The sequence below is a fragment of the Equus caballus genome, chromosome 13 (assembly GCF_041296265.1).
Source record: "Equus caballus isolate H_3958 breed thoroughbred chromosome 13, TB-T2T, whole genome shotgun sequence".
Classification (NCBI taxonomy): domain Eukaryota; kingdom Metazoa; phylum Chordata; class Mammalia; order Perissodactyla; family Equidae; genus Equus; species Equus caballus.
In genome coordinates, this window is record NC_091696.1 from 33,473,027 (window position 1) to 33,545,115 (window position 72,089).

At 44.8% G+C, this 72,089-nt stretch overlaps 1 protein-coding gene and 2 long non-coding RNA genes across 3 annotated transcripts; 1 reads left to right on the forward strand and 2 right to left on the reverse strand.

Moving 5' to 3' along the window:
- Window positions 1–2,565: 2,565 nt before the first annotated feature.
- On the reverse strand, window positions 2,566–53,657 carry LCMT1 (leucine carboxyl methyltransferase 1). The gene is made up of 11 exons (XM_001493576.6): window positions 53,255–53,657; window positions 36,585–36,676; window positions 34,565–34,686; window positions 29,844–29,920; window positions 28,025–28,086; window positions 18,969–19,071; window positions 13,846–13,966; window positions 10,211–10,312; window positions 9,080–9,171; window positions 5,249–5,346; window positions 2,566–3,543 (listed from the first exon to the last, which is right to left on the reverse strand). Exons 1-11 carry the CDS (start codon window positions 53,362–53,364, stop codon window positions 3,521–3,523), a joined length of 1,002 nt encoding a protein of 333 aa, XP_001493626.3. The 5' UTR covers window positions 53,365–53,657; the 3' UTR covers window positions 2,566–3,520.
- On the forward strand, window positions 22,961–25,469 carry LOC138917150 (uncharacterized). The gene is made up of 2 exons (XR_011424702.1): window positions 22,961–23,369; window positions 25,142–25,469. It is a non-coding gene; the product is annotated as an uncharacterized lncRNA (long non-coding RNA).
- An 8,509-nt stretch (window positions 53,658–62,166) lies between the features above and the next one.
- On the reverse strand, window positions 62,167–69,427 carry LOC111772012 (uncharacterized). Its single transcript, XR_011424700.1, has 4 exons — window positions 69,349–69,427; window positions 63,946–65,028; window positions 63,038–63,523; window positions 62,167–62,539 (listed from the first exon to the last, which is right to left on the reverse strand). It is a non-coding gene; the product is annotated as an uncharacterized lncRNA (long non-coding RNA).
- Between the last annotated feature and the right edge of the window lie 2,662 nt (window positions 69,428–72,089).

Sequence of the window (72,089 nt, forward strand, 5' to 3'; positions counted from 1 at the left end):
ATATGATCCAGCAATTCCACTTTTGGGCATATACTGAAAAGAGCTGAGAGCAGAAACTCCAACATTTGTACACCAATGCTCTTAGCAACATTATTCACAGTACCCAAAGGCTGGAAACACTCAAATGTCCACTGATGGATGGATAACCAAAACGTGGTATATACATACAATGAAATATTATTCAGCCTCAGGAAACAAATGAAATTCTGATATAGGCTACATGGATGAAACTTGAAGACATTATGTTAAATACAATAAGCCAGAGACAGAAAACAAATATAGTATGATTCCATCGATATAAGTTACCTAAGAGAATGCATGGAATCAGAAAGTAGAGTAGTGGTTACCAGGGGCGGAGGGTAGGAATGGGAAGTTAGTGTTCAATTGGTACAGAATTTCAATTTGGGATGATGAAAAAGTTCTGAGGATGGATGGTAGAGATAGTTGCACAACAATGTGAATGTACTTAATGCCACTGAGATGTACACTTAAAAATGGTTAAAATGGCAAATTTTGTTATTTATAGTTTACCACAATAAAAGGAAAAAAAAATTTTTTCAAAGATTGGCACCTGAGCTAACATCTGTTACCAATCCTTTTCTTTTCTTCTTCTTCTTCTCCCAAAAGTCCCCCAGTACACAGTTGAATATTCTAGTTGTGAGTGTCTCTGGTTGTGCTATGTGGGACACTGCCTCAGCACGGCCTGATGAGTGGAGCCATGTCTGTGCCCAGGATCCGAACCAGCGAAACGCCAGGCTGCTGAAGCGGAGCGCGTCAACTTAACCACTCGGCCATGGAGTCGACCCCAGGAAAAAAATTTTTAAAAGAAAGAGAAAAGCCAATGGTGATCCATGAAGACCAATTCCTCGGGTTATGGGAAAAAGCGGAATTGCTGGATATGGGAAGCAGGAAAAGGGTAGAAGGAGGGTTGTCCAGGAGGCGTAGGGAGAGGCAGCAAAAGCATTTCAAGGAGATGGTGGCCCATGTCAGATGTTGCCAAGAACTTGGGACAGCCAAGGACTGAGTGAGGGTCACTGGATGTGATGGTATCAATGTCACTGACGTCCTTCCAAAGAGTGGGTTCAGTTAACTAGTGTGTGTAGACATTACAAAGGGTTTGAGGTGAACAGGTGGAAGAAAAGAGACAGTGAGTGGCAATAACTCACGGGGAAAATGAATTTCAAGTTCTAATTCAAAAAAGCTAAAAACACACTTCAGCATGCATGTCTCAGTTACAGGATGTATGGTTGAGAGAGGGCGTAAAAGCCAACCCTTGGTGAGAAACTGTAAAATGATGGGTCAACCATTCCCTCATGTGGTGCTTCTCAACTTCAGCGTTTCCAAATATATCACCTCCATGATTCCTGCAACATTCTTGTAGTGCTTCTACTATTATTTTCTTAGTAACTCTCTTTAAATGGACTCACTTTTTTTGTCTTTAGGAAGATTAGCCCTGCGCTAACATCCGCCGCCAATCCTCTTTTTGCTGAGGAAGATTGGCCATGAGCTAACATCTGTGCCCGCCCTCCTCTATTTCATAAGCCATGCATAGGTCCACACTCAGGATCAGAAACAGCAAGCCTAGGCTGCCAAAGCGGAACATGTGACCTTAACCACTGCGCACCGGGTTGGCCCCCAAATGGACTCAGTTTTAAAATGAAATTGATAGGTACTTTAAGGGATATTTTATAACACAACCATCAATAGTAATGCAATATCATTTGCCTTGAACAGAAAGTAATTCATAAAAATAAATACAAAGAGAAACAGAAATATAATTGAACCAAAGGTTTTTTTTAATTTCAGCCAGATACTGTTGCTGCCTCAGTTAGTGAAGAGCTATAACACTCTGACCTTAACTTGTGATCGAAATCAAAACCAAAACCATGCTAACGCAGTGCATGTATACACATGTAAAAATGAAACAAGTTTCAAAAAACAATCTTCATTCACCCTTACACACCACTGGTAAAGTGCTGTAATATGTCCTTGTCTATTCTATTTTATATCTTTTTAAAATAATGGACTTGATCCACTAAATGGATTCACCATTCATTAATGACTTGGTCCCAGGATTTCAAAAACATTGGATTAGTGAACATTACAGAAGTGTTAAAGACACACCAGAACCAGCCTGAGGTCTTCTCCTTGAACTTCTTAAGAAGACTTGAAAGATAACTAAAATGGAAGTTAAGTTTCTCACTGAGCAACTCAGTGTCATTTCCCACCGTATCAGTGCGTCTGCTCCCATCAAGAGGCATGCTGTTGTGTGGTGGTACACAGCCCACACTCTAGAGAACACTGACAGAGAGAGTCCATGCGGTCGAAGAAGGGGCTGTTATCTCTCAAGGAGAGGAGAGGGCCGGGATTGCGGGTTTCTCATGGCCATTCTGCATATGCAGGTTCAGGTTCAGGTTCAGAACCCCAGCCACATAGCCAAAAAGGTCCGCAGGTGTGGTTATGCCTTATGTTTCCGAACTGCGGGGTAAGCACTCTGGGGGCGCTATTCATCTGTATCACAACTGTATGAGTTTCCTATGGCTGCTGTAACAAATTACCACAAACTTAATGGCTTAAAACAACACAAATTTATTCTCTTATAGTCCTAGAGGTCAAAAACCTGAAATCAGTTTCACTGGGCTCAAGTCAAGGTGTTGGCAAAGCTGGTTCCTTCTGGAGGCTCTGAGAATCTGTCTTTTTGCCCTTTTCAGCATCTAGGGGCCGCCCAGATTCCTTGGCTTTCTCTCCTTTCTCCATCTTCAAAGCACATCACTCCAATCTCTGCTTCCAGCATCATACCTCCTTCCCCTGACTCTGACCCTCCTGCCTCCCCTTATAAGGACCCTTGTGATTATATCGGGCCCACCCAGATACTCCCAGATAATCTCCCCACCTCAAGAACCTTAATTGAATCACACATGCAAAGCCCCTTTGGCCATATAAGGTAACATATTCACAGGTTCAGGGTATCAGGAGTGAACATTTTAGTGGCCACCATTCAGCCTGCCACAGTAACTGAGATGAATGAGGATTTCAGCAGGCTATTCTGGCAAGGGCAGAAACGCGAACACAGAAGAGCTCCAGCATCTGGTGAAGGCTAAGCGTCAGGGTGCTAGGTGCAAGGTCAGGTGCTACAAACAAGAGCACGTGGAAGTAAATCCCAAAAGGGACACAAAGGCATGAGCTGAGTCTGACTCACAGATAAGCCAGGGTCAAAGCAGGATTCAGGATCTTTGGTTTCAACTAGTACAGAGGTGAACCAGAGCCCTCCCAGGCGGAGCGAGAATGAGCAGCAGACAAGCGGCAGAGGACCAACACATAGGCAACTGACAACTGAGATTTATTTAAAGGACAAGTCAACAGGAACAAGAACTGGTGTGACAACCCTAAGAACAGAGGGCTCTCCAAGTGCGGGGTGGGGCTGGCAGGCGACGCCTCGCCATCACTTAGGAAACGTGGCATATCCACTCTGGGAGCATCAGTGGCTTCAGCTTCTGGCTCAGCATGAGCCTTGAACAGATTAACAAGTGATCTCCTTCAAACCTGAGGGGAGGAAACACACAAATGCTGCTAAGAAACGCTCACAGCGTAGAGCAGAGAAAATAGTCAGAGGTGGGAGAATACAACCCTCCTGGACGCTAGTGACCAGCTCGGGGGCACAGGCCACACATCTGGTCACTGCAGCTCTGGTCTTCTGTTTTGTAAGATGAGACTTCAGACAGAAACCAGAGGTTGGACAAGACTCTGTTTATGGGTAATTTTAAAGGGATTAAGAAAGCATTGTACAGTTTGTGGGCTCTTTGCAGTTAATGCTAAAAGTCGATCCTTTAAATGCTGAACTTGGAGCAACTGCAGACAGTTCTTCACCACACATGCAAGTACTGATATCACAAAGCAGCCAGAGGAAAGTGGGGACAAAAGAAGCCCCCTACATAAAAATATTCTATATACTTTTATTTTATAAAACCCAGAATTAACTCAATAGTATTACAAACAACCTACATTTTCAAAAGTGTGAGAAACTTTAAGTAAATTTGGACATAGCCTCGTGAAAGAATTTTTATAAAGCCATTAAAATTATGCTCAATGAGAGTTTTTAATAGTAAGGGGAAGTACTTATAGTATTAAGTTGAAAAGATCGGGAATCAAAGTTACAAATATGTAAGTTCGACTCTGCTAAAAATGAAACAATAGCTAAAAAGAGTGGAAGGAAAAAGTTATTAGAGGTTATCACTGAGTGACAGGCTTACAGGTGAATTTCTTTTCTTCATCATACTTTTTTTAGAAGTTTCCAAAGTCTCTACTAAAAATTATATTGTTTTTCAAATTGAGGGGAGGATAACAAAATAAAAACATACTAATACAGGATTTTTAAATAAAAAACAAGTTTAAAAGGACTTTGTGGGCTGAACTGCACAGCTGGGTAATTTATAAACTAGTGGAATGATAAGCCCAAGGGGGATGATTAATAGCCTTGGGCCAACCTGGAATTTTCATATAGGAGACAGTCCTCGCCTCTGATAAGTTCTTTGTTTTGTAAAGCTACCCGCCTAAAGCTGTATGTCATTTGGACACATCTGTACGAAGCTTGAAGGGCAACTACTACATTAAAGGCCAAAACTGGAATCTGAAATGGTCTCCACAGGGCTGGCAAGACCCCAAGAGATAAGCCCTGGGGAAGCAACATCAACATGGGGCGGTTGTAAAGGAGGAACTGGATCAAGACCAAGTAACAAGAAACACTGAGACAGGGATTCACGCTCTCTCTCCACGGCCCCACTCTGCCAGGCCAGGGAACTTCTGCTTAATCATAAGGGATGAGAGGGAGCTATTCAACCCACAGCTGCATGAGTTTGTTAGAGAGATAATGAAGTGTTTTTAACATCGAGTAAACCTGGTTAAATGTTGATTAAAAAGACAAACATTGGTTACTTTTATTGAGATTATCACTTTACACTCTCAAGGTCTTTTCCCTACCAGCTGAGGAAATTCCCCAGCAGACCTGTACTGGGTGGGTAGTTGGTTGGTTTGTTTATTTTGATACATTTGCTTTATTTAAACAGTTCCCCTGATTCTCATGCTATAAAACACAGACGATATAACAGCTAATTCTCTGGATATGCTCATGGATAGATGCGTAAGATCCTCTAGATCCTTCTAGGCTGAAAGCTCCACTTATGTCTTACATTCTTTGGAGATGAAAACTTCCCCACTTCTAGGTCAAATCAACAAAAGTAAAGTCATGTACCTAGTTCACTTCCTCCTCTGGTTGCCCAACAAAGGCAGTAATGCTGCATGAGCTGCTCAAGAAGCTCCATTTCGTCCAGGAATTCAAGTGACTCTATTCTGTGGAGAATAAAAATAGAACAATATAAATTTATACGATTAAAAATAAACATGATGACCTGTAGTTATGGATATGGAAAGATGTTCATGATATACTAAGTGAGAAGAAGCAGGCTACAAAATAGTATGCATGGTGTGGTTCCATTTTAACTTATTTTTATTGAAAAAAATAAAAAATATCATCACAGAAGTCAAAAGACAAATGACAACCTAGAAAAAAATCTTTGCAATACAAATAACAAAGGGTAATTTCTTTGCTATATTAAGAGGTGTCATACTTCAGTAAGAAAAACTTTAAAAACTCATTTAAAATATGGATAAAAGTTGGGGCTGGCCCCGTGGCCGAGTGGTTAAGTTCGTGCGCTCCACTGCAGGCGGCCCAGTGTTTCGTTGGTTCGAATCCTGGGCGTGGACATGGCACTGCTCATCAGACCACGCTGAGGCAGCGTCCCACATGCCACAACTAGAAGAACCCACAACGAAGAATACACAACTATGTACCGGGGGGCTTTGGGGAGAAAAAGGAAAAAATAAAAATCTTTAAAAAGAAAATTAAAAAAAAAAAAAAATATATGGATAAAAGAACAGTTCACCAGAAAGGAAGAACAAGAGGTTTTCAGTGCTATTTATGAGAAAAGAAATGTAAATTACAATACAAGAAAAAATAAAGTAAAATACAAGATGCATTTTCAGCTAACAGATTGACAAAGATCAAAAAGGCTGATATACATTTTAGCAAAGACATGGGAAAAAGGTGCTCTCCTGCCTTGCTAGTAGGATCACAAAACAGTACAAACTCTCTGGAGGGTAATGTGATCATCTCTATCAATGTTTAAAATGTACATCCTTTCATTCAGCAATTCTGCTTTAAGAATTTACCCTGTATGTGTACAAGGATGTATGTTCAAGAATATTCGCTGCAGCATCATAGCCATAATGTAGTAACAGCAAAAAACCGTAAACTAGAAGAGATGTTTGAATAAATTACAACACATTCATACAAGAGGATAGTGTGCAGCCATATAAAAGAACAGGGTAGGTCTATACGTATTGACACGGAACAGCCTCTAAGACATATTACAGAATTTAAAAAGCAAGTTGTTTAGTAAGTAATGTGCATAGTACACTACTGTCTACGTAAAGAAAAAGTGGGCGATACATATGCTTGCATATGCTCAGATTACTTTTGGAAAATAAAGAGGAAATTGGTAATAGTGGTTGTCTCTTGAGAGAGAAGGTAGTAAGGATGACTGGGAAGGAGTGTTTTGGTTTTTGTTTTTACTCTATACTACTTTATTCTGTTGTTTTTTTTTTTTTTTAAGATTGGCACCTGAGCTAACAACTGTGGCCAATCTTTTATTTTTTTCCTGCTTTATCTCCCCAAATCTCCCCAGTACATAGTTGTATATCTTAGTTGCAGGTCCTTACAGTTGTGGCATATGGGACACCGCCTCAATGTGGCCTGATGAGTGGTGCCATGTCCGCGCCCAGGATCCAAACCCTGGGCCACCGCAGCAGAGCGCGTGAACTTAACCACTTGGCCACAGGGCCAGCCCCACGGTTTTTATTTTTTTTTTATCATGCGCTTACATGACTTTTTCAAAAAAGCATTTTAAAAGTAAACTTTTAAATATATAGACACACAGAAAAATATGGACATACGGAAATAACTTTAAAATTCTTTTAATTTAAATATGGAAATATGGGCACATTGTAGGGGAAAATTCAAGATTTCCAAAAAGTATAAAGAAGAAAATAAAAAATAACCGATATTCCCATTATTCACAATAGCTATCGCTAATGTTCTAGTACTGCCATTTGTCCAGGCTGTGTGTTTGTGTGTGTGTGTGTGTGTGTGGCGGGGTGTACACACATGCATGTTTCTGTACCTGTGTATTCATTTCTGTCTTGGTACGTACGCTTAAGGGTCACATCTGAAGTGAGAATGCCTATCTACAAAGTACTGTGATTGCTTCCCAACTAATCAGAAGGCATCCAAGGTAGATTTCCTAATACCAAGTTGTGGAAAAAACAAGCTCCACATCGAAAGCTCCAGGATGGTTACTACCAAGTGTAACTCTCAGGAGACACTAGATTGTGAAGCTGCTCACTAGAATGTGAACTCCATAAGGGCAGGCATGTCTTTTGGCCTGTTTTGATCATTGTTGTAACTCTTGTGCTCAGAACGGTGCATGGCACACAGTAGGCACTCGGCATTTGTTGAATCAATAGGCCTGCCTTGGACTTCTCCTTACACACAGTATCTAGCAAAAGCTCTTGGTAAATGCAGACAAACTATGAGGCACACACAGAGTTGGGAAGACTACTCAACATGGGGAAGACAGACGAAAGCCCATCCCGCCTCTGGCTCTGTTAAGGATCCATGTTGCTGTCTACAAAACGCCATGTTAACATGAGACAAATGACTACCCAGAAGCAAGCTGCTCCCCTCATGGCTGTGCCAGTTACAGACTCCTCCCTGGGTATCTAGAGGAGTTGTTACAGCGTTTCCATTACAGATGCCAGGCCAGGGCTATTCAAAACGGTTGTCTTGACAAGCGGCAAATGAAAATCAGCCTGTGGGAAAGGAAAATTCTAGAAGAATCCAGGAAGCATTGATCTGATCATGTGGAGACAGCACTTTCACAAACCTTCAAGGCTTTGACAAACATACTTGGAAAAAATAGTGATACTTCTAAAAGTTAATATGAAGCTCTGTGGAAAAGCAAGACCAAAAATTCTTCTCATCTTGCAAGAGACCAAAAGCTCTACCTCTAAGGTCCCCAAAGGCAAAAGGAAATACAAATCAGGAAGTAAATAGTAATTATAAAAAAAGAATTAAGCTGGCACTAACACTGTCCAGAGACATATATGGTGATGTTCCCTCTAGAGTTGTTTCTAACAGGAAAACTAAAGTAAAACAAAATAAAAAATAAGACGCCACAACTAAATGCTCAGCTATAAACATTACTTTTTAATTACTTTAAAATTATTACTATCACTATAATATATCCACATATCAATATAAATATTCTGCATCATCAAACAAGATGTGATAACCCTCAACATTTTGATATGTAAAGATAAATACAATCTATTGTTCAGTTTAACAAAGGGGAAGGTGGTCTACAGACCAACATGTGTAACATGCATCCACTGATTCAAAACAGAAATAGACATTTCAGTCAATATTTATCTTCACATACACATAGAAAAAGAATACACCCCAACTTATTAACAGCAGCTATCGCTGGAGGGTGCAGCTCCAGAGTGCACTGCCACTTCATACTTCATGTACTTTACATTGCTTGGAAATTGTTTTAGAACAATGGGTACGTATTTCTTTTAGAAGGAGAGAAAAAGTCCATTTAAAAATCTGCGAGCAGACTTCCCCCCACTTAGGAGCCCCTGGGCAAGGTCATTTTCCTCCCACTCCACAACACAGGGATTATGCAAAATTTCCACTGCAGAGGTTGCTCTGGGAATTTCCCAGGTGTAACTGCTTATTTTGACTAAAATAATCTGTTTTGGCATAAACCCTATCTCAGCTAACAGCTAATGAGGTACTCTCAAGGTGCTATCAACGTTTAATCTACATTAACAGGTTAACCTGTTTCAAAATAAGTCTAGTTAGGGTTTTGGGGTTTTTTTTTTTTTTTACATTAAAGGATACAGAAAATTATGTCTTTAATTGAGTTAATTATCACGGAGCTAACTCTGGCCAATCCCATACCTGCTCACTTCAGCTCGAGGTAATCTGCTGTACAATTCCATCATGTTGACTGCCGATGCTGTTTCCCACCCATTTGACAGGAGCCGTTCTTTCTAAAATGTGCAGTGGAAAGAAACAAGAACTACAAAGCACTGTTGTACAAATCCAGGACGCTCTTCAAGCACACAAGAATTTCTTTTAGATGACTCCTCTTTCAAAAGCCCGTTCTGGCCCCTAACATCTTTCTTCTTTTTACTGTCCAGTTTTCTATATTGAACATGAATTGTTATAATGGGGGAAAACTCACTAACGTACATGTAAAGAGAAATAAAGCAAGAAACTTTTCTACGAGCAACAGCTTTTCAAAGTGCTCTAGTGGTAATGTGATGTAAGATGTAAAAACTAACCTATTTCAATGGGGGGTGGGGAGGGAGGTGTTTCTTCAGCAAAAAAACGACATTTTTTTAAAAGGAACAGGGGGCTATTATAGATTCCAAGAGATTTAAGGGACATATCAATCAAGTACAAAGTGTGGACCACGTCTGGATCCTGATTTAAACACACCAACTACAAACATTTTTTTTTAAACAACTGGGAAAAACTGAATATGAACTAGGTATTAGCTGCTATGAAGTAGTTATTGTCGATTTCCAAGGTATGATAATGGCGTTACCATTATCCTCGGGGGAAGAAAGTCCTTACTTGTAGGAGAATCACAGTGAAGTATTTAAGGGGCAAATGATATACTAGCTGTGATTTGCCTTAAAATATTCCAAAGACAACACTACCAAAAAAATTTGGGGGATAAACAAAACAATGCTGACAAAATGTTATTAATTATTGAAGCTGGCTAATGGGACATGGATGTTCATTTTACTATTCCCTCTACTTTTATGTTATTTGAAAAACTGCATAATAAAAAGTTAAAACAATAGGGTGTAAGACATGTAAATTTGCATTTTCCATACCAAGACGGCAGCACAGGGCTTGGATTTTCCTAGCATGATGAACTAGCGGCCCACATGGAGCCCTAGCTGCCTGTGTAGGCAGGCACTCAATAGGGCTTCTCACATTCTCTTATCTGTGAAGGGAGGATGCCATTTCTCGGTTGGCTAATGGTACAAGAGGATGTTGCAGTCTCTGCTCTCTGACCTGCGACTCTAATGACTTGCAGGTTTCCACTCCCGCCAGGTCACACTGTCGTCTCCGCAGGTTTTCAATCATGATCTGCCCAAAGCGATCATCCATGTTCACCTGGGAAAGGAAAAGAGGAGGCTAGGCATTGCCATAAGAGTTTCTTTGTTTCTTAAATATGCAAAATAACACAAAAACATCCTATTTCTAACCAGTCAAGGCTGATGATTGATAACACCTACTGCAGGTAACAGAACCCTGTGAGCAGTGCTAATGGGAGCATAAGCTGGCACAGTCCCTTGAAGGGCAACTGGGCAGTGCACATGAACTGTAAACATTCAGCCTGTGATCCAACAATTCTACTGCCAGCAATCTGTCCGACAGATATACTCACACGTGTATGCAAAGATGCAAGAATGTTTACTGTAGCATTACGTATTGTAAGAAGAATCTGCAAAGAATTTACTCATCATTTGGCGTAAAACAAATTCTGGCACGTTCTTGTAATGAAATACTAGATAGCCATGAAAACAGGAAAGGAAGATAAATAGACAGACAGACAGAAAGATCTCTAAGATAAACTCTTGAAAAGTAAGGTACAGAGGAATGTGTATAGTATGCTCCTATCTGCCTTTAGGGAAAAAAATCTCTCTCTCTCCATTTATATATGCATGGAAAAATTCTGGAATATGGCAATGTTGCTTCCCAGGTTAGACGCCAAGGTCTGGCGTAGGAGAGAGACTTACTTTTCCTTGTCTACCTTTTTACACTATTTGATTTTTTTTCCTGCACGTGGCATTACTTTTTGAATACAAAAACTAGTTTAAAAATCCACAATTAATCTATATATGTTCACAAATGTCACAAAACAATATTAAGTACACTAGAGTAGAATACACATTATTATTTTGTCATATATAAGGTATCAAAAATTCTTCACTTTAATAATATGTAAAATGATTCCCAGAGTTCACAGGACAATGATACAAGACAAGAACCAATGCTATTCTTTTTTGGTTGATGAGTAAGGCTTATGTGGCACTAATGATCAGATTGCACACTATTCATTCAGGAGAAAAGGGTGTTTCTCAGCACACACTCCATCATTTTATTGCCTGGGTTTGAATCCTGGCTTGACACGTAATAGCCGTGAGGCTGTGGGCAAGCTGCCTAACCCCTCTGTGCTTCAGTCCCCTTACCTGTAAAACCAGGGTAGTACTAGTACCCACCTTGTGGGTTGCTGTGGTAATTAAATAAGTTAATATTCATAGAATAGCACCTGCTATATAGCAATAAGATTTTAAGAATTTGCTATCATTATCATTATTGAAATTATCATCCATGTGGTTCTGTCACTTTAATTTTGTTTTTTTAGGAAGATTATCCCTGAGCTAACATCTGCTGCCAATCTTCCTCTTTTTGCTGAGGAAGACTGGCCCTGAGTGAACACCCGTACCCACCTTCCTCTACTTTATATGTGGGATGCCTGCCACAGCATGGCTTGATAAGCAGTGCATAGGTCTGTAGCCAGGATCCAAACTGGCAAACCCAAGGCCACTGAAGCAGAACATGCGAACTTAACCTCTGCGCCACCAGGCCAGCCCCCTGTGTCACTTTAAACTACTACTAAGGAAATAATGTAAGGCATGTAAGCAATTAATATACGTGAAGATGCTGATGATTTTGTATTCATTAGAAAATTATTGACTTAAGTTAAATGTTTATTATTTGCAAAGTGAAGGTGGTGAGTGGAATTTGAACCAGTTTAGGCACAGCTGTGGACAACATACTGAATATTGGCATAACCCCAGGCCTGCTCTAAAGTGACAGGGTCTGTGGTCAAAATTCACTTAATCCACCATCTCCATATGGTACTGAATAAATGTTTGTTGAATACAAGAATACATAAATGAAGCAAGGTGAACGAAGCAGTACTCATCCGAAATGTGAGGAAACATGGAAAGCAGAATTCATTTTCCCCAGGAATGATATTCTGAAAGCGAAGACAGCTTCCCAGGATTTATTCACATCAAAAAACAAAAGACTGGGGCCAGCCCTGTGGTTGAGTGGCTAAGTTTGCGAGCTCCGCTTCGGCAGCCCAGGGTTTCACCAGTTCAGATCCTGGGCGCGGACATGGGACCACTCATCAAGCCATGCTGAGGCGGCATCCCACATAGCATAACCAGAAGGACCTAGAACTAGAATATACAACTATGTACTGGGGGGCTTTGGGGAGAAGAAGAAGGAAATGGAAAAAAAAATGGAAGATTGGCAACAGTTGTTAGCTCAGGTGCCAATCTTAAAAAAAAGACCGATGAGGTCAGCTACCTTTATATCCATTAACCAAGGACTGAAGACTGAGTCTGAGGAACGTCCCCAGTTAAAGAGAGGGAAGGAAGAAAAGTCAACCTACCCAGAACCACCTAGACAGGAACCTGGACTGGGGCGGGGGCTGGGAAGGAGATCAGGAGACCAAGGTCAACCCTAGATCTGTCCATAATTACATGACACTGGGCAAGGCCCTTTACTGCACTTATCTGTAATAAAATTTTAAAATAAAATAAAATGAGATAAAAAAAAATCAATAAAACTAAAATAAACAATAAAAACAGCTACAGTGTATTCAGAGCTTATCATGTGCCCACTGCTGTACATCTCATGAATTCCTGTAATAGCTAGAGAGGGAGGCATTCTTATCCCTTTAAAAACAAAGAACTGGGGCTCAGAGAGATCCAAATAATAGCTAATACTTAAAGCTGAGCAACCCTGTAAATGCTTTCCATATATTAACTCATTTACTCCTCATAACAAACCTATAAAGTAGCAACTATTATTATCCTCATTTTTCAGATGAGGAAAAAGGCACAGGGAAGTTATGTAACTTGTCCAGGTCACACAGCTAGGCAGTCTACCTCCACGGCATGGACCCCTCAACCACCAAGCAATCCTGCCTAAGGTCACACAGCCAATAATAAGAACTAGGGCCAGGATTTGGACCCAAGTTGGATAACTCCAACGTTCCAAAATATAACCCTTTCTTCACTAGATCAGAAGAGGCAAACAGGTAGCCAGTGGACCAAAGTCAGTGATTTCAGAAATTAGGAAATTTTACTTAAAATCCTACATTTCCAACTTCTCCTGAAAAATCGGGAGTTCTGGCAACTCTAGGTTCACAGGCCCACAAGGTATCTATTAGTTGGAAGTGACTAGTGGCTGCTCCCATGAAATGGGACATGGGTGCACCAGTTCACCATAGTCCGCACCACTCCACAGTATCCCACACCTGGCCAACTTCCTCCATTTGCATCACCTGCCTGCCTCTGAAGGCATTTGAGTTTGCTACCCCTACACTGATAACAGCCAAAATTCCCTCCATCAAGGTCTATGACTGCATAGTAAATATAACAGCAAAATAAGAACTCAATAAACTTTCATAAAGGCCCAGTTAGAAGTTCCAAAAACTGGATGAAAGTTTGCAGGAAGTCAAGAAATCAGGGGTACTGGGCTTGCTGGAATCCATTAATTAATACAGGAGTTATGTGAATGGCCGGAGGCCGGAGGAGTAAGTGGAAATATATACTGAGGATGCTCAGAGAGGGAAAGCCATCACAGAAGTTCTATGCAGAATACAAATTTCTTGTGCTTCCTTTTACCTGTTCGTAGTTTATGAACATGGCAGTCTCAAAATTGTTGGCTGCCCACTTGAGAAGGTTTGCAGACTGCTCTGGAGTCATGTAAACCAGCACACATTCAGTCATCAGGAGTGTCGGTAATCTTAAGAGAAGAAAAAAAGGGCACGTAAATATGTTTTCATCAAATTAGGACCCTCTAGTTGTACACATGTTGCAGTACTGGCAGGACAGTTCATACCCCAGGAAAACCAGAAGCACTGAGCAAGGACACTGTCAGTCAATGCAGTAATACAAGTGTAATACTACCATGACCCAAAATTTTATACTGTAAAAAGGTGAGCAAGGAGTCAAGATTTGTCTAGCCTATGAAAATGTGTTTAACGTATACGGCAGACACACAAATTCTCCCCTACTGTGCACCCACACCGTGGCAGTAAGAAACTACAGATTCTCCCATTCAGTAGGTGGAGCGTATTTCCCTTCTCCTGGAATCTAGGTTAGTCATATAACTTGCTTTGGCCAACAGAACAGTTACAAACATAATGCAAACAGAAGCTGGAAAATCACTTGCACACTAGAGCTTGCTCTTTTGCTGCACTTGGAAACCTGAAACCACCATCTGAATGAACCCAAGCTAACTTGCTCTAAAAGGGGAGGCCCCATGGATGAGAATGAGGCAGCCCAGCTGAAGTGAGCTCCCAGCTGACCTGTCCAGTGTCCACAGGTGAGTGAACCCCAGGAGTTATCAGCTAAGCCTGGCTCCCAGCAGAACCATCACCCCAGCTAAGCCCAGCCAAAATTGTCAATGCACAGAATCCTGAGCAACTATATTGTGAGTTGTTTTAAACCACTGAATTTGGAGGGATTTGTTACAAATCAAGAGCTAACTGAAACAATGTTGAAATATTGATAGTCAATTAGAATTTAATTCTTCTTACATGCTTTTACCATCAAGAATTGAAAACAATATGAATAATCTTCAAGAAATTACATTATTTGTTAGTATGCATTCTGATGTACTAGTCCCAAAGTGATGAACGAATTATGAAATAAGAAAAAAGCAACAAACTCCTACAGAAACATTTAAAAGCCTTAATTTTTGAAAGGGAACTCCGGCAGCCCCAAATCATGCAAGCCAACTGGACGTAACTTGTGGGTACGCTCCTCTTTCAGCTTGCTTATTCTTTATCTCACTCCAAGATTTGGGGAAGGAAGAGTAATTTTCTTTACCTTTCCCTACTCGACTACCTGGGACAGGGTCAGTGCTGACAGGACTGGTGAAGCCTAAAGAAACACTCCCTTGTCCATGTTTCTAGAACTCTATTCCATTGGTTTATTTCTGCTTCATTTGTTGCTCCTTCTCTAACTCCTTCACTGGATCCTCTTTCCCTAAATATTGATGTTCCTCATGGATAGTTGCTATTTCTCCCACAAAAAAAGTGGGTTATTTTTGTCTGTTTTTATTGGCAGGGGATCTTAGAAGATAAATTTTATGAAATCAAACGCCCAACAAGAAATTACTTGAAAAGAACATGGTACATCCACCCAATGGACTGCTGGGCAGCTTCTTTATGGTGTTTTAGAATTGTATTTATTGACATGAAAGCTATCTGTAGTCTCCAGACTCAAGTGGCCTATTATATGCCCCCCCATGTTTCTTCAAAGCAGGTACAACAAGAGTAATTAACCAGTTGATTGTAATTAGCTGTTTAATGTGTCTTTTTCTCACACAATAAGGCAAGCTGTTTTGTTCATGGCTCTATAGCAAATATCTGTACATAGGAGATTCTCAACTGTTTGATGACTGAACGAATAAATAAATAAGTGAATATATATGTATACATAGACACATATATACAGATACATATAGAGAGATAGATTTGCTGCTTTTAAAAGTTCCAAAATTGTATGCATAACATGATCAAGTTTTAAAGAAAAATATATAAATTTTGACAAAATTTATTAAGGTGGTTATCTCTGGGTATTAGGATTATGAATTATTTTTATCTGCTCTTCTAGGAACCATCAGCAACAGCTAAAACTACACAAATCAATGATTGCTCAGAGATGTTTTTAAAAATAACTATCAAACATCATTGACTGCTAACATTTATTGTTGGGTTCTATTATTATCCTCATTTGTCAAAGGAGGAACCGATATTCACAGAGGTGAAGTAAGCTGTCCAAGGCCACAGTCTACTGCATGTTCCCAGCAGAATTCACACCTGTCCAGCCGACCTCAGTACTTGGCTTCATGATCACTACACCCTTAGAAAGAAAGGCCGCCCATAAGGAAATGCTGGCTTTGACCCAACAGTACCAACTGTCCCCTGTTTTGCTTATCTGCATTTCCTTTTTTTTGGCCAGTGAAATGTTATATAACTTAAGTTTTAAAAATATATGTATCCAAATGCTTCCTGGACCCAACTGTACCATGGTACAAAAAAACTGAAGGCACTAAATGCAGAGGAAAGAGAATTAAATCTGAGTTGCAAACAAAATTAGAAATCAGAAAGAAAAACATTAAAAATAATATTTTTTAAAATTAACAATAATCTAAGTCTAAAACCCCACATTATATCAATAGAAATGATCAGAAAAAGTGAATGAGTGAAACAAAGTTCCAAAAACCTCATCTAAGACTTTGATAATTAGAGAAATACAGTTTCAAAAATCTTTTCAATGCAAAAGGTAACCGTTATAAGATATTAACGTGCGAAAGCTAGGTGAAGAAGGCTATATGGGAATATTTTGTACAATTTTTACAACTTCTTTGTAGATCTGATTTGAAAATGAAAAGTTAAAAATGCTTACAAAATATTTTTAACAGGTAGCCATTAGCAATATTAAAAACAGGACTAATACTTTTCAAAATATAACTGACAGAAAAGACAGCTCATAAAGGAAAATATATAGAACACACATATCAATTGTTTTTCATCCGTTTTGTAGATCTCCAAAAGTGAGGCGAACTTCCCTATCAAGAGCTACCCGGTTTATAACTGATTATTTCCTGATCTTTCAGCGCTTTTGCCAAAACAGTGGTTCCTGCAACTGTAGCTGGATTCAGATGGAACTTACTGAGTGTGCCTATTATGCGCCAGTTTCTGTTCAACTGTTTTCATATGCATTACTTAAATTAATCTTCAAAACCATCCTGTGAGGTCGTTTTCATCCCACTTCATAAAGGAAGAAACTAAAGCTCAAAGAGCTTTTGTATTGTTTTTTTAAACAGCCCCTGTGAAATAACTAACAAGCAGGAGAGGTCAGATCGGAACCACGATAAAGATTCCAAGACTCGTGCTCCCCTCATTCAGAGGGAGCTCCAGGCTTACCAGTATCAACTTCAACCACTAACGTGCCCAAGAAAACCACTGGTGTCCTTGAACGTCAACACTTCCCTTCTGCTTAAAGCACACACTACACACTGCAACCTGTGAACAGTGTAAGGAGTTCCTCAAAGAATAAAAGAGGCATAAATACTCTTTACAGTATATTGACCTTGCTCTCTGAACACTCACAGTGAGACAGACTCAGAAAATAAAGCTGGAGTGACAGCACTGGGTCAATTAGAGCTGTCTCTAACATTTAGGCAGTGGATATGTAAATCCTAACAATGAAAACCTGGTTGATGATTCTAGGCTGAATACCTAAACAAGAACTTCAAAATGCAGACACGAAAGCCATTACCACATTAATGAAAGACGTGTTAGAAAGATTGTTTTAACTCCCTACTTCCCTCCCTCTACTGCCCAAAGCTCACCTGTATTTGCCCTCCTCCCTCCTCTCTCAGGAGAATGGGGTCTTTCTCGTCCCTGGAAGGCTAGTTAACCAGAGTCCGTGCTCTACATCCCCTCCCTCCCTTCTTCTCTAGCAATGATTTCCTGAGTTGCTAATTTCTTTCATCGTTTGCCACTGATTCTTTGCCTTCAATTTATTCTTTAAACCAACATTCCCTTGACCTTACCTTCCCCTTAAACCTCTCCCTTGAGTTACTCACTTTGAATATTCTTGAAAGTGTCATCTTCACCTACAGTAGAACTTACAGACTTGTCTTTACCTCCCACTTTTTACCTCCAATCTGATTTTGACCAGCATCTTTATGCTAAAACCACATATCTCACTTCTCTCCTCTGCTCCCCCAAAGGTTACCCACTCTCAAGAATTTGGTGGGAACCCTTCTGGTCCATTTTAAAAATACTTTTGTGATGTGTATATGTAATCATGAAAATATAGTATTTTGGGGGGTTGATTTTACATAATTGGTATCACACTGTGCATATTACTCTGCAACTTGATTTTTTTTTTTTTTAACTAACATCAAGGTTTTGAGTTCTTTCCATGTTGATCTAAGCCATGCAATTTACATGTTATTCAGCCATTCTCCTCCTAATGGACATTCAGGTTGTTTCCAATTTTCTACTAAAAACAGTGGCTTCTATGAACATCCTCCTTGTACATTCATACAGACCTTCTCAAAGTGGACACACTCAGAAGTGGAACTGCTATATCATATGGTACACACATTTGCAATTTTACTAGATACTTCCAGATTGCTTCTCACAATGGTTGTACCAAGTTCACTTCCACCACTGGTATATAACCATTCCTTTCCCCAGTGTCCTTGCCAACACTTGATATTGTCAAGACTTTTACATTTTTGCCAACTTGGTGAGAGTAAAATAGAATTTCATCTGACTACTATGGAGGTTCAATATGTATTTCATATGCAATTCAGTTTCTTTTTTGAGCTGCCTGGTCATCTATCCTTTGCCCATTTTTCTATGGGACTTTTTTTTTTCAATAACTGTTCTTTATTTATTCTGAATGCTGATCCTTTCTTTATATGTTACAATTATATGGTTCTATGCATATAATCATGTTCTCTCAAACTTTGTTTATGATACTAGGCATCAGAAATTTATAAAAGCAATACAAGTGATTCTAATGTGAAAAGAGACTTGAGAAACACTCCTTCTAAAAAATTTCAGAAAACTACTCTAAGTAGCAATGAAATGATAAAAATAAAAATGGTAAAAAAAAATTAAAAATAGGACACAGGTATCATGTTGCACTTCCAAGTGGCTTTATCTCATATTAGCATGAAATCACAAATGCATAAGAGGTTAAAAAAAAAATCTCACTGTGTATTCATGTTACATTTCTTTAGTTTCTCTTCCAGTTCAGGTAAATCTCGGAGATCTGCTCCAATAATAGCATATCTCTTTGAATCCAACATTTGTCCATCTGCAAATGCAAGAAAAGATAATTTCAACAGAAATTAATCAAGAAGAGATTATCATTTCAATGGATATGGCTTATTCAAAATTAATTTTATTATTTTTTTCCATTATAAAAATATACGCTCGTCATAAGAAAAAAATAGCTAAGAGGAGGGTGAAAATTAACCAAAGTCACACCTTCCAAAGATAACTATTAGTGTTTTGGTATATAACATTCCAGCCTTTTTTCTTATGTGCTTAAACACAACACAAACACATCCTCTCTCTTTCTCACACACATACACATACCCGCCAAACAGAAAAAAGAAAATGGGGCCACTTAATACTTGTTTCGAAAACTCCTTTTCCTACTTAACAACAGTATCAGGAACGTCATTCTCTGTAATGATTTCATGGCATTCCACTGAGTGGATAAAACAACTTACTTAGCTGATCCCTCACTATTAGACGTGGCATTGCCAAGTTTTCTCTGTCTAAGGCGCTGCAGTGAGCATCCCTGTAGACACATCATGAAGCACCCGTCTAATTATTTCTTTAAAGGAAGTGCACAGTAAACTACCTTAAAGAAATGACCGGACGGGTGCTTCATGATGTATCTGCAGGATGCTCACTGCAGCGCCTAAGACAGAGATGCTATTTAAGGGTACAAACTTGCAGGGAGCAGTAAATAAGTCTTAGGGATCTACTGCACAGTATAGTGAAGACAGACAACAATATCGTATTATAATCATCAAACCCGCTAAGAGGCTAGATCTTAATTATCTCAAACACTAAAAAGAAATGATAATTATGTGACGTGACAGAGGTGCTAATTATCACTACAACGGCAATCATTATGATATGTAAATGTGTCAAATTTACATGTTGTACACATTAGATTTACACAATGTTGTGTACCAAATATATTTAAATTTTAAAAAAGTAGGTTACTGTAAGTGGAATTAGGAGATAAAGGGTAAGCTTATTTAAATGTTGGTGCTGATTAGCAGGCTGCTCTCTAAATGTTGTGCCAATCTGTGAGATACTATGTTTAAAAGAAAATAGTTTATGTACTAAACTATTTACAAATAAAATAACCTTTGCTTTAAAATATTCCAGCGAAGACTGGATGGAATGGTATATATGGAGGTTCTCAAGCTGGGGCAGGCACCAGAATCACACATTGAGGGGCTCCACTCCTGAGTTTCTGATTTGGTAGATTTTCCAAAAGTAGAAATCTGCATTTCTAACAAGTACCCAGAGGGTGCTGATGCTGCTAGTCTGGAACCACACTTTTGGAACCACGGTACAGATGAAATGAAATTGGCAATAAAGTTAGGTGACGGGTACAGGGAGGTTCATTGATCTAGTCACAGTATTTTTATGTATGCTGAAAATTTTTTCAATCAAATCTCAAAAAAAAAGATTATAATAAAAAAGAAAGAAAACTGCTTGACTGTTTACTCCAAGTACTGTTCACTCAGCTTCCTCAAGTGTACAAACCTTGGAAGGAGTTGAAACATCCAACAGCCATTCTGTACCACTGCTAACAACTCAGGTTCTCTTGGCTCTGAGAACCCACAGCAAAAAATCTAGAAAAGGCTAAACAATAGCATGTAAGCAGGTTCTCACTTACGATCTCGAGAACCCCATTTGGCTGATTCAAGTATATTTGGCCACACACCATAAGCTAAAAGCAGCACCTCCTGGGAACCTGCTAGATGTCAGGAAAGCACTAAAGGGCAAGTAGGGAAATCCAAAGTCAGCCCCGGGGTGCCACAACACCCAAGTCTGGAAAACAATACAAAGAATACAAAGAATATGGAGGCACCTGTCTGCCCTGTTATGAAGGCAAATAATGATCTGTGCCTTCTTGCAAGTAACATGTATTACTGAGTTTTTCCATCCCTGACCAAAACAAAACACCAGAATTTTGAAGCACGCAGCTCCCCAGGACCATGCAATTCAGGGGAGACAAATCTCACTCAGAGATTAGGATTGAAAGGTAGCACGGGAAACAAAAATGGCACATTGTCACGATTTCTCTTACAGACTGAGCGCAAGGTAGAGCAGAGCGGAAGGGGCTGGAGACTTGCGCACTCGCCACCCGGCAGTGGCGCAGCCATATATGACGACATGCTGGCATACCTCACGGGAAGCAGACTACAAGATGACTCCAAGGTCTCTTTTAATGACAGAATCTGATGGCTCTATTAATGCACACCCCACCAAGATTCGTTGACCCTCTGAAGTCAGGAGCTACTCAAGCTGTGCAGAAATAGTACACCCAGTATCTGCCCTCAAAAGATGCCTTACCCTTATTTTGCCGGCAACAGAATGTATTTGGGAGAGGATACAGGCTCAGAGCAAGTTTCGAAGGAGCTTTACTATTCTGAGAAAATATGCCATTTTTATAAAATCTCACACTGGCAGGAGAACACGGGAACAACAGGAATCCACTGGTGCATCTGGAATGTTTCTAAGAGCTGGGATTTCAAATAACTTGTTCACCAAAGTGAGATGCACAATCCCTTCCTTTTCTCTTATATTCTATTTCATAAGAGAAACGGGGGGCGGGGTTGAAAGTGTTTTGTGTGATACTCATACAAGAAGAATTTTCTAAAGGAACAGATCATACTCATCTCCAATTAACACTGGAGGGCCAATTAACACTGATTTAAAACTTCTGTGTTGCTACTTGTAGTTTTTTTGTCATCAATACTAAGAGAATTTGAGAGGGAGGAGAAGCCTTGAAAATATAACACCATAATATGGCTAAAAAATTAAGAACAAATTTACCCACAGCCAGAATGAAAAGACAGTTATGAAAATCCCATTACTCAGGCTTGGCCATTATTGCATTAAAGCAGTGGTTCTCAATCAGGGCAACCGTGTCCCTAGGGAACATGTGGCAATGTCTGGAGACAGTTTTGGTTGTCACAACTGAGGGATGCTTGTGGCCAGGGATGCTGCTAAACATCATACATTGTATGGGACAGTCTTCCACAACAGAGAATTATCCAGCCCCAAATGTCAATACTGCTGAGGTTGAGAACCTTACAATGAAGTTACACACAAAAACTCAAAGACTACCTAGTCAATACTAAAATTTTAAAAATCCTTAAATAGTCCTAATCATTATCTGATAGGGAAACTTAACATGCTGTGGCTTTCTACCCAGGACATAGTTCCCAAGATGAAAGCTCTCTTTGGAGTGAATCTCAGCAGGCTGGGCTTTGGTCTCAAACAGCCCTGATACCAGATTTCTACTCTGCTAGTTCCTAATCACATGCCTCCGGACAAGTTACATAACTACTCAAGGCTACCTCTCTTTCAAACACAAAATGTGGATAACGCCAACCTCAGATGATTATGGTTAGGATTAAAGGCAGTGCCAAAGTGCTGAGCTCAATGGTTCCCAAACTGCACCGAGGTGCCCTGGGGTGGCAGAGCAAACCACAAGGGCATAGTAGGATATTTTAAGTGTTTGAGGGAAACACAGAGACACTCAACACAGATCAGCTGTAAGCAAACTACTAGCTCAAGGCAATCACAGTTTCGACTTTATCCTTCTCTGCATCCCTTTCAATGACACCTCTGTGAAGCTGTTTCCTCAGATGTGGCTGTGATTAAAAGCCAGTCCTGCTGGAACATCACTGTGGAACAGGTGGTGTTCAGTCCGACTCCAAGGTGAAGCCATGATGTGCCCAACAGGGGCACATCCCAGGAGAAGGAACTGTGGTTATTTAAGAGAGAAATAAAAATAGTATCCGTTGTTGCAATTTGCATGTGTTAGTTTTTTTCAAGTGACTAGTAAATTGTGAGGACATAAATACTTAGAATGTTTGACCCCAAGTCATTAACAAACAGAACCGTTGATGTATCTTTTGGCCTAGGGGCACCATGGAAACATTACTCTCTGAGACACTTAGGGCACAGTGAACCAAGAAAGGCTGGAGCCCCTTGGCCCAGCTCCCTGCCTAGTACACGGTGGGGGTCTTCTGTGGAGACAAGTCCACAAGTGATTCAATCCAGGCAGGTGCTTGAACGAGCCCAGTTGAGGAGTTCACCTAGATGAACCCAACACAAACTCCCAGACTGCAGAATTGTGAGCTCAATCAATGGTGGTTGTCTTAAGCCAGAGGCTTTGTGGTGGTTTGTTACAGAGCAGTGGTTTGCTGCAACAGCTCATACAAGCTTTAATTATCTGCTTCATGAAGCTCAAGCCTAGAAAAGGTTCATGAGAAAGTGGAAGATTTACACAATGTACCACACACTGAATCCACAGTGCATGCAAGTAGCGATGTCTTCCATCACCTCCAGGTGAGCATTTCAAGAGAGATGCGTTCTACATGCTGCTGACTCGCAGTGAATCCTATCAATCTCATTCAATGATAGTCTATTATTATTCAGGATTGCCAGGTGTTCTTTTAGGTCCATAGATTTTCCTAGAACACTTTAGTTAAAAAAAAAAAAAGGTTGTAAAATGGAGACAGCCTCAGGTGGATTTCCAGACCATATGGAAGATTTGCTTGTTCATCTGTCCATCTGTCCACCCAGCTCTCATTATGTCCTGGGCACTGAGCCAAGTTCTTGGAATAAAGAGATGAACAAAAAGACATGGTCCCTGCCCCCATGGGGTACCATCCAGCAGGGGAGATGAAGAGTGAACAAGGACACGGGTGGGAAGTGCTGCAAAGTAGCCTGTGGGAGTGCATAATAGGTTTCCCACTTCCTTACACGGGAGTCCGGAGCTCTTAGCACGGCCCAGGGGATCCTGCGTGGTGCAGCACCTGACACCTTCTTCAGCTTCATCTGGAACTGTGCACCTCTTCCACCTCCAGTTGCAGCCGCACTGGCCTTTAGAGTTCCTTGCATGCTCCTTCCTTCCCTATGCCTGCCTTGTTGAGACAATCTTCTCCCTAGATAGCTTCTCCTTCTAAGGCTCAGATGAACTGCCCGTTACCACTCTGAAATGCTTTTATTTGTTGCTCCTTTTACAGTCATGCATCACGTAATGACCAGGGTATGTTCTGAGAAACATGTCACTAGGTGACTTCATTGTGTGAACATCACAGACTGCATTTACAAAAACCTAGATTGTATAGCCTACTACACACCTAGTCTTATATGATACTAATCTTATGGGACCATCACCATATATGCAGTCTGTTGTTAACTGAAATGTCCTTAGGTGGTGCACGACTGTACTTATGTTCATCTAATTCCACAAAGGAGTTGAGATGGATTACAAACACACAAACACATTCATTCATTCTAGCATTCAGGTATATATTTATTCAGTCAACAATCTTCTCGCTGGAGAAGCGGTGATGAACAAGACAGAAGAGGTCCCTGCTCTCATGAGGCTTACTCCCTAGACGAGGGAGAGAGAAAATGAATCACTGAACAAATGAATAATCAAGATAACGTCCGAGTATTAAGTGCCATGAAGAAACTAAAAGAGGGTGATGAGAGGAGAGTCAGACTAGAGGAGGAGGGAGACGGTCTTCAGCTGGGTGGTCAGGAAGGGCCTCTCTGTGGAAGCAGCAGCTGAGCTGAGACACGGCAGCAGAGCTGAGCTCATCAAGCAAAGATTAGGGGAAAAGAGTTCCAGGTTGAGGGAAGAGGAAGTGGAAAGGTTTGACAGTGAGAGCAAGCTTGGCACACTCAGAGGACAGCAGGAGGACAGTGCGGCCAATCAGTTACTGTGACTGGAAATAAAATCAGGAGGCACAGAGAGGCCTGAATAACCACGCAGGTCCCACCCAGTGGGAAGTTTCAAGAAAGAGTAATGGAACCTGATTTACTTTTTAAGAACTCATTGTGACTTACTTTTTGCTGTGTGTCCACTTATATACTTTTAATTTTTTACTCTGTGCATATTTTAGCTTAAAAAATACATTATCAATTCTAAGATGCAGATTTTTTCTTCATATTTTAATGTTTTTGGAACCAGGATGCCTCTACCAGTCAGTGAGGTACTGTGACCAGAGAGCCAGGCAGAGAAAGGGTTACTGAGGATCTGATCAAGAACTAACATGGTCTGTCAAATGTTTTTCAGACAAGAAGAAACTATGTGTTCTGTTTTGCAGAAACTGACGTCCCCAGTTTGCAGATGTTGCTATCTTGCAGAGAAACTCACACGTTTGCAGCAAGATCCCTGCAAAATGCTCCAGCTCCAAGTGTCCTAAAGTTACCTTAAACATATTAGTGTCTTAAATTCTCCTCCGCTAGGAGGGTCCAAGCAGCCATTTTCAGATCATGCATGTATGTGATAGCATTTTTGTCTACTACGCATGCACCCAAAATGAACTGTGTATAAAGTCTCCTCGGCACTGAGCTAGAGGACACGCTGCTTTGGGAGCTCTCTCTGTGGTGTTCTCCACTGCTTGTGTAAGCAATAAAACTTTTCTTCACCTACTTCTGCCTTGGTTGTACTTTTTGGCTCCACACTCACCAAGAGATGAACCCATTGAGTTCAGTTACAGTATTGGTTTAATTGTCACCACTTTTTCTTTTTTATTGATAAATAGTGCTGATTCTCACAATCACAGCCTCAGAGGTTTGATGAAATTAGGGTAATTTTTAAATGAAATTTTTGTCAGTTTTATTATCACCCATCACTTTCTCAAATTTTCATTCACATTTCTATTTTATTTATTTTTATTCAAATTCTTTCTCAGTATGACGGCAAGATCAAAAACTATAAAGGACGAGACTGAAAAATTTGCCTACATGAGACATAAACATAGAGTTACAAAATAAATAAAAGATTAACAAAAAAATCTGCAATAAGGGGCCAGCCTGGTGAGGCAGTGGTTAAGTTCACACATTCTGCTTCGGCAGCCCAGGGTTTGTGGTTTCAGATCTCGGGCACAGACCTACACGCTGCTCATCAAGCCATGCTGTGGTGGCGTCCAACATATAAAGTGGAGAAAGATTTACACAGATGTCAGCTCAGTGACAATCTTCCTCAAGCAAAAAGAGGAGGATTGGCAACAGATTTTAGCTCAGGGTCAATCTTCCTCTCACACACACAAAAAATCGGCAATAAAAAGGTTGACAAGGGACCTTCATCAAACACACATGTTCATGTTATAAAGGGTTCCTATAAATTGAAAAGAAAAGGAACCAATGCACCTGGAAAAAAAAAGGGCAAAGAAAATAAAAAGGAAGTTTACAAAGTCATCTCAATGGCCAATAAAACTAAGGAAAGATACTCCCTCTCAGTACCTTTCAAAGTTATATAAAATTTTAAAATAATAGGACATCATTTCAGCCTATCAGATCAGTAGAAATTTTAAAAAATTATAATACGCAGTGTAAGTGAGAATGTAGGGAAAGAGAATCCTCATCCACTCCAGTGAAAATACAAATTAGTAAACAGGGTCTTGAAGAACAGTCGGGCAGTAGCTAAAATTCATAATGGGCAATTCTTTGAGCAAACAGTTCCTGCAAATATGCACACACACACACACACACACACACACACATTTTCTACAACACTGTTTAAGATAAAAACATAAAAAAGGCAGCAATCTAAATGACCATTAGTAGGAAACAGATTTTTAAAAATGGAATTTCCACACAAAGGAGTACTACAAGCCATTAGAAATAATGAGGTATACCCATATATGCTGATGTGAAAAGACAGCCATGATTTACTGGGTGTGAAAAGAGCAAGTTACAAAACAGTATGTATAAATTATTCACTGTTTATTAAAATTACATTTAAATCTAAGTTTAGAGTCCTTCATTCAACAAATACATAGTGAACTACAACATATATTTATTCGATGTGTATATACATTCATTCAACAAAAGTCTATTGAAACTCTTATGTGCCGGGCCCTGGATTACATTTATGTGTGCATCTATTTATCTATCTCTGGGTATACTGCTCATCTGTAGGAGAAGACACTGAATAGTGGTTATCTTCTGAGGGTGGGTGAGATTATGGAGGGTCTTTACTTTCTATTCTACGTTGTTTCATCAAAAGGAATGCGAAGTATTAGATCTTTTGTTACAGATAACCATTCTGACACAAATATTAACCAAATATATAGAAAATTATGATAGCGAAAGTGTGGAAAAGCAAAGAGGCCAGCAAATGGCATAAGCCTGAAAAGGTTCTACTTCCAATTGTATGAGGGAAACCAAGGATGGGGGAGATGTTTTCTGTAAAAACTTAATTGTGAATGTCATCACCAGAAGGAAAGAAGGACTGAAGCACTGTGGCTGTGTGTAAAAGGCGGCTTATCGAGCTGTCTGATGTTTCTGTGTTATTGTATTGAGCATCCGAGACGACCATCCTCTCCAAGCATGTTTTCTGACCTGAATTATTCATAAGCCCCTTGAACTTCTCTGTCAGACACAGACTGAAAATGATGGAAGATTCTGGAAGAGGTTTTCCATAAATTGAAAGGCTTAGAGATGAGGAAAGTGTTGTTGGAAACACTCATAATTAAAACTTGAGGGGAAAAATTGACTGCAGGGGCTGAGGAGGTAACAGAAGTGAGGGAAGTAGGTAAGGTATAAGACAACGGAGAAGGGTGGGAACAGAAGTGGAGAACGCACGACCCCTCCAAACGAGGTGGCCGCTGCTCAATTATTGCCACGTAGGAGTTTGGGTCTAATGCTGCCAGATCTGACTTTGCCAAGGAAAGCTGGAATTCAAGATTTTCATGAAAAATCTCCTATTTTTGAAATGTTGGCAGCTAATTTAATTTTTTTTTAAAAGATTTAAGATTGGGGACCTATGGACATTTAAGAAGAGTCATACAAGAAACTGTTCTAAATTCCTCCATGGTAACTGCAATAAAAGTCTAAATGTATCAGCAGAAGTACATGCTGTATGACATCGTGTGTACGCACACACATGCCCACAGATACAGACCATCTTTAAGAAGAAAAGGGGGAAAAAGCCAAAACAGTTACATAGTCTGTACTGTATCACTTAGGTCAAGGATACTTACCTATTTGAAGTGTCTCCTCTGAATGTAAGTCTAAAATGGGTTTTGATAGGAGAGACTTGAATCTATGGGAAGATGGGAGAGAGAAGGGTAAGACAAGTAGCTCATGTACTCTAAAAATGCAGAGGCCCACTACAGAGATGGGACTTGTATACTGCTACTGTTCAAAGCAAGGGCCACTACAGAAGGCCTTCTGTTTAATTACATTTGACCACGTACAGCAAAAATCCAGCGGATACAGGTCTCGGGTTAGGTCAGCTAAGCATTACACTCAGAATTTGATGTCAAATTGCAAACTGATCATGAAATACTTAGAAATAGCTACAGATAGGCTAGCACGCATTTTCCAAATGTTCCAGCGTTTTCCAGGTCATCTCAAGTTTCTTGCCTCTTCTCAAACAAAATTTTTAAGATAGCTATTGTTTCTCACAGATAACAAAAATTGACTTTCACTCAGACCTAAAGTTCAGTAACATTTATGTGATAACTCCCTCAATGAAGAATATGTAAAAAATCAGAAATCGGAGAGCCAAATTCATTATACCAATAACCATACACAAACGCCACTGTGGTTTTCACCCCAGGAAACCGTGTCTGGCCTTGATTTAGAGCCTACTTACTCTTATTTCACTCAGAGTTTTAACAAGCTTAGTAGTACTTTGCAGTTCCCAGAGCACCAGAATTGCCATATATTATCCAAAAAGCCTATTTAATGTAAAATATAATTTTATATTTGGAAAGGGTAAAAAACTTATATTCCTAGGATAAACTAGAAAAAAAAAATTGAAAAATATTTCCAGTTTGTGAGGATTAGACATCTCTAAAGGACAGGTAGAAACTTTCACGCTTATTAAAATTTTTTTTAAATATAAGAATTAGAATTTTATAAATGATTTTAAAAGGAGGGAGTACAGGTTAAAACTAAGTCACACACCACATAACGACGTTTCAGTCAACTACAGACAGCATACGTGCTAGTGGTCCTTCAATATTAGCACCATATAGCCCAGGTGTATAGTAGGCTACACCATCTGGGACTGTGTAAGTGCACTCCACGATGTTCACATGACACTGAAATCACCTAGCAATGCATTTCTCAGAACGCATCCCTGTTACTGTTAGGGGACACACGACTGTACTGAGAAACCTTGACCTTGGGCTTGAAGTCAGGGTTTAAAGCTCAGCTCCACCCCTTCCTAGCCAGGTGACTTTAGGCAAATTAACTTAACTTCTTTGAGCCTCAGTTTCCTCATCTGTAAAAAGGGGCTAATAATAGCATCTAATTCACGAGTCTGCTCTGAGGATTGAATGAGACAATCCAAGTGAAGCATTTAACACGCAAAGCTCTCGGCAAAGATGAGCAAACTCATCATCTACAACTTTGCAAACTCCTTGAAACCTCAACTCAGAATGGCCCCCACATATCTCATATATAATAAATGATTAAGTTCAGTTTCCCATTCATTCATTCATTCAAAAAGTATTTACTACATATCTTTTCTGGACCAGGTACCTTTCTGTGCCCTGGGATAAAGAAGTAAACAAAATACACATTATGTGAATTTTAATTCAGATTACTAAACTATGATAGGTCATTTTTTAAGTGTTGAGAGAAGTTACATTAATGGAGAGAAGAGTCACAAGGGAGGGTATTTTTCATTTTGAAGACTGCAAGACACACTGGAATGAGGGTCTCGGGGCAAGAAAGCAAGTGAGGAGAGCAGGGCCCTAAAATGAGGTCTCTGGGACTCAGACCTGCTGTCTACTGAAGGCTGGTTCTGAATTCTACCAGGCTCTTTCTTCTGGCCAAAGCCACACTTACTTGATGCTGTGTAGCTTTCTCGTGACTATCACCGGAAAGTCAACTTCAAAATATTTCCTTGGGAGAAGACCCTCATCCTGAGAAAAAACACAGTTATCTTTATAATTATTTATTCAGTCATATATTCACTGATCATCCTCACAAACCAAGTACCAAGGCCCAAAGAGCAATGGGGTATTTAAGGATTTTAAATCAGAGGATGATATGGTCAGAAACATATTTTCTAAATTACTTTGGTCTCAGTATGAGGAACAGATGGCGGAAAAAATTAGGAGGTTACTGTGATTGTCCAGACAACAAGTAATAGGCAGCCAGAACTGGGGGAGTGGCCACTGGGATGGAGTGGGGAGGAGCAGGAGGCACTCCGGAAGTAGGATGTTAACAGTAAGCAGCTTGAGACCAATTAGAGGGTCAGGAAATCAGTGTAGAGGGTTTGGACCAGAATCTTTTGGATGAAATGAAATAAAATAGCAAATACCAGAAAGCATCACATGAGGTGAGGGTAAGTACTATTTTGTAATATATTTATTTTTTTCTCTGACAGTGGAGTATACTGGGGTGGTGAAGGACAGGGACTCTGCAGCCCGGGCGGACAGGGTTCAAATCCCAGCTCCACCACTTGTTCACTCTGAGGGCTTGGGAAAGTCACTAAACTCCCTGGGTCAAGGCTTCCTCATTTGAAAAGTAGAGAAAATGATACCACCTCGTGGGGTTGTGAGGATTAATGAGGAAATACAGGAGTGAGAGAACAGGGCCTGCACCTAGTAAGCACCATGTGTGTATTCTTATTATTTACAGACATCAGTACATAGATGTGGGTGCTAGATTGGGATATACATTTATTTTTTACTGTGAGCTGCAATAAAAAAAAAACTGTGAAAACCTCACACATAGAGACACACACACACGGCCCTGCTTCCCCTTCTGCTTTCCCTAGCTTGGCTGGTACAATACCCTCCTCCCGACAGTCACCCACTGGTCATCCTAGAATTCTCTCCATCTCCACCCTGTCTGATCAATCACTCAGCCCTGCCTGCTGACTATCCTAGAATGCATCCTCTCCTCTTCAGCTCTATCCCCAACTGCACAGACTCTAACAACTTCCCTTTCTGATCTCTTTCAACGACACACTTCCTGTTGCCTGCAGCAGCTCTTCCCACCTCTAAGATTGAGCTAAGATGCTGGGTGCTCCACAACCTGGCCGACCTGCCCACCTTCTGGCCTAGTACTCTTTTAACATCCCTGCTTCCATCTGTGCTTATATTCCAGAAATACAGAACTACTTATTTAAAAAGAAAGTTGCTGATATCCATAACCTGGTGGCGGCTTCAATAGAGGATGGGATAAAGAAAAAGGAGGAGTAAGGATGGCACCCTTGTTTCTGCCCTGAGCAACTGGGCAGGAGAGAGAACCATTTATGTAGACAGTAGTAAGAGATGGAGAGCAGTATGGAGGGGCAGCAGACCCCCTGATGGGACAGCATGATGAGAGTAGAAATCATGAGCAAGCATTTCCTAGTAGGAAGGTGACGCCTAAGGGCAAGTGTCAGAAATGTGAGATCCAGCTGCCCCACCCTATGCAGACACTGGTCCTCAGTTAAACTCCTAGGGGATCTGGAGGGGTGGGGGAGGAGGAAGGAAGAGAGGGAGGGAGAGAGGGAAGGATGGGGTAAGAGAAAGAGAGAGAGAAGAGAGGAAGGGAAGGAAAGGAAGGTACGAGGGAGGCAGTGGGGGGGCGGGGTGCCGGGGAATAAACAAGACAGTTTTCTGACATCAGAGGAGCTCCCGCCTATCAGCAGAGTAGGGCTATGTAATCTATTTGAAGATCCGTGGAGGACGTGTTTAGAGGATATGTGGAAATTGCACCTCCCACCTGGCGTGGTCCCCTGGCTGCACCAGCAGAGGCTTAGCTGCGAGTCAAGGCCTTCTGCTGCCACTGCTACATGAACTTGATCTGTATGATCTCAGGGGCCCAGGACTGGAGGGTTGAAGACTCCCATGTTCAGGCAGCGGGCAAGGGAGAGCCGGTATTGTCATAAAGAATAAGGAGTGAGTGAAACCCATTAAGGGGTTTCCTAACTTTCTCTAGGAAATTCTACAAGACCTTTCAAGAACTTTTACTCACAGGGTATGGAAAGTTAAAGATAGTATAAAATGACAAGAATTAAAATCAAATGAATGATGGATAGCACAGAGTCCTACAACTCAAACGGGTCTTCTTACTTTGTAAAGAGCTTTCCCTGCAGTAGCTCACTTGATCCTCCTAACGATTCTGATTAAGAGGGCACTGTGGAAGGGAAGCTTCCAAAAGGCACACCTGGAGCTTTTAAGAAACAGACATCCTCTTTCTCGGCTTTCAGAAAAGGGCAAAATGGCTGTGGGAAGTGATACTTCCACTTTTTAGTCTGTGATTCTCTAGGCCCTTCTGACACTCCACTCCCAAGTAGCTCACACGTCTCAAGGAGGCAGGGAAGACACCCAAGACTGACTATAAGTACCAGAGGGCAGCCAGGAGGAAGGGTACCACTTAGTCTCAAAGCAGATCCAACATAGCCGACCGTTTCACAGGCCAGCAAAATTGACAATCCTTCCCCTACGTACTTGACCTTTCAGTTTGTAGAAACAGAATTCAAGAGACACCAAACAACTGAGGCCCCTTAAGAGTTTCACTCACTCCTTATTCTTTGTTTGGGACAATACCGGCTCTCCCTTGCCCTATTCTTGCCCGCTGCCCGAAGATGGGTGTCTTCAACCCTCCAGTCCTGGGCCCCTGAGATCATACAGACCAAACTCATATAGTAGTGACAGCAGAAAGCCTTGACTCACAGCTAAGCCTCTGCTGGGGCAGCCAGGGGACCATCCAAGGTGGGAGGTGCATGAGACAACAAGACCAACAGACAAGATTTTCCTCACTCTTTTATAGGAGCACATATATTTCTAAAACAGGGATTAGCAAACTTTCTGTAAAGAATCAGAAATAAGTATTTTAGCCTGTGAAGGCCAGACGGTCTCTGTCATAACTGCTGAACTCCGCGGTCATAGTGCTAAAGCAGCCACAGATAATATGGAAATAAATGGGAGTGGCTGCATCCCATAAAACTTGATTTCTAAAAATAGGTGGCAGGCTGGATTTGGCCCATGCAACCTCTGCTCCAAAAGAGCAAACATAATAATTGTTTTTCAAAAAAAAGGAACTTCAGATTTTAAAAATCCCTTCAGACCAATATGATTATCAAACAAAACAAAAAACTTCCACAGAAGACTTTCAGACCCTGTGCTCTTCTCCTTCCTCACTACTGACAGACAACCTTTTTCTTGGAAGGAGCACGTAAGCCTCTGTGTACCTTGCTCAGAAATAAAGATCTCAGATTTATTAATTATTAACTCACTTGCAAGACAGGGGAAAAAACCAAACCATGTGACCAGTCAAAAGGGTGTCAGGCCCAAAGGAGGGATTTCTCCAGCGGCCCCTGTGAACACTGACATGGCACATTCGCTTACGCTGCATTCTCTTCCAGTTCCTTCTGCTACACCATGGTCCCCGTGTTACACAGGCACAATCAACCTACAGAAAAGAACCCCTGGAACACCCACAGGGCTGTGTGTAGAGGAAAGGGGAAGGAGTCTGGAGTTCGATGAGCTGGGCTCCAATGTTTGTTCCACATTCCAGTGCCACCAGATATCCATTTTGGGGGAAGACACAAGCTCTCGCAGCCCCACTTTCCCCATCTGTGTAAAACGCTCCCCTCTCACAGAGATCTCATGTTAATTCGTGAGGCCATGTATGTAAAAGCACCTCATAAATGTCAGTTATCCTATCCTAAATGAAGAATGCAGAGGCAAACATTTAATACTAAGACCACGTTGATGCCACCGACTTCTCGCTTGAGTAAGAGAAAGGCTGGGAGCTCTGATGACTAAAGACCATCTTATCAGGTGAGCTGATTAGGGACAAAACAGATATGCAGGTCGGGTTATGCCCACACACTCTAATTTACCTTGGTGTACATCTGGAGAAATGCACATACCCATTACTGCCACATGACTGACCTGATAGAAGACCCTAAAAAAATCTGTACAAACCTACAAAAAAGAAAATACGATCAGTGGAATCTTCGTAGGGCAAAGGTTTGAAGGCAAAATTCCACCCCAGGAGTCAAAGCCCAGTGCTTTCGTCCTGCTTCTGCCAGTAATGAGACCCAAGTTTCCTGTCCTGTGAATGCAATTACACCTGCTCTTGAATCCTAACAGAGCAGGTAAAGGATCAAATCAGAGATTGGCTACAAAAGGGCTTTGTATCATATTATCATCGCCCAGCTAAATTTTACCTAAACACTGCTATGCTGACAATAAAATCTTAGTTCTTATCAAAATTACAAACGCATGTGCTCTTTGTCTCAGCAATTCCACTGGTAGAATTTTCTCTCCTGATATATTTCCACACATGCAGGGGGAAATATATACAAAGATTTTTATTATAACCCTGTTTGTAACAGCAAAAGATGAGAAACAACCCACATATCCTTCACTAGGGCCCCGGTGAGATAAAGTACGGGGCTGATGGGGGTTGTGGGGGGTGTGCAAGCAGGTGGGGACAATGGTGGGAGACAGGCTGTCACTGCATCCCTTTTAATATAGTTTTAAAAGTTTTGAATATGGTGAAAATCTTCACAAAATCAAATTTAAACAACTGGGGAAAGAAGAGGGGGAATTTTAACTTACCTTTAATGTCCAGAAGGCGGTATCCATCCCAGCCCCCAGGTTTATAATTTGGCACTGACATTCTGTCTTCTGTAGAAATGCCTTTATAAGTTGCCTGATGCCATGGACACGAGCAAAATATCCTAACAGAGAGAGACAGAAACAAGCTGTCACTCAGCGATGAGAAATAATCCCTGCAAAGCTCTCTGCAGCAGGAGAGCCAAACAGAGCACTTCTGCCCTTCCTCGGGGTCAGTGGATTATCCGTGACTTTATAGGACAAATAGCAAATTTTAAATTCTCTTTTTTTTTCAGCCGTTTGAACCAAAGTAAGTACAATCTATTTAATGGTAGAATTAACTATCCTAAGAAAAATAAAATGCACTATAATTTTACTTACGAAAGACAAGTATTTTACATCAAAACATCTGATCTAAATGTTCCTCTAGGAAGTGTGCCTTTTCATAGCTATAGTAAAAGCTACTTAGTTCTGTGGTAAAACTCAAAATTGCAAGATCATATGGAAAATAGTATTTTTAGGTCAGGATATTGGATGGATGAGTGTCAAAGCAAAGAACGCCACACTTCTTATTGTGTTCCTGTCATCTCCACCCTGTATGGGTTAGAGCCTCGGTGTCTGTAACATGGCATCACAGATTGGGGGAGGAATGCTTGTCTAACAAATTGACTTGTTAAGCTCTGGGGTGGGGAGCTGGGCAAAGGACATGAGAAATAAAGAAGAACAAAGGAAGATAAAGTCTGTCTGTGTTGTAAGGCTGGCTGCTCTAAGTGTGACTATTTCAAGAACAAAATTTGAGAGTGGCATTTAGAAACTTTTATTGTGGGGCTGGCCCTGTGGCTGAGTGGTTAAGTTCACATGCTCTGCTTTGGCGGCCCAGGGTTTCACTGGTTTGGATCCTGGGTGCGGACATGGCACCACTCGTCAGGCCATGCTCAGGTGGCATCCCACATAGCACAACCGAGGCACAACTAGAATATACAACTATGTACCAGGGGGCTTTGGGGAGAAGAAAAAAAAAAGAAGACTGGCAACACATGTTAGCACAAGGTGCCAATCTTTAAAAAAAAAAGTTTTATTGCAATTTGACAGAGGAATCTTATGCCTGTGGAATCTACTAATAAATAATTTGGGCTTGTATTTTGCCTGTCTTATTCATTTTATTTTTCTAGTAAATCATTTTTATTGTATTTTACAGAAATGTCATCCACAATGGATTGGATACTGGGGAAAAAAGATCCTCACCACACACTGTTTGGGAAGCACTCTCCTATTGGGCTGCAGGTCCCCAGTACACAGGCAAACCCAGGGGGAGGAAGAAGGAAGGAAGGAGGGCTGACATGCTGCCCGAGGCACAGAGTCAAGCGCCATGGTGTGTCCCTCTGCAGCATTCCGAAGGAGATCTGCCTCAAGAGCACAGGAGGGAGGCTTAAGGCCTCTTTGCCAGGCCTCGCCCAATCTTACGGATGCCTGGATTCACCCTCAGCTCAAAGGAAATACCGTGTCCTTATTCTCAGGAACCTCCACTTCAAAATTTCTTTGTATTTCTGAAAGAACCTACCTCAGGATCCATCCTTAGGGCCAAGATTTCCAGCACACACAAGAAGTACCTGGTCAGTTTCTCAGTCTGGCTGAGGCTACGCCACACTCCTGTCTCAAATTCTGTGACTTCCTTGATGGAAATTATTTGCAGAGCCTAATACTGTTACTAACACTTTAATAAGGCAGCAAAATAGACCATTCACAGTAAAAGATATATGAATGGCTTTTAAACATATGAAAATGATCTTCAACCTTACCCATAAATAGGAGGAATATAAAATAAAATTACTATAACATTTTTCAAGTATCAGATTAACAGATTCAACAGTTCCATAATACACTGTGTTGGTGAGGATGTTGGGAAATTAGCACTCCATATACTAGTGGAGAGAGTGCACACCGGAACTCTCTAAGAATGAATCCCTAAAACCTCAGGCCTCTCGGCTGATGAGGAGATCCTGGGAGGGGGATGGTCACTTGCCTCTGTTAATCTCAGGGGCCTTCCTCTCTTTAGACAGTCTCACAAAATGCTGGATGTAAGGGTCATGCCAGTAGCCAATGCTTACTGCAAACCTGAAAGGGATGAAAAAGGAGGCAGGTGAGTAGAGAACAGGTTCAGGCCAGGTTCCCAGGAGCCAGATCAAGGATTGAGAGGAAAATTATCTCCCTCAAAAGGCCAATCAATGCACATATAGTGCTCCTCTACAAATTTAAACATACTCATCCATTTTTTTATTCATATACATGCCCATCACGTTTCCCACAGTGGTCATTTCTTACCTCTCTCTTTCCTCATGTCGCTAATTCCTTTCCCAGAAGCCTAAACAGCAAATAACCTCACCTCATACTTCACACTGATCACTTACAATTATTTATTTACTTAGCAAACTCACTGGCCAGATCTAGTCAGATAACTCCACTCAACCAAACGTGCTGTGTCCAGAGAAGGGAGACCCAGAAGTATCTGGCAAACATCACTAATAACTCCCTAAGTACTTCTCCCAACTCTGTGTTAAGTGCCAGTCATTTCATGTCCCTTAAGGAGGTCATAGTGGGGAAACCAGGGGAAAGTAAACAAAACAGCTACAACCTGGAAAATGCTATGGTAGCCTAAACTCTCTCTCAGTGTACAATACAAGGAATTAAGGTTTTAGTGTTCCAAGCCTAGGAGCTGAAGCCCAGATTACCACTGGAAGTCTTCTGGCAACCATGAGTGGAACCAGCATCGGGACAACTGAGAAGTCATGGAAGGAACCTGGATCCCTAAGGCAATGCCATGCCACACCCCTGTGGATCTGGAGCCTGCTCTACCTCTCAACGGATAGTTTGTGAGATAATAAACGTCTTCACCATTTGAGCCAACTTGAGCCCAGCTTCTGTTACTTGCAGGCTGAAGCATCCTAAGTGAGATCCCAAATAATACACTCATCTCCATGTTGCTTGATAACTAAGCTGAAAATTAAGATATGGGCGTGTGTGTGTGTGAGTGTGTGTGTGTGTGTGTGTGTGTATGGGATCTTACCCAGCTGGATTCAAAGGCCCCAGAAGCAGATACCATCTTTTCTTTACATCTACTCACAAGGCTTGCTGCTGCCTTGACTGCAATAGGTGCTGACTTCCCTACAAACATGTCCCCCACAGTCTCTCCATCCATATTTCTACACCCATAGACACTCATAAGGAAGCATGTGTTCAGCTACTCGATGCAGGAACTGAGCACAGAAACACACAAAGACTCACTAAGGGACACAATTTGCTATAAGCCCAGATGTTCAAGGAAAACAGCAGACCCACAAGTTTTACAGAGTAAACCTGCTCAGTGATCTAAAACAGTGCTTTTCCAACAGTGAGCTGTTTTAATATGAAATCAGTTTAATACTATACAAGTCTGCATTTAAAAAAACAAAGTAAAACGGAAAATATAAGCATGCATTACACATAGTAAGGGTGAAGACTGTTTCGTGAAGCTTTTGTTTCAAGCACATGTTGGGGGTCTAAGTGCAATGAAATGTGTTTTCTCACTGTTGGTGGCCATGTGATGAACACTGATTTCAAAGGAATCCTCTGGTGCCATCTGGCGGTAAAAGCCATACCTGCAGTTGAGGCAGGAGTGGTAGAGCAGTGATGAGAACACAAACCAAACAAACAGGTTAAGGGTAGGAAGCGGACTCAGAAATGATCTAGTCAACTCCAATATCCAGCGCAAGAATGCTTTCAACAGTATTAAGCCACTGCTTGACTACTCCCCACAAAGAAGGCACTCACTCCACGGCTAAGCAACTGCTGAAAAGCTGGTCAATTTGCCTCCCTCTAAGCGCTCCTTCCTAGACTTATTATTGCCTCTTGGATAACAAGGTGCAGTTTCTATTCCTCTCAATTCTGTATTATCAGTCGATTAAATATTATTGTTTCAGTCAAGCAATATTTACCGAGTGTCTGCTAAGTGCCAGGCATTGGAGATACAGTGGTGACAAGACAGACAAGGGACAGAGACAAACATAAATAAGAGATTATAACAAATGAAGGATTCAACAGTATGGAGGATAGAGGGACCTGCTTTAGAGAAGGTGAAAGGGAAGGCCTCTCTGAAAAGGGGATGCTGAGTTGAGTCCTAGGGAATTGGAGAAAGTCAGCTGTGCAAAGGCATTCCAGACGGGAGGAACAGCAGATAGAAACCCTGTGGGGTGGGAATGGACTGGGAGCGTTCTAGTATCGGGAAGTAGGCCTGGGGGCTGGAGAACAGTAGAAAACAGGAGAAACCAGAGAGGACTCTAGAGAGAGAAGCCAGCTGAGGTCACAGAGGGCCTGGCAGGAGCCTGGGACTGATCTCAACAGCACGCTGGATGTGGTCAGTGATGCGCAGCACAAAAGGTGGGGAGATGCAACAGGACATAACACAAGTACATCTGATCCTAGTTCCCACAATTCCTGCTTCCTGGTGTTTCTAACACGTGTTTCTTTCTGATCTTCAAATCAAGATGACTGCCAGTGGTTCCCATGTCTCGAGGAAAAAGGACCTCACTGATTTGCCTATGAGATTGGCCAAGATAAAAGGATTTACAACACACTGTGGGAAAGAGTAAGGAAGAGAGTGCTGCTGGGCACTGCTAATGGGAGTTCTGAGGCGAATGAGCATGTTTCAGGACTTATAGGCCATCAAGTGGCGATTAGCTGAGCAAATGACAGTGCATCCACACAATGAAATACTAACCAATCTTGAAAACATAAACTAAAAGAACTGGACATGGCAAGATGGTTAAGATACACTTTTCAGAGAAAAAGGTAAGACCAAAAATATATGTAGCGTATGTGCCACAAATACGTGCGTTACCATGCCAGGTTCACTTTTGCCTGCCACCTGGAAAGCCAAATACAGAGATGACGAGATTGCAGCAGACAGAGAGTTTAATCACAAGACAGACACGTGAGGAAGCAAGAGCATGAGTCTCAAATCCACTTCCCCAAAAATAGGAACTCAAGGATATTTATGGGATAGTGGGGCAAGGTGGTCTGAAATGTGGAGATAAGTCACTGGAGGCGAGGAGAGGTGAAGTAATTGATGATGTGTGCATGCACAGTCAGACTTCATGCCTCTTCAGAGGACGCATGCTCACAAAATGGCAGTATGAACCTGATGTGAGGGTGGAGTTTTTAGCCTCCTGACATGAAAAGGTCACCTATCAGATTTCTGTGTGGGTCCAGCTGATGAGTTGGTGGTCTCAACTGGCCTGGAGTGGACAAAGGGGTTCTAATTCCTGAAAAACAGTCTAAACACCCATTACCATGGTGACCCAGGCTCCAGGGAGATGTTATCTATAGGAACCTAGAGGGAGTCAGATAGCATACTGCCTAAACAGCACAGTTAACAATGGGTAGGATAAACAGCTAAAAGCTATAATGAGTAATTGCAAAAAGGAAAAAGAACATTAGTTCCTGGCTACTTAATCATCAATGGCTAACTGGTTGCCGGTTTCATATGCGTATGTCTGTAAATGCAGAGAAGGAGTGGAGAACTAATTGGTATCAAAATGTTAATGATTATCTCTGAGATTTCTGGGTTTTTTAAAATGTATCTATGTTTTTAAAATTTGTACACTAACAACCACATGCCATATCTCATTATATCTAAAATGCAATCAATTGTAAGACTGAAAAAAGAAAGAAAATACACTGCCAATTAGTTTTTCTTATCACTTAGAATTTTAATTTTGTGGTTATTGAAAAAGCTCTTTTAGACTTCTTTAAACAGATGACCATCATCTCTCTCTCGTACACACACAAAAAGGAAAAGATGAGGGAAATAAGTTGATTAAGTCTTCACTTTCAGGATATCTGTGAGTTTCCACACAGTATTGACCTTCATGCCATCGAGGGTGTTGGGGACGCCACATTTCTTAAGAGACCATCATCATCTCTCTCTCAGATTTTCTTCCAAGCTGCTGCCCCTCACTCTGTAAGTTTTGCTACCTTTTCTTGATCTCATCAGAAGGTATCAATGGATGGTTTTCAAACAGCAATCAGGATTTGTGCCCCTTCTTCAAATGGCCCTTAAATGGTATGGGGACAAAAGCATCCAGGGGCTGTGGTTGCAGAGGTCCAGCCCTGCCACCAGGAATAACGACCATGTCCACTTGCACAGGTAATGACAACTCTAACACAACCTGACAGTGACTGCAGGACACATCAAGAATAAATCACATCTGATTTCAAAAAAGTTAAAAGGCAAAAACACATGTGTCACAGAATCAATCAAACACAGCATTGCTTCACAAGAAGAAAACAGTAACAAACATAAAAGGCAAATATTAAACTAGGAAAAATATCTGCGACACACCACAAAGTATTAACATCCTTTCAGTATAAAGGACTAATAAATTAGTAAGAAAAAAACCCTAATATCCAAGAAGGAAAAAAAGGACAAAAGACAAAAAAAGAGAACAATTCACAAAAGAAATCCAACTGATCAATGAACACACATATCAGCTCTATCAATAATTTTTTAAAAAGCACAATGAAAGCAAAAGCAGAGAGCAGTACTTCTCCTATCAAATTGGCAACAGAACTATTTTTTAACAGAACCTGGCGCTAGAGAGGGCTGAGGAGGATGGCACTCAACACCCCCGCCAGAACGATCAACTGGCACAGTCACGTCCAAGGCACCGTGGCAACAGGTACAGAAAGCCAGAAAAACATGTGTACACAATGACAGAACAATCCCACTTCTGGGATCTTATCCTAAGGAAACAAGAATGGACACAAAGATTTCTGTACAAGAATACTGAACCTGGAATTATCGCATCAGGTGAACAAAGCAGAACACAAAATTACATATACAGGATGTTCCCAATTTTGCTAGAATGAACATATACATATACATAAAGACTGTCCAGAGTAGATACCAAAAATCTAATACTACTTATCTCCATACCACGATCCTGTGCATCTTGTTTGCTGTCCATTCCCATTAGTCCTCTGTTCCCAAAACCCAGAGAACATCCCTTCTACTCGTACATCCTAATTTCATGTTTGAAACCCAGATTCAAAGAATCAAACATCTCAGATTTAGACAGACCTTAAAAATTTTCTCAATTTCATTCAATCCACTACTACTCTAAAAATTTTCATGATATTCACATACCACATGTTCAATTTAATATGTCTTGAAATCAACTACCTTTTTTTTAATACTCAGGTCTGATATGCTACCAAATATCTTCTTCTAACACATTCTGTAATAAATACCTAATTATTTAAATTTAAAATACCAGTCTGTGTACCACCTAAAACCATCTCACATTCCTCCCGTGGGAAACACTGACCTGGCCCAACCCCTATCTATTCATCCAAGAAAGATTTACTGACTCTGTCCCATCTGCATGGTTGTCAACTGCCACAATGGGAATTTCATGGCAAAGGTGTGAAAAAGCCTCCCATAGGCATCCCTTCATCAGAGGGTTCAAGGCACGAGAAGGTGTCCTCTCTGCTCGCTGGCTGATGAGGATCAAGGCTGCGTTGGTTCATTTTACTTCTAATCAACACTCACTGAGTGCTCACTAGGCGCCAAGCGTTATTCTAAACGCTTAACACATAGGAACACATAACCCTCCTAACAAGCCTACAAGGAAGGCACTGCTTTACACACAGATGTTAAGGTAGTTTCCTCAAGCTGTGCAACCTTGCAGAGAACTTCATTCTGCTGCTTTTCAAACCTACTTACCCACCTGATCTAGACCCCTCTCCCAATACTTCAGTTGTTTACATCATGTGTATCTGTTTGTGAGTGTGTTTGTGTACCTGTTTGTATATACATACACATGTACAACAATACACATACACATATATACACGTGTGCATGTATACATCATCAAAAATACACAGTTTTGAAAAGACAGTTCACAAAAGAAGATACAGGAATGGCCAACAAGCACACAGAAAGATGTTTAACATCGTTAGTTGCCAGGGAAATGAAATTTAAAACCATAATGAAATGCTATTTCACACCCACTGACAATACCGAATGTTAACAAGGATATGAAGCAATGGCAGTTTTGATATATTGCTGCTGTAAACTGATAAACCACTTTGGAAATTAGTCTGGCAATTAAAATACATACCCACCCTCTGACTAAGCAATTCCACTCCTAGACATTTATCCAAGAGAAATGAAAGACATAAAAATGTCCATTGCAGGCTATTGACAATGGCCAAAAAGTGGATACAACTCATCCATAATCAGGTGAATGGATGAACTAATCAGAGTATATTCACACAACATAAAAAGGAGCAAACTAGTTTACACTGACAAAGGTTCTCTCCCTGGCCAAACTCTGGCCAGGCTCCTCTGAGCCCTCTTCTCGACAGGCCTCAAACTTGGTTTATTCTATAAAGACTTGAACAAACACTAAGATAGCTTCTAACAGCTCAAAGCCACACCCCTAGGATGATGCTAGTCCCCCTTGAAGTGCCCGCCTAAGAAAACTCAACGTTGGCAAAAGCATTTACTGTTTGTTCCAACCAACACTTAAAGACAGGGCCCCAGTCTCCCAGGTAGCAAATTCAGATGGTTTCACATGGACCAATCCCTCTTTCCCACTTTGTGTAATTTTTCTCTTCTCTGACTCTACTCATTATTCTCCTTACTCCCTCATTCTCCCTTTAAAATGCCCTCTGTACAAATCAAAGTTGGGTTTAGTTCACACTGGAGTCTTTTCTTTATTGCAGTAGTTATTAGTGATTAAAATCTGTCCTTACCACTTTAACTACGATCTGGCTTTGTTGATCTTTGACAGTGCACACAACATGGATGAATCTCAAAGAACACGTTGAGTGAAAGAAGACACAGAAAGAATACATACCATATGATTCCACTGACATGACGTTCAAGAATAGGTGAATCTAATCAATCGTGGCCGAAATCAGAAAAGGACTGTTAGGTGGAGGTTGGAAGACTAACCAGAAAGAGATACAGGGCAAATTTCTGGAGTTTCAGAAATACTTTATATCTTGTTTTTGGTGGTGGTAACAGATATATACAGTTGTCAGCACTCATCAAACTGAACACTGACAACTTGAGCTTTTTATTATATAAATTATCTTCCTCTCTCCCCCTCCCTCCCAGCTCCCTCTTCTTCCCGGCCCCCCACCTCCCACCCCCCAATTTCTCTTAAGAATACCTGGGGAAATTTGGGGGGAAAAAAGATAAGATGAGAAATGTAGTTGACCCTCCAAGTTCCCTTTTCAATATCCACTCACCCCTTTCTCCTTACGAAGAGGACCCCAATTTTGTTTGAGGTATCAATCTACCCAAGTAGAAATTCTCACCTCCCCACGCGTTCCTGCAGCCAGGGGTGGGGCCACATGTCCTAGTTCTGGCTAAGGAGAAGTACATAGAAGCCTACAGGGTAGGGTTTCCCGTAAAGCTATTGCTTTCCTGATGAAAAGGGACAGACTCAGACACATGTCTTTTGTTAGTACCCCTTCCTTTTCTTTCTTCCTGGAGCACAGCTGCTCAAACAGACTAAAAAATTCTGATATTCCCTGGTACAAACCTATTCTTACCCTGTGAAACAAGCTATGGGAGCTCTGAATCAACTCACAACTAAGTAACTTTGCGAGTCAAAGTTTTCAGGCATCAAAATGAAAAAAAAGCAATTTCAACTGGAACTCAAGAATGACAAATGTATTGCTGTGTTAAAATATATATAAGAATTTAGTATATAATCCAAGTGATGTTTCAAATCAATGGGAAAATAGAGACCATTCAATAGATGGTGTAGGGACAACTGGTTAATAATTTGAGATAAAATTAAGTTAGACTGCTACTTTATATAATATATAAAATAATAAAGATAGATGAATGATCTAAGCATAAAAGTCAAAAACATACAAGTGCTACAAGAAAATGTTAGAATGATTGAGAATATGGTCTTTCAAAGCATTACCTGAAATCCACAAGCCATAAAGTTAAATTGTCAGATTCTGCACCGTAAAGATTCACAATTTCTGTATTATGAAATGTACGATACAAGCTAAACTGAAAGACAAGCATGAGTTTGAGAGAAAATACTGCAACAAATACAGAGGCAACAGATTACTATCCCTGACATAAAAAGTTCTTACAAATCAATAATAAAAACACAAATAACCAAACAAGTAAAAGACAACAGCCCACTAGGAAAATGATATGGAGAGAGGGCTCACATAGAAAATATCAATCATAGTGAGCAGATTAAAAATTCTGCCTCACTAGTGATTATAGTAATACAAATTAAAAAGAAGTATTATTTTCCAGCTGCCAGTTGATAAACAATTTAAGAAACTAAGAATATTCGGTGATTAGCATCTTATTCACTACAGATGGGAATGAAAACTAACATAAACTCTTTCAAGAACCATTTTACAGAAACTTCTCCCCTGAAATCCATCTCACAGGAAAACTCAAACCACGTGCAAAAAATCCAACAGAAGAGCAGTCAAGTAAATTACAACCACACTGCGAATACCGTTCAGCCATTAAAAAGAATGAAGTGGATCTGTGTGAAACTACATACAATAGGTTCACATTATGCTACTGAGTGGGGAAAAAGTATTCACTTTTGTAATTAAAAAAAGTTTTTAAGAGAAAAAAATGATGTGATACTAATATTCTAGATCTAAGATCATTATCTTTCACAGATATTTTCCAAAATTTAATTCCTCTTTTTAAAAAATGGGAAAAAATCCACGATTTATTTGACTTTCTTGATGGGCAAGTTTGGCAGCTAATTTATCCTGAATAGAATGTTCTAGTTCTAAAGTGACATATCATCTCCAGAGAGGAAAGAAGCAGCCACTGTCGTCAAAATATTTCTGATGAAAACTTCAGCCCTGCTCTCTGGGGCACAGCTGTGAAGATATGATTAGTGTGCTGGAAAGGCCGAGGCTCCCAGGAAAAGGCCGCCTTTCCTGAGAGGTGACAGTGTAGCCTGCCTGCATGTCAAGAGGGGCATTTTTCGATTCCATTGAAAAATCAAATTAAACTCTATAATATTCACAATGGAATTTCAGATTTACAGCCCCTGGACTGGTTTCTAAAACATACAGATAACTGAAAACCAGTAAAACAGAAAACCGGAATTTTAAGACCTCATCAGGAAAGGTAATCTTGACCATCTGCACTGAGTTCCTCTTCACTTCAGCCATCTGACAAATTATTATGCGTCTACAATGCACACGGCATTAAGGCAGACATGGTCCTTGCTCTGTATCACATTTACTCTAGTCAGAGAGAAAAACATGAAACAGTATGTCTGAATTACAACTGGGCTGATGACCACAAAGGCGATGCAGAGAGTGTCATGAGGACATATAACAGGGGCGAGATCTTGACTGCGGGTATCAGAGAGGCCTCCTTGAGGGTTCCTCATCTGAGAGAAACCAAAAACCTTGCAGTCATCATTGACACTTGAGTCTCCCCCGACAACCAGTCTGTCAACACATTCCATCAGCTCAATCTACCTTCAAAATGGACCCAGAATCTGACCGACTCTCAGCACTTGCTCCACTACCATCCTGATCCAAGCCACGAGCATCTCTGACTTGGGATATTCCAGTACCACTAACTCATCTCCCTGTTCTATCCTTGTCCTCTACGGTCTGTTCTCCACAGAGAAGCTGAAGCGATCCTGTGGAAGTTCAAGTCACGTCACCTCCTCCTTCAGTTCAAAATCCTCCAGTGGCTCCCATCTCAGAGCACAAGTTAGGGCCTTACAAGAGCCTGCAGCATCTGTCCCCACAGCCTCCCAGATTCCATCTGCTACTCTTCTCCCTCTCACTCACGCTGGCCTTGTGGCTCCTAGAACAGGGGAGGCCAGCTCCTGCCTCAGGGCCTCTCTGCTCTCTGTTCTGTCTACCTGGACACTGTTTCCCCAGATATCTACAGGGCTCACTCCTCACCTCCCACAAGTCTTTCCCCAGCATTGACCTTGTCAGCAGGGCCTTCCCTGGCCATCCCATCTCCAGTGACAACTCCTTCCAACACTCCCACTGCATCTACCTCCACCTGACATGCCAGGTATTTTGGCTTCCTGTCTGTTTGCCTCCTAGAAAAAAATGCACCATCAGAGCTCCAGTTTTGTTCACTACTGTAACTGCACTAGAACAGTGTCTCCAGAAACTGAGCAGGCACTCAATAAAGAGTGTTGAATGGATGCCTCCATCTGAGAGATGATGTAGAACTACTGAGACAGGAAGGCTGGGAGAAAGCACTGCGGGCAGAGGGAGCAGCGTGCTGAAAGGCCCCACAGAAGGCAGGAACAGGGCATATCTGAAGAACAAAAGAGACCCCAAAGGGAAGCACTGAGTGATGTGAAGTGAGGCTGGAGAAGTACGACGGAGCAGGCAGGGCTGTGGAGAACACACAGGAATCCTTGGTCTTTTTCCCACAGCCACAAGAAGTCATTAAATGAGGGATTACATATGCCCTTTACAAACCTCTGGCTTCAGTGGGAGATATGGATTTGGGGGAGGGAAGAGGGACTTAGGGTCCTCAGTTAGCGGACTAGTGCCATAGCTCAGACCACAGGTGACCTCAGCTTGCAGTGAGATAGAAGCAGCAGGGGTGGAGAAAAAGAGTAGGTTCCAGAAATGTTCAGCACACATAATCAACAGGTCTGGGGGACTGATCGCATCGGGGTAAGGGAAAGGGCAGTTCCAAGCTGACTCCTACCTTTTGCATTTGGGAAGTGAATGAACAGCCCATTCACTGGGTTTGGGGAGGTGACGAGGAGGAGAACACATGAAGAGGATCTTGAAGACAGTTTTGGAAATAATGAGTTTGAGATCATTCTGAGACCTCCAAATGGAGTTTTCCAGTCGGCAGTGGGTATCCAGGGCATGCTCAGATCATGAAGGGTGTAGTGTCATGCAACGTCATGTAGGTTTTTACCTTCTGGTTGATGGGACATCCAAAGGTTTTAAGTGACAAAGTGATAGGAAAAGATTTGTGATTCCCCAAAATCACCCTGGCTACAGCATAAACACTGGGTTGGAGGAGGGGGTTAGACCAAAGCAGGTCCAACAACAAGGACGTGGTGCAATAGACCGGGTGAACGAGCAGACGTGAGCAAGGGCCACGGGAGCGGGGAAGGAAAAGAGCACAGACCTCCCTTTGTCATCACCCATCTCCTGCACGGCTGCTGGGGATTTTTCTACAACACACCCCAGATCATGTCAGTTCTTCCACTTAAAACCTCTCAGGACCTTCTATTCACCTTGGGACTTCTACATTTCATTCTCCGACCTCTCTGGAATTCTCTGGCCACCCACACCCCTACTGAAAGTCCACTTCTCCTAATACTCTGCATAATCTGCATATAATCCTCTGCAAATAATCCTCTGCATCAATCTGCACTGCTGTTTAGGTCATGTTGTTTTCTCCTGCCTGACAAACATCTATTTATCTTTTTAAGACTCACTTCCTCCACTGTGAAAAGAAGAAAAGCAGTGCTGACATCCAGGAGCTAGCCTGGTACCATTGATGAGGATTATTTTAGGCTGGTTACTTTTAAAAACTTCAGATGAGGAGGCTCTGAGGAGTGGAATTTGCTTGCCCTTTGATGAGAGACATTTGTATTTGTGAAGGAAGTCTCCACCTGTGGGGAGTGTCTCCCTCTCTGCACCAGGAGGAAGGGAGATGACCTTATCTCTGGAAACTCTTAATGGGGAGGCAAGGACTTAAGTCTTGTTTATTGCACTTGTCTGGTAACCTCATGGTTACCCCCCACCACCAACATCCTCCTTTTTCTTTAGCTGAAAATAATATTTAAGGTGGTGGCTTCTGCCATTTACTTAATCCCGTTTGATTCTTATCTAAAAGTTATAAGACCACCCAATAACCAGACCCCACCAGCACTGATACCATTTTAACAACTTTTTTTTTACATATTCTTTCCTTTCTCTTGTAAAGAGATAACTCACATACCTATGCCTTAAATTTAGCCCTACTCTCAACCCATGTTTGCAGCAGCAGCTCTGACTGCCCATGGGTCCTGTCCCCATGCAGCAGCTCTTGACTGCCCATGGGTCCTGTCCCCATGTTATTCCACACTATTATCTAAATAAAAGAGCACTACTGCCAGACCTTGAGAGTCCAAGAAATCTTTCTTTCGACTCTTCGGCTTGCTGACCCCGCTTCACCATGAGCCAGGCTTTCCTGTTGTTAGAAGCTGGCCTCGTGCTCACACAAGCCATGCCGGTCACCTGTTGGACATAAACTTCTCACAGACACCAGCACAAGGTCACGCTGCAACAGGGATGACGTGAGACAAAACAAGACCACTTCATCATTTTGCCTAAACAGACAAATAGAAGGCCGTCATGCCATCCAGAAAATACCAAACATCCCTCTCTCCTGCCTGAAGCGAGCAACTGTGGCTTCTTTATGAATTATAGCGTTTGTCTCACTCTAGTCACAATTCCTTCTAGAATTGATTGATTGAGCTACACAATCACAGAATCGTCCCTGCCTCCTGTCAGCACCCAGTCCAGAGCAAATCCCTGCTTCCTTGAACCCTCCCCAAACTATCCAACCAAAGCCCAAATCCTGTAAGTTCTTTCTAACGCCCTCATCCTGATAGGCTCCAGAGTTCCCCATGATGTGAGGTCTCCCTCATTACAAAGAGTAATTAAACCCAACTTGTTTACCTACTGATGTGTTTCTGGTGGTCTTTGCTGGAGGACATTGCAACTCTAACAGTAGGATAGGTTGGTTAAGTTTCTTGGAGGAAGTGAATGGAGTTCCAATCTGAAGGCTTCTATTTTCTGTTAAGCATACTCAAAACATCACCCATATTATCTTGAGAATGAAGGGTTCAGGGGAGTAAATCAGAAGTCTGTGGAAAATGTCTGAATTAAATATTCTGGAGCATGGGAGAGTGACTTGACAAGAGAATCCTACTAGAATGGTCAGGCTCTGTGAGGGCACAGGTGAGGTGGGGTGACATGAATTCGAAATAGTACCCAGCTGCTCTGCTCTGTGAGTCCTATCACCAGTACTCAAGAGAAAAATGGGTAGTTTGGTTTTGGGTTTACTGGGACTGAAGGGCAAGGGAGAGGAGGCATTGCCAAGAGAATTCCGGAACGATACATTATGAACCCCAAGCTCAACTGAGAGGTAAGAGCCTAGAGGAAGCATCTAAAGGATAGAAAATACCATGGAGGTCCTATGGAAAAAGATGCTGAGGGCCTCAGCACAGAAATCCAGGCTATCATGGTGGGAATGGCGACAGGTGAATGAGAAGAGGTCAGCACTGCAGATGAGGCTCTGAAGAAAATGAGTGCCCTGGGTGTACACTGGGTCCTCCACATGCACACTGATGTGAACTAGGATAATGGCAAGAATTGAGGCAGAGAGGAAGGCTGTGAGCCAGGCACCCAAATCTTCAATGAAATAGGAGAGTAATCAGGCAGAAAAGAGTAATGAGGAGGAAGAGAGGGTGCTCCAGCTGAGGACCATGGATCTCAAAGAAATGGGGCGGGGAACAAAGAGCAGAGAAGACACAAATCTCCAACCTGCTAATCCTGAGATCTGCAGTGTATGAGAAAACAGAAGCACCACTTGACAGGGCCTCAAGAAAAGGATATTCCTAGGGAAGGGCCAGGGTCAAGGCAAAGAGAGGGAGAGAAGGGCTAAGGAGAGGCTGAGGAAATAGAGGTGGCTGGTGATTGTGGAGCGGTAATTTCAGAGGACACTGGGAGGGTTTGGGGGGATCATGGGTAAACAAAAGGGTAGAGAACTGACTAGGGGCACAGCATGATAGGGAAGATAAGAAGAGAGAATGGGGAGTGGGGAGAGTTAGCATCATGGTAAGTGCTTGACAGATATCTGCTGAAACAAATGGAATTATTAGGTATAAACCTAGTATATCCAATCTGAAGAGTCCTAACTATCAGATTGTAGGAGTGATAGCACGAGGCCATCATGACAACAATGATGGTGATGGTCTGATGATGATGGGGGTGGAGGGTTCGTCATGACAATAACTACCAAACTTGAACACCTACTGTGTGCCAAACACTCCACATTTAATCCTCACAACAACCCATGAGACAGATGACCTCATTAGGATCCCCAGACGGGCTCTGTTCCAAAGGAGGGAGCAAGCAAAAACAGAAGTAACGGAAGTGCAGGAGCCTCGAGAGACTGACAGGCTTTGTTAAAGTTACTTTAGGGATTTTTATGGCTTAACTCACGGCGGCAGACACCAGCCTGACCCACAGCTACAACATATTCAGTAACTTCAATCAAATAATATTCAGACTGGAGGAAAATCAAAACTAATATAATAATAACTTATGGAAGCCTTGACTTTGTGCCAGATCCGCGCTACCTGCTTTGCATCGATTATCTCACTTAACCCTCACATTCAAAAGGTAGGTTACCACTATCATCCCCACTTTAAAGGTGAGGAGACTGAGGCAGAAAGTGGGTAATTTGCCCATGAGTCACACAGGGAATCCTTATTTAATAACATGACTTCTTCACAAGATTTAAAGTTTTAATACATTACAGTAAAAATGCAGATCACAGTATCACAGAACCTGAAAGACACTGAGTCTTGCAAAAGATCTTAAAACATTATATTATAGATTCTCACAATTTCTTTGCATGTTTTTTCAGATGAGGGAAAATCCCATGCAAAAAACCTTTGATGAAATGCCTCCGGATGACGAACGTGTGTGGTCCTTTCAGTTAGGACCTATCCCAGAAGATTCTGAGTCAGTGGGTCCAGCGCAGGCCCTGAGCATCTGTGCTCTTTTAAAAAGCCCCACAGACAACAGTGATGTGCAGTGTGAGTTGGGAACTACTGCCTTAGATTCCCCGCAGTTCCAAACCCAAACTTCCCCTACATGTTTAGACATCTGTAGACACAGAGGACATTGGAAACTGAGGCAGAGAAGAGCTGAAATTATAAAAACCATCCAACAGAGAGTCAAGGAAAAACATACTCTAGTTAAACTATTTCTCTGTACATTTCTTTGTGTCTGAACTATTTTATAGCTAGTTTATTTTTAAATAAGTTTGCAAAAAATGTTACCAACAGATATTAAATAAACCAATAAAACCAATCAATATCAAATAAGCCTAACCCTAATGTGCTACTGAAAACTATTTTATTTCCCTTTGATAATTCTGACGGCACTTCAGATTTTCTTTGCAAATAGCAGTAGATACGAGAGATATTATTTCCAATTCAACAGTGCTACAGATGTGATCAGTAGCAACTGCAAGTTGGAGAAGAAATAAAGTTGGGTATAATCCATTTAAGTCCACACATTTCACCACTAACAGTCTCCAAGCCTTTAACACCTTTGTACGTATTTATCCATTCATTTAATCAACCTCTACTAACAACTACTAAATGCCAGACACTGCTCTAAGTGCTTTATTGATAACGAAACATCATTCAATCTTTACACTCACCTATGAAGTACCGATTATGATCACCCCATTTTACAGATCAGGGAACCGAGACACAGAATGGTTTAGTAACTTGCCCAAGTTCACACAGCTCCTAAGTGGCAGAGCTAGGGTCCGTCTGACACAGTCTGGCTCCAGAGTCATGTTCTGAAGCGCTTTGCTTAGTCTCCAAGAACGTACAAAAAGTGCCAGCCTTTTGTTTTCCCCACCCTATAGTCCCTATGCAGACCCAGCTTCCAGGGCATTCTTTCAGTTCCTCTCCTTCCTTGCTCTCTCTGAATGCTCTCCTGCACTATTTATTTATTTTAGTTCTAAGCTTAAACATCATCATCTAAAATACGAACTCTAATGGTAAATGCTGTATTTCCCAGCACTCAACACAAAACTGTAATTATCTACTTCATGTACTTATTTGCTCCCTGTCTATCCTTTCCAACCAGGCTGTGAGGTCCACTACGTCATACACCACGTCAGTCTTGCTCATCACGTATCCTGATCACTGAATACCCACCAACCAACCAGTAGAAAGGAAGGGCCCGGCACAGAGTGAACTCTCAATAATTTCTGTGGAAGGAAGGGAGGGAGTACCCTTGAGCCTCATGCTTTTTTTTTCATGCTTTCAAGTGCAGGATACATACCTGGGCTCACAATGCTCCCCACACAGCCCCCTAACAGGTAGGCTCTTGTGCACACACTCAAGGGCTCTGGAAAGCTTTGGGCTCTGCACACAAATATTATGTGGTCTAGACAGGCCACTTTCCCCTGAACTGGCCTGAGCTTCAGGTGCACAATGGGGATGATAACAACCCCAATGGAATGTATCCTCTAAAAGAGGGAGACCTGCACTCCTCAGAACCCATGGAAACCAACATTATTATTATCTACTTCACCTCTGTCTTTCCAGCAAGACTTGGTTCCAAGAAGCCAAGACCACGTGTGCCGCTTCAGCGCCCGACTCCCGGGCACCGCAACCCCAGGCTGGCCCCGTGCCCGGCACACGCTGCACGTTCGATGAACGTGAGCGCACGAAGAGACCCCTCGCTCCGCGCCCCGCACAGCTGTCGCGCGACCTGACGGGCATCTCTTGGCGCACAAGCCTATTCCTCAGATACAGGCTCGGCTCGCCTCGCCTCCCACCAGCCCCCAGGCCCCGGCCCCCAGCTCCACGCCCCCAGGCCCCAGCCCCCAGGCACCTCTTGCAAATAGAAGCATCTTCGCAGGTGCCGCGCACGCCCTCGTCGTCTGCGTCGGGCGAGGAGGAAGAGCGGGAACTGAAGGAGGGCCTCCTCAGGCTAGTGGCCATGGGCGTGGAGGGCCCGGGCTGCTGTGCCCAGCGGGGACATGGAGCGGCGTCGACAGACGCCGGGGGAACGAACGAGTCCGGGAGAAAGCAGGAGTGAGCGGCCGGACTCCACCCGGCTCGGCTAGGCTGGCGCGGCTCAGAGACGCCTCCCACCACGGCGGCCCCGCAGCTGTCCCCTCGTCGGCGCTGCCGCCGCCGCCTAGACGCTCACCGGACCATTTCCCCGCCCCGCTCCGTCCGCAGGCGAGCTCATTGGAGAACTCTTTCGGCCCCGCCCACATAACCCGGAAGTTCACCCAGAAGGAACGTAAACTTAAATGGACGCAAGATCACCGCAGTGCTTTCAGGGAATTGTAGTCTTAGGTGCGTAGGCAGGCCGCCGGGTTTCTTGTTGCTGGTACGAAATTTTATAACTGCAATTAACTCAGGGCGGAAGAGCTGGCAGGATACTCGGGACTAGGGCGAAGGGCAGAGAATCCAGCCTGGGGAAACAAGTGTCAGCATTACAGTCAGTCGGGACTCAATCTCATTCAATAATGTAACAAATATTTATTGAGCGCCGAATCTGCGCCAGGTACTGTGCTGCGTGCTTCCCACGCGTAATCGCCTTTTTTGTGAAGGAAGGAATGTGTGGAAAAGTAATACAATGGAAAACTATGTAGCGCCGAAAATAAACCAGAGCTACCAGTTACAAGCATCAATGGCTGAATTTCAGCAACATACTATTCAGTGAAAGAAGGAAATATAAAGTTTTGTAAGTTCAAACCAAGCAAAACTAATATTGTTTAGAGAAATGCACATATGTGGTAAAATACTATACAGGAAGGTAAAGTAATGAAGGGAAAAACAGGAATCAGGATATTTGTGACCTTTAGTAAGAGAGGATGGTAGGACACTGGAAGACAAAGATGGGAATGGGGAAGGAGTACAGAGACGACTCAATGACTTCTCTAGTTGGGGTGCATTCACATGTTTGTTTCATTATTATGCATATTCAAGATGTTCACAACATATATTTTATACTGTGTTTATTATGAAACATTTTATAAGTAAATAAAAAAAGATGTATGCTTGTATATTTCATTTCATTATCTGTTGGGTACCAGGGAATAGATATACTCAAACTTTAACAACCTTGGATCACACACACACACACACAAGCAAAACAGACAATAACAACAAAACCCAATACACATATCTTGGGTCAAGATCAGATATTAAAAGCTATTCAATGGAGAAACAAGAGCTCACTGATACCCAAAGTAGAAATGACAGTGGGGAAAGCAGAGGTTAGGGAGTTTAGCCAGGGGGAGTCGTGATAAGATGAAATACACCACTCTCCTTGACTCATTCTCAGCCTAGAGGGATTGCAAACCACTGAACAATCACAGTCTTCCAGCTTGACAGTGTACACAGTCCATGGGTATTAGTGGATAGTAAGTGTCACAACACGTAGTAGAAGGTGTGGATCCCATAGCTCTGGATGGTGAGGCTGAGGGTGACTGGAAGAAAGTGGAGGCAGATGCATTGATATACCTCTGTTGATTGATGAGCAAAGAATGCTTGTGTTCTTTGCCAAGACTTTGAGTCAGAAAAACCGGTGATTCAGAGACTTTGGTCAGTTTTTCGCTGAGGGGCCACCCCAATGGCTTCCTGCAGACAGGGCCAGCTCATTCCATTTAAGCTCCTGATCAAGGGGCTGGAACTTTACAACTTAGCAGAGGCATCTGGAAGTGGCAAGCTTAGCCGTCTCGGGCTGCATGATGTCTGCAAATATGTGACTGCTCTGGGGTAGCCGAGAACAGTGTCCCAGCCTGAGAAAGTTCAGTGCCACCTAATTTGCATCCTCTGACAAAGTCAAAAAGAGTGACTGGAGTTTACAATCCACATGAACATTAATATTTGGAGAAAAAATCTGTGTATTAACCATGGAACTTCTCCCGGAGAGGCTAGAGAGGACATTTGTTGCATTGCCTGTCCAGGATTTCATGCTTCTATTACAAGAGCTAGAGTTTATTCTGAAGAACTAAACTCTCCTTTCGGTCTACCTGGATCAGGTGAGGCTCCATGCCTGGCACTGAGGGCAGACCTTACCAAGGCCTGTCAAGCACATACAAAGCACCCCAGATATACTTCCAGGGTATGTATGTGCTTTTGTGTGTGCAGAGCTTCACCAGGTTGGTCCAATCAGAATGAATCCCAGGAATTGAATAAAAGTTACTAAGTCTGGAAGTGCTCTCTTTCCTGCCAGACTTGAACCTGGGAGGAGGTAAATTTGAACCTTCTGAGAGCCCTCTTGCCACCTTATATAGCCTGAGAATGATGCTAATGGGAAGGCTAATGGAGTCTGAGGCACTGTATGCATAGCTAGGGGTGACCTGAGTTTAGAGTGTGTTAACTGATGGGAAAATTACCAGAGCCTATGGAGCTGGTCTGTCAGAAACAGGAGAATTCAGAAAGATGAAATAAACTGTCACCTGGCAATTGCAACTTTACTCCTGAGCTGGGCACAGATTATCCCTCCCTTCCCATCACCACATCCTAGCACCTCATTCAAATCATTATCTTCCTTCTTTGTGGCTCCATCTTTGGCCTGATTTCCCCAACAAGCCTTAAACAGCTGTAGTCTGTTAGAAAGGTTATCTTTCTTCCATTGAGTTACTATTGCACCTTTGTCAAAAATCAGTTGGGCATATTTGTTGGGACTATTTCTGGGTTCTTTGTTCTGTTTCATTCATCTATGTGTCTATCCCTCTGCAAATACTACACAGTCTTGGTTACTGTAGCTGTATATAAGTTGTGAAACCAGGTAGACTGATGGCTCCCACTTAGTCTTCTTTTGCAAAACTGTTTTAGCTATTTTAGTTCCTTTGTCTTTCCATGTAAATTTTAGAATTATTTTGTCTATAGCTACAAAAAAATCTTACTGGTTTTTTTTATTGTGTTAGATCTCTATATCAATGTGGGGAGAATTGACATCTTTACTGCCTTTAGTCTTCCAATCATGAACATGATCTGTCTCTCCACTGATTTACATCTTTGATTTCTTTTCCCAGTGTTGTGTAGTTTTTCGCATACAAGTCCTAGACATGTTTTGTTAGATTTACATCTAAGTATTTTTTTATTAGTGATCCTAAGTGTATTTTTAACTTTGCTGTCTGCATATTCATTGCTCATACACAGAAATACAACTGACTTTTGTGTGTTTATCTCCTTCCTATGACATTGGTGAACTCTATTGTTACTTCTAGGAAGAATTACTTTTTTAATAACTACTTGTGGTATAAGGCATGATATTGAGATGCAATATTATGAACTGTCTTGATATCCTGTAAATCTAGGGGACCTCAAATGGCCTAACTGCAATTCCCCACTCCTCTGCCCCCTCTTCTCCCACACATAAGGTCCTCTGGCCAAACAACCCTTCTCATCACAGGGACCAGACACAGTGCCTGCTTGTTCCCGACCTCAGGCTTCAGTTCCCTATCACGGAATTATTCCAACAAGCCCATCACACCCTCCTGTGGGAACCAGGGCTCACCTCACCCTCTTGTTACCACAGAGTCCTGTTACTACCCAAACTCCTGCTTGTTCAGTCAGCCCCCAAGAGCGATCCCCATGTGGCCCTGCATGGTGTGTGTTGTCCTCCTCCCCAGGCTGTGAGTATACATGATAAACTAACAAACTCCTGCTCATCCTGTCTGTTTGTTGCCGAGTGTCCTGTGTTCTGTGTTCAGACATCCCCATGAGTCTTGGATGGGAATCTCTCTCTCACCAACGGAGTAAAGAGGAGGTGACTAAAACAGTTAGCATCACAAACAAGATGACCCAACCTCACCTGAGGACACCCAGACAGCTTTCACTAACTATTCCTCTTCTAACTAACTGGGTCATTGGCAGCAGTTACCATCTCGGGTGTGAGGGCCAATTGCTGGCCAGCTTGAGCTTTAGCTTGTGTTCTGTTCTCTCAAGTGGATGCTGCCATCTCTTCCCACCCAAATGTCTCATTCTTGCCCACAAGGCAAGACATATTCTTAATTTACTGTATGCTGGACTGAGGTGCCATCAGGTGTGGCCTGTGTCTGGCAGGTGGTCTCCCAGGCTCGCACCTGAGGCCAGTGACAACACAACCTCCTAACTGGTGGGTGCTTGAGTTCCATTTCCTGAATGTTGGGCTGGTGCTCCTTGGTCACTGTGTCTAGCCAGAGTACCATCAGTGGCTGCTTGGGGCAGTCACAGAGACACTGTTTGGGAAAGTACACCCCCAGTACAGTCCTGGGGATGACCCCCTCTTTAGCTCAAGAAAAGGAAGGAGGCCACAAGCCCAGGAAGATTTCAGAAGGACTCCTGGTTCCCTCCTGAGTCAGTGCTGTTCAGGCAAAGGCAGTGAGCTCACCCATCTCCTGTGCTGCTGCTCATCCTGCTGCTGTCAGGGGCTCTCCAGACCCATAAGGGTTTCGAGGTGCACATGTATGGCAGCTCATGGCCCAGGCACTGATGACAAAAGACAAAAGTGTGTGTAGGGGAGCATTTCATATTCAACTTCTCTCCCAATGCAAAACCCCTAACCAGCACACTTGGGCTGTGCTTAGCCTTGTTCCTGACCAGCATGCCAAAGGACTAATCTTGTCATCAAGAGGCTTGAGGTCCCCACCTTGGCCATAGACAAAATGACCTCCTGGATGTGGACTTCAACACTGGGGAGATTGACTGGCATTCCCTGGAGGAAAAGGACACTTGTCTTTGAGGCCCGACACCTGGTTCCTTTCCACATAACCACCCAGAAGGTCTGCCCACATGTCACTGGATGGAGAAACACAAACACTGTGACTCTCCAGGCAAAAATATCCCGAGGGAATATGTACAGAGAGAAGGTGGGGGGAAGGAAGCAGTGCCCAGCGGGGAGAAGGTAGAGCTGCAGCAGAAGATGGCTTCCACCCCTCAACGTCTGGATGGTGGGGGGGGGGGGGCTGTGCTCCTTCATGCACCCTGCTGCCTAAGCCTGGGTGGCACAAAACCCTGATCCTCAGGGTTATGAGGAAAATAATGCACAGCACCCCTGTGGCACAGTGAAGGTGTTAATTCAAACCTGACTTAAATACAACCATTGCTGTGAGAGTGGCCCTAACCCTGATGCTCCCTACCTGAGCCTCTCTGGAGGGAAAACTGATAAACAAGAGCAGGGCAGAAAGACACTCCCCCAGCCCCAAGTGCATCCTGTGACCATCAGACCAATCAAAAGATAAATGAAGGAGAGAAAGCTGGATACATGCGGAGGAAGCAATCACACAAAAGAAGGAATCCCAGAAAGGCTCACAATTTGGCCCAATTAGAAATTGAAAATTTACTAAAATAATTTATATGGTGAAAAGATAAATGGCACTGACTGGCCTTCGCCTCTACAACACTGGTTCTGAACTAACTTTAACATCTGCTAAAATGCACCAGTTGGCAAACCTTCAAGGCTTTACACCAGGGCTCAAATTACAGTTATACCTAGTGTAGTAACCATGTTTTCCACTTTCTGTACTAAATGCTTTGACATCTGAGGCCTTGGTCACCTTGGAGGGACTGTCTCTGCCAGGGATAACTAGTTGCTAGAGATAGCAGATGACTCCTCAGTGCACTCCTTTCATAGGTAATCATCTAGAGTCAACACCCCAACCCCCTCCTCTATGAGGCTCTTCCACTCTGGGCCACTCTTCTGCCCTCATCACCCCAGGGACAGGGACCAGACAACCAGGGACACCACTTGATGTGGATTAAGGCTGCCCCAGCTAGAGAAGCCCAAGGTGACCTGGCCTACATGCCAAACTATACGACCCAGTGGATTTTTTTATGGTATGAATTAGGACCGCCCCAGGGAGAGAAGCCCAGGGCATCCTCACCTACATGCTGATCTATATGGCCAAATTCGTATCTAAGGTTATATGACCGCACAATAACCAGACCCCATCTGCACTGAAATCATTTAATGACTTTTTACATCATCTTTTCTTTTCTCCAGTAAAGATAAGTCACGTACCCATGCCTTATAAAAATTAGCCCTAACCCTCAACTCAGGGCAGCAGCAGGAGCTCTGACCGCCCGTGGGTCCTGTCCCCACGCACCAGCTCTGCCTGCCCATGGGTCCTGTCCCCATGCCAGTGGGGGCAGCAGCAGCTGCTCTGCCTGCCCATGGGCCCTGTCCCCAAGCCAGCGGGGGCAGCAGAAGCGGCGGCAGCAGAAGCTCTGACTGCCCGTGGGTCCTGTCCCCACATACCAGCTCTGCCTGCCCATGGGTCCTGTCCCCATGCCAGCGGGGGCAGCAGCAGGAGCTCTGACTGCCCATGGGTCCTGTCCCCCTGCAGCAGCAGCAGGAGCTCTGACCGCCCGTGGGTCCTGTCCCCACGCACCAGCTCTGCCTGCCCATGCGTCCTGTCCCCATGCCAGCGGGGGCAGCAGCAGCTGCTCTGCCTGCCCATGGGCCCTGTCCCCATGCCAGCGGGGGCAGCAGAAGCGGCGGCAGCAGAAGCTCTGACTGCCCATGGGTCCTGTCCCCATGCTATTCCACACTATTCTCTAAATAAAAGAGCACTACTGCCAGATCTTGAGAGTCTAAGAAATCTTTCTTTCGACTCCTCGGCTCACCGACCCCGCATCACCACTGAGCCCTGAGCCCACTGAAATGATTCAAACTAGCCAATCTAACACCTGTTTTCACCGCCTCACTCCTAGCTTCCTGTGGAATCCACAAGAAAGGCTCTCACCCACGTTTTCCCCTTGCTCCTTCTGCCTCCTGACTGACCCTGGCGCTGCCCTGTGTGGGCCTCCACGGTGTGCCCTGCCTCCTGTTGATCAAGATCTGTGAGGACAGAAAACTTCTTTCTTCATGACAGCTATTTCTGTATCTTTGTGTTAGACTGTACCTAGTGGAAACAAATCTTGGGTACCCTTAAAACACCTAGGATCCCACTTCATTTACACAAGGCTGAATATTTTGCTATTTTATATTTGGTTAATACATTCTGTTCAGAGCCTGTTTGAACATCCTCTCAGCCACAGTTTGCCATCACCTCTGAGAGGACATGTTTTTACCTTGTTACCCACAAGTACCTAAGCCATTCTGCTCTCACAGGCAGTCTTTGCAGACAGGATCCTCACTGAATCCCCCTTTCCCCAGGAGTACAGGTATGATGCAACTTTTATGACCTCCTCCTTCAAGGACATTTGTTTGACACACTTGTAATGGACATACAAGTCCACAATCTTTTAGTAGTTTTTGGTTCTGGAGGCAACATAACCCTTGCGTGCAAATTTTATTTAAGCCTATTTATGCTGTTACAAATAAATTAGCCCACCTTCAGCGGGGGTCCGCTCCAACAAAAGGCTCTGCAAACTGTCCAAATTAAAATCACCAGGCACTCCTGTCAGAGCCTCAGAGACTCCTTCAGTGAAGAGGCTTCAGCGACCTCCTCTTACGCTTCCTGGAGCCTCTGGACCACCCACGATGTGCATACACTGTCTCTGGGCTTCTGATGCAAGAAACCGCCCTCCTTGGCCCTGCATTATACTATAGTAGAGCAGCAATCACTGGTCATGCACTGGGATCTTCGGGATTCTCCCAGACCTTGAGCCTCCATACCCAGCTGCCCACTATTCCTTGGGTCATGGAAGCAGTGCCCCACAAGTTCAGGAGTTAGCAAGGCCTCTTTGCTACAGGATGGAGCCAAACCTGGGCCACATGGCATGTCCTACCTGCTGGCAAGGGTGCTCTCCCCTGTCCCCACTCCATTGCCAGATGCCATGATGCTGGAGGATGTTACCCCTTCCCCAGGTCGCTTAGTACCTGGAGATTCCCTTAGGATCAACCGAGTGAACGTCAATGAGAGTTCATATACTTGAGTTTGCTGATGACCACTTCTCCTTTCTGGCCAATTGTGCTTCCAGGGAAGCATTTGTCTTCTTCCCTAAAAGTCTCAGTCATCACCAAGGTGTAATTGATGTCAAGGCATCAAAGAATCAATTCTGGTATGAGGCCTGAAATGAAGATTCAGTATTAAGTGTGGCCTTGACTTCCGGTCAAATCAGAGGGCCTCAAATGGCCTACTTGCAAGTTCCCTACCCTCTCTGCTCCCACAGTTAAGGTCCCCTCACCAAAAAGACCCCTTTATCACAGGGACCAGGCACAGTTGCTCCACAAGTAGTAGGCTCCAGTTTACTATCAGCCTGTGTAATTACTCAAAGAAGGCAATCATACCTTCCTGCAGGAACCAAGGGCCACAAACACCCTCTTGTTACTGAAAAGTGTGCTCCCATAGCCATACATATTTACTCTCTTCCAAAGAGCTCTCCCTGTGTGGCTCTGTATGGAGTGCAGTGTATTCCCCTGGGACGGGAGATTACTTTACTTGACAAATAAACTGTTGTTGAGCTCATCTGTTAAGCATTCAGACATGCCATCACCTGAGAGGGGGTGAGAGTTGCAGCATCTAAGTGAAGAGAAGGAAAATTAAACACTTCTGGTGTGTAGTTTCTTGAAGCAAGGGCTCTGTTATGATAACGTAGATGGTCCTGAAGTCATTTGAGTCAGAACCGGTTTGGGGTTTGCAGAAAATCGCATGTGGCAGGAGGGTGGCCTGTATGTGGGTGAGGAGCAGGGAGGAAAGCTGCAGAGGCGAGGTCTTGGAGATTCAGCTAAAGTTCAGCTTCCAGGAAATGGGGAACCCTGAATTATTTCAAGCAGGGAAGCGATAAAACCAAACACAAACTCAGGTTTGTTTACCCGATTTTGCAGCAAAGCCAATCAGTGAAACGTTAGGATTATAGCAAGGAAAGAGGTTTATGATCAAGAGGCAGCCAGACAAGGAGGTGAGAGTAGCTACGCAAAACTCAAAGGAAAAATGCCGGGGTTTTTAGCTGCGGTTTCGGTTTCGGGTAGGGGTGGGACCAGGAGAGCGCTGGGGGTGAAGCTTGAAGAGTCCTCTGCTCAGGTGCGACTGTCGTTTGTGTTTCTTCGTGGGTCACAAGTGCGAAGTCAGTGGGGTTCGACGTGTTGCATGCCGTGGATCTGTCTGTGACGCGGAAAGTTGGCAATCTGTCATTTCAGCTGGTCCAAGCGTCTGCACGATGTCCAGTCGTGCGGGGCCGGGGGTTGCCATCAAGCTGCTCTCTGATCTGCCGTCTTCCTGTTGTTCTGCAAAACAACCTCAGAAACTTTGGTTACGTTCTTTGCCACGTCCACCCCTATGGGGGCCGGGCACCGTGTCAGTAACAGCAGGGTTTTCCTCTTAGTTCACCCTCCCAACAGTGTGGAGGATGGATCCAAGGGGGGCCAAGAGGGCAGCCAATAAGATCAGTAAGGTAGCCAAGGGTTCTCTGGGAGAGGTGACATCTGCAGCTCCATGCTTTTCCGCAATGGATGGAGGACAGGGGAGGGCACCGAATCTGACAGGTAGGACATGCCACAGGGACCATTTTTGGATCCATAGTGTTGCAAGGAGGCCTTGGTAACCTTCCCGCACTTGTTGTGTGCTGCTTCCAGGACTAAAGTGATAATAGGCAGCTGGGAATGGAGGCCTCAGCATCCAGGAAAGACTCTATTTCCAGAACAGGCCAGTGATTGTCACTCTAATACTGCAGAATGCAGGACCAATGAGGCGGGCTTCTTCCTCAGGAACCGACAGAAACTTACCCACGTTCTGGGTTTTCCAGGAAGCATGAGAGGAGGTTGCCGAAGCCTCTTCACCAGAGGAGTCTCTGAGGGCTCTAGTGGGATGGCTTGTTGATTTTAATTAGGACAGCTTCTAGAGTCTTTTGCTGGAGGGGGTCCCCGCTGAAGCTGGGCTAATTTGTAGGTCACAGCATAGATGGCGTTAAGTAATATTTGTAGACAAGGACTATATTGCCTCCAGAGGGAAGGGGTAGGATCAGGAGAGTGCTGGGGGTGAAGCTTGAAGAGTCCTCTGCTCAGGTGGGACTGTCGCTCGTATTTCTTTGTGGGTCACAAGTGCGAAGTCAGTGGGGTTCGACGTGTTGCACGCCGAGGATCTCCGTCCCTGACGCAGAAAGTGGGTGATCCGTCATTTCAACTGGTCCAAGCCTCTGCATGATGTTCGGTCGGGCGGGGGCCGGGGGGCTGCCATCAAGCTGCTCTCTGATCTGCCGTCTTCCTGTTGTTCTGCAAAACAACCTCAGAAACTTTGGTTACTTTCTTGCCCACGTCCACCCCTGTGGGGGCCGGGCACCGTGTCAGTAACGGGCAGGGTTTTCCTCTTGGGTCACCCTCCCAACAGTGTGGAGGATGGATTCAAGCAGGGAGCTGGGGGCCGGTGTGCCCGGAGGCCAGCCGGCAAGATCAGTAAGGAGACTACTGGGCTGGTTGCGTGCAAGAGACAGGAAGGCATGCGGCAGAGCAGTGGGGACGGCAAAGAAGGGAAGGCGCTCGGCTCCCTTTGGGAGTCGGTAGGCTGCGAAGTGGGTGAGACAGAGAGCTCAAGCGTGGCCCTGAGGCCTCTCGCTCTCGGGTGATGAGATGAGCAGAGGTTTTCTGAGGTGATGACAGGAAGGTAAGAGGAGGGGGAGGGTTTTGTTGGAGGATACCGGGCTCCCTTTTGGACGTGTCGGTTTTGAGAAGCCTTTGGACATCCTGAGAGGTGCGTCCAGCAGACAGTTAGAGAAAGCAGCGTGGAGTCAGGGGCAGGGTGACGTCAGTCGTACGCACTCAGAAGCCCTGGGCATCCGGGGGCGAGTTGAATCATAGGAGCGCATGAGCTTGCTCTGAGACCCAAGGGGTTCCTGTTCCCTGAAGACCGTGCCTTCGAGAACAGAACCCTTTGAGAAGTGGTCGGGAGGAGAAGCCGCAGAGGAAAGTGAGACAGAGGGGTCTGAGGTTAGGAAGGGCACCTGGGGAGGGGGCCATCCCCCAGAGAAAGAGGGTGGAGAGAACTTGCAGACTGAAGACGTGGGCAGCATTCCTCAGACACCACAGAGAGTTTAGGAAGACGAAGGAACCGAAGGGCGTGCACTGGCCTCTTGCTAGGACGTGACGGCGACGAGATTTGGGGAATCTTTCGAGGAGCCGGTGAGAGACGAGGCGATGACTGGATGACTGACGAGTCGTCGAGGTCTTCTGGCAGCAGCTTAGCCGTGAAAGGTCGAGAGAGAAGGCGGTGGTGGAGGAGCAGAAAGGAGAGGTGTGGATGCTGGGAGAGACTTGGGTGTGCTCAGCGGCTTAAGGAAAGAGACGGGCCGAAGAGAAAGCAGCTGGCAAACTGAGGGAACGAGATCTTTGGGGGAGGCTGAGCAGATGGTTCCCAGGGCACCCCACGTGGAGCCAGGACCCTGGAACTGCCAAGCTGAATCCCTCTTCCTGGAAAACCAAAGGGAAAGGGGAGGGGTGGGTGGAGGGAAATAGAGGGACGTTCAAACGGAGGTGGGGGGGTGCGGGAAACGGAGAGTTCTTGACTAGCTGGCCTCTGATCTCTTCCGGTACCGAACGGTATGAGGACGATCCCGCTTGAGGCAGGCGATGGAGATTCGGAGGGGCTGTTGAGGAAACGGGGCGGGGGGGGGGGGGTTGACCACGGCCCTCTGATGGGCTTGCAGGCGGAAGCGGCTTCCATGCCCATCGCCAGGCGCCGGTTCAGTCAGTCGGTGTCAGTCAGGACCACAGACCACAGACCGCTGCTTTGGAAAACAACAAGATGCAGTTCGTAAACCCTCGCAAAGATCTCTGAGGTCTGGTGACTGGCTTTTCAACCAAAAGCGAGTCAGGGAATAAGATCCTCCCGTGCTTAGGAGGTTTCCTGTGTGTCCCAGAGGCCGGAGAGCACCCGAGGGCGGTTTCCCAGGCAGTGGAAAGAGGAGGAGGACCAAGCCGAGCCAGGGGAAACCAAGCTTTCCTTGTGAAGTTTGGATGCCCGTTGCACGTTGGTGCCCTTCCCCTTTCTTCCTACTGTCCCGGGAGTGGGCGCCCTCGCGCGCTTTCTGATTCTGCAGCACTAAGGCAAGTTAGGTTCCCCCGCTCCCCGAGGGAAAGCTCAATAAACGTCCCCTCCCCCCACCCCCACCCTTCCCACACCCCCACGCCCCCCGCCCCCACCCCCCCACCTCCCAGACCCAACCCCCACCCCCCCCACCCCCCCAGCTCCTCGGAGACAGTGACAGCATGACAGACAGAATCGGAAGTGTCCTTGGCCCACAGCCTGCGATCCCACCCGTGCTGCGCCTGCTCTCCAGAGAAGTGACATCCGCTTTAAGTTGGGTGACTCCCTGCAGCGACACCCTCTTGAAAGCGTGAACCATAGATATTTCTTTGAAAGCTCGAGTAAAGCCACAGAGAAACCTGTGACCTTTAGCACAAGGCCACTTTGTGCTAAGGAACCCCCAGCGGGGGACCGGCTTTCCTGAAAGCGCCATCGTCTCCTCTGCGGCTTGGGGAGCCTCTAGGGCTTGGACAGGCCTTGGAGCAGCCCGGCAGCACTCTTGGCGGGTGGCAGCAGCCAAGGTGTGCCCGTGGGCACGACGTCGGTCACGGCGTCTAAGAGAAGGTGCCCAGACCCTCCGGTTCCGGGGCCGGGTGGGTTGATGAGAGACATGGCTGGGGAGCAGGGATTCCCGTCCGATCTCCTGGGGGTGGCTGCGAGGGCAGTTCTCAGAAGAGGTGGCACGTTCTTAGCCAGTCTCTTCCTGGCAGGTGCTTCGGGACGCTTCCTGGGCTGAGCGGGGAGCTGTCGTGGTGGAGAAGCTCCCTGAGACTCAGCTTCTAGAAAATTCACAAAAAGCTCCGAGAAGGAACTCTTGAGCTCGGATTGCTGGTTGGGTCTCCGAGGCGTGTCGGGGGCACTGTGGGATCCGAGCCGCCCGGTCACCCATCCGGTAAGGCCGCCCTGCTCTTCCTGCAGCAATTGCTCCATTTCCTCCCTTTCCACACCCAGGGTGCTTCCCATCCGTCGGAACGCTTCCCGGCGGTCGTGTCTGGAGCTTTGCAAGGCGTCCGTGAAGAGCTTTCTCAGGAGGGCCTTGTCTGCTTTTCCTTCCAGGGTGCTCACTAAGTCGGTCCACTTCTTTTGGACGTCCTCCAGCACTTCCTGTCGGGCCTCGTTTTGTCGCTGCAGTTCTCCGATCTGCTCCTCCTGCAGGCGCGAGGCGGCTTGCGCTCTCTCCAGCCGTCCCTGCAGCGACCTCAGCTTCCCTTCCAGACCGTCTGCCTTTTGCATCCATTCGGCCAGGACCACCTTCAGGTTGGCCAGGGCTCCGGCGTGCTGCTTCTCTGCTTCCCGGGAGGCGGACAGCTGGAGGGCAGTCTCCTCTTTCTGCTCGGTGACCGCAGTCAGTTGTTCCTGCAGGGACCCGACCCGGGCAGCGGCCCGCTGGCTCGCCTTCTGCATGGCGTGGGAAGATGACAGGAGCCTCTCCTCTAGCGCCGTGACTTTCCTCCTGAGTTGAGCCGCTCTGTCTTCTGCCAGCCGTGCTGCCCGGAGATGCGAGTCTTGGCATTCTGAAGCCTGCGTCCGAGACCTCCCCAGCTCCTGGCTTAAGCGCGCTTCCTTGTCCCGCAAAAGGTGAACCTCCTCCCGGAGGGCGCAGTTTTCCACTCGTTCCTGTCTCAGCGCCAGCGCCACCTCATCTCTCTCCTGTTGAAAGAGAATGCTCTTTTCCTGCATGGAGGTCACTGCATTGAAAAGCTGGCTTAACTCCCCAGCCCGGCCCTGTTCTTTTTCTCTCAGGAGGCACTCAAAGGCCAGAGCCCTCTTCTTCACGGAGACGCATTCGAATTCCTTCTCCCTCAGCATCATAGAGAGGCGCATATTCGTCTCTTGTAAGGCTTGGTTTTCGGTGTCCTTCTCCCTGGACCTTTCCAGCAGCTTTGCATTTTCTTGTTTGACTTGGCACGCATCCGCTTCCAGATGGGCTATCCTCTCCTTCAGGTTTGTCACTGCCTGCCTCAAAAGTTCGTTTTCGCTCGCTTGGGTTGTGAGGTTTTCCCTCAGAGAAAGGAATTCCTCCCTCTGCGCCTCGATTAAGAGCTCTTTGTCCTCCAGCGTGTTCTGTAAAGCCTCTTGTTTCTCCTTGAGCCGCTGAATTTCAGAATCCGTCTGTGCCTGTCGTTCTCTCTCCAGTTCCCAGGCGGCGGCCATCGCCTCGGACAGTCTCTGAGTCTCCTCCTGGAGGCTTCTGATGGCTGCGTCTTTTTCCTCCGTGGCTCTCCTTAAGGCTTCCACCTCTGCTGGCGGCCCTTTCGAAGACTCGCCCAGCGCCTCGGATTTCATTGCCTCCTGAGAGCCGGCTGCCTCGGAAGTCCGCGACGATGCGGCGGGCGGCTGTGGTGACGTGAGGTCGGGTGGACCCAAAAGAACCTCCTTGGCATTGCAGAGCTGCTCTAGGCCGAGCTGCATCTGTGCCAGTCTCTTCCCCAAGAGCCGGAGTTGGGTCGCATCCCCTTGAGGACGGGGGAACGGGGCGGCAGAGTGCATCTGTCGCCGACACTTCTCCTCGCTGTCCACTAAGGCCCGTGCCTCGAGTGGTGGGAGTTCTTTCTGAAGTTGGGATGACTCCCGCTGCAGATTGTGCACCTCGGTCAGCACCAGCCACTGCCACTCCTCCAGCACGTTGACCCGCTGCTTCAACGTGTCCCGTTCCCGGAGAAGCTCCTCCAGCTGATTCGCGTCCACGCCCCGAACCTCATGGCCGGCGTCGGACGTTTGCCAGATGGTCAGTAAAGTCTGCCATTTCTGGCTCAAGGCACCGATTTCAATGTCTTTGGCTCGGACGAGGCGTGATAAGTGCCGGATCGCTTCTCGAAACATGTCCTCACCGCCACTGTCAGATCGAGGGCGCCGTGTCTGATTTTCGCCTCGCAGCTTCCCGAGCTCTGCTTCTTTGGCCACCAGCAGGTCCATCATTGTGTGATACGCCCTTTTCAGGTGGCTGTTTTCCCTCACCTTCTCGTCGAAAACGGCCAACACTCGTTCCCTTTCCAAAGCAGAGGCTTGCAGTTGCTGCTGGAGGCCCCCCGCATCCTGGACGGAGGCAGCCGAAGCTAGGCGAGCGGCAAGGCCCTGGCTCTCCCAGTCTTGTGGCTGGATCGTCTGAGTTCGTGGCCCGGTCTCATCTTCGTCTGGCTCCTCAAGCCGCTCGGTCAGAGGGATCGTCTTTTCAGTCCCAAGTTTCATCTCCCTTTCTGCCGCTTCTCTCCCTTTTCCTAAAGGTTCGGTTTCAGCTTTGGCTCCATCATGCTTGTCACTTCCGTTTTGCCGACGAAGACCCGCCACTCTCGCTGCTTGACAAATCTCAGCAGGTTTTGTCTGCACGGGCTGGGTCTTCTCGGGCGACGGGGTTTGGATGTGTTCTGTGGTGTTCTGCGCCGTCTCGGTTTCCTCCTCCTCGGCTGAAGAGAGCTGAGCGCGTTTTCTATGCATGGGCTCGGGCGCCTCCTTAAGATCGCCCACTTGCCGTTTCTGCTCTTGGCAAGATGGAAGGCGTTGTGCCTTCCTCTGCTTTTGCTCTTCAGTGGTCCTTGGAGGATGCTGGGTTTCCTCCTCCAGGTGACCTTCGATCCCTTTCAGTTGAGACACCTCAGATTCTAGTTGTGTCACGGCGTCGAGGGTGTTCGGGTCAACCACAGGAGCGGCTCGAGCCCGTTGTCTCCGTGGCTCCAGCTCTTCCCTCAGGTGACTGCCTTCTTCTTGCAGGGAGGCGAGCCTCGTGTCTCCTTCCTCGAGGGTTTCCCGCAGAGTTGCGGTGTCTCTCCGAGCTGGAGTTGCCGGTCTCTCCTGCTCGGGTGGTCCGGTCGCCTGAATGGCTTCCGTCTCCTTTCTCCCCGAGTCGGGGAAGTCTGGCAGCTTTTGCGTCCCCTTCCTCAGCACACCTCTGGTGAAGTCAGAGAGGTGTGCGGGGAGGGAAGCCACACTGCCGCCCACTCGCCCCAGGGAATGGCCTAAGCCGGAGCCGAGGCCGAGGCCACCAAACCAGGAGGCCATCGCTGCGGGTCACAGCACTGACCTGGTGCGCTCCGCGAAGAGCGTCCAGCCCAGTCGGACAGTCCCGCCAAGTGTCAGGGCCCCGGGGGCCGCACGAGGCTAAGAGTCAAATCACAGCCAGGCGTTGCTAGGCACCGGCGGGCTGGCGGGCTGGGGGCGGGGCCTGCGCGGGGCTGGGGCGGGGCGCGGGCTCCAACCGTTGGGCTCGGGCTCCCGGAGGGGACGGGAGGGGCTGCCCGCAACCGCGAGGCCGGCCGCCTGGCCCTCACCCATGGCCACCTCCTGACCCGCGTGCCCCGCTCCCCGCCCCCCCGCACCGCCAGCCCCGTGGGCCTCCGCTCATCCCCAGGGCTTCCCGCCACGGCGGTGTGCCCCCTCTCCCTCTGCTTCAGTGCCACCCCCGGGACCGCCATCCCCACCTGTGCGCGTGGCAGCGCGTGTGGGCAGAAAGGACCCAGGGCTCTGACTGCCGCCAAGCGCCTCCCACGCTCCCTCCTGTCCTGCAGCCGGGGATTTTCCCAGCCGGCTTGGAGAACACTCGGAGGGCCAAGGTACGTGGGGACCCGCCTCCACCTGCAGAGTTCCGACGAGTGTGTTTGGACACACGTCGGCCCCCTGCGCGGAAGCACGACCCTCCTGAGCACCCTGACCATTGCCATCCCCCACACAGTCGCCGGGGTCCTTGCCCCGCCGCCTCACCCCCCTCTTCCTGTGGCCCTGCCTGGAGAACCGGTCCCCGGGAGGAGTCTGGGGGCTTATGCATAAAAACCCAAAAGGACAGATTTCCAAGAGCATCCAGGTTGGTGACCATGTGCAGGTTCTGGGAGAGTGGTGGTTCTGGGGGAGTGGTTACCTGGAGAGGGCGTGGAAGCTCAGTGCCCTTTCCCCATGTCTTGCCCTATGCGTCTGTTCCATCGAGCTATTCCCGAGTCATATCCTTTTCTAATAAACAGGTAATCTAGTAAGTAAGAGGTTTCTCTGAGTTCTGTGAGCCGCCCTAGCAAATTCGTCGAACCGGAGTAGAGAGTCTTGAGAACCTCCTACTGACAGCCAGTTGCTCAGAAGCATAGGCGACAACCCAGACTTGCTGTTGGCACCTGCAGTGGGGGCAGTCTTGTGGGGCTGAACCCTTAACCTGTGGGGTGTGATGCTGTCTCTGAGTACATAGTGTCAGAATCGAGTCGAATTGCAGGACACCCAGCTGGTGTCCCAAGAATTGCTTGTTGGTGTGGGGGACTCCCCCGACCCCCAACCCCACACACATTGGAATTGGTACCAGAACCTAGGAACAAACTGTGAAAGATAAGCGTCTTAGCTTGGGTTCCCATAACAAAATGCCATAGCGTGGGTGACTTAAACAACAGAAATTTATTTTCTCACAATTCTGGGGGCTGGAAGCCTGAGAGCAGGATGGCAGCATGGTCAGGTTCTGGCGAGGGCTTTCTTCTCAGCTTGCATAAGGTCCCCTTCTCACCGAGTCCTCAGATGGCGGGGTGTGTGTATGTGTGTGAAGAAACAGAAAGAGACATCTCTTCCACTTCTGATGAGGCCACAGTCCTATCTGATTTGGGTTCCACCATTATGACTTCATTTTCACCATAATTACTTCCTAAAGACCTTGTGTCTGGACATGGTCACAACGGGGGTCAGGGCTTCCATATATGAGTGGTGGGGAGACAGAATTCAGTCCTTAGCAATAGATAAAGAGCAAATAAATAGAAACAAAGGTTTGGCATTTATCTTTATCATTTCCTTTCTTCCTGACTTTGCTGTCTCGCTCTTTGTCTAGCTTCTTGAGCAAGTAGCTCGTTGGTTTCTAATTTTTCTTTTTAGATAAGTATATTGAAGGTGTCTTTCTTAGAAGTATTGTTGAATCCCATCCACCAGATTTTGTCATGTAGTGCTTTCAGCTATAAATATTTCCTGAGTGCCGTATGAGACGGCTTGTGTTGGTCCTGTGGTTCTGAAGAGTCCCCCCGCCCCCGCGTGTTGGCGTCGGACTCAGCCCGTCCGCCTGGCCCGGGGGACTTGGGAGGGGGACTTGGGAAGCGGACTCCCCTGTGAGCGCCGAGCCCCAGAGCTGAGCGCTGGGCCTGGCCGAGCTTGCCAGGTCCCCGCGTTCCTCTCAGAGCACGCGGTCCCCGTTGCCCTGCGGGAGCCCGGGAACGGCCGCCTCCCCGGAGGCCGTGGCGCCCGTGGGCAGCCCCTGAGCAGAGGAGACGACCCCTTGGCGAGGGAGGGCCGCAGAGGCGGGGCACGGGCCGTGGAAGGGCTGGCAGGCAGAGCCTGGCCCCAAGGAGGAGCTCGGCTTCCAGAGCTGGGGCGTGGGCTTTTACATCCCGTCCGTGCTCCTCTCTCTTCTGGAGGGGGAACCAACCAGCTTCAAGCTTCTGGGGTGGCGGCGGTGGGGAGGAGGGTGGAGGGCGGCCCCAGGGCCGGGGTGCCAGTCTGCCTGGCACCTGCCTCTGCCTTCCTTGGGCGTGGCCTCTGCCGGCCCTGTGTGGGACAGGAGCCCTTGCTCTTCTGCTTTGTCGGACACAGGCAGGGAGGCGTGGCGCCGGTGGCCCCTGCCCGTGGTGGGGTGTGGGTTGCGCGCCCGGCCGGGCGGGCCCGCCGTGGCGGGGGTGGAGTGGTCTGGCCCTGGTGCCGCTCCCCTGGCACCTGGCGGAGGGGAGGGAGCCGGGTGGGGTGCTGGCCGTGCTTCCGTGGGTTGCAGCTCTTGTTGCTGCCGGTGCTCGCGTGGGCCACGTCACCCTCCCTTCA

Coding starts and splice junctions, on each gene's coding strand:
- LCMT1 (XM_001493576.6), bottom strand. CDS start 53,364: ATGGCCACTAGCCTGAGGAGGCCCTCCTTCAGTTCCCGCTCTTCCTCC. Junction 9,172..10,210: donor GCAAGTCATTAGAGTCGCAG/GTCAGAGAGCAG, acceptor TGCACATTTTAG/AAAGAACGGCTCCTGTCAAA. Junction 3,544..5,248: donor CAGAGGAGGAAGTGAACTAG/GTACATGACTTT, acceptor TCCTCCCCTCAG/GTTTGAAGGAGATCACTTGT.